Here is a 64,182-nt window from a genome sequence, read left to right as displayed (position 1 = left end):
TTGATCGCCCATAACCGCGGGCACGGCTATTCGAATAGTTTTACTCTGGCCAGAGGTGTACAACTGTACCCACAAGACACGATTCCACACATGTCGCCATGCCCCAAAGTATCACCATGATACTGCAAAGGGGGAAATCGTGACAAGACCCTCTGCATAACCCTCCCCTAACCATCCACACCACGCTAAGGTTTCATCCCCACCTCTCAAAAGGCAGTGGGCGGTCCCCTCTTGCGCCGTGGTGAATCCGGCAGCTGGACAACCGAACACCCCGGCCGACCGAACTCCATCACGCCCACCCTCGCCACCGGTGCCTAGGAAAGGGTCGAGCTATAGTTCAGATCAAGCAGTTACCCACTTCCGCTTGTGGTAAGCACAGTAAGTCTCCTAGGGTTTCCCGTGAACCGGTCCTTAATTGCCATGGGTGCGACCAGCAAAACCATGCACCCACAGCCCACCATTCAAAGTATTTTAATTAGCTAACACCATTGCAGTGGCACCAATCCAAATCTATGCTCATAGTCAAAGTCTATGTAATAATGTGATCCCCATTTGTGTACTAGTTGAACTAAGCATGGCTAAGCATTTCCTAAACCAACGTCTAGTTGTTTTGATACCCAAGTTATCAATGGCATAAGGTACACAATATATGGCTGAGTAATAGGACCCATCCCACATGACATTGTAAAAGAATGCAACATTTAATAGAAATGCGGGATATTTGTAAATTGGGTACAATATGATCAATTGTATTGCATGACTTTCCTTGCTCTCGCACTGATAAGACCTCAGCAACGTCTTCGAGAAACCGCGGATCGACGAAACGGCCGAAATCTACGTGACAAACAAAGCACACAAGCAAAACGTGCTATAAAACTACTAAAACAGGAAACAAAACCATTTTTAATGGATTCTAGGGATTTTATGAATCTACTGAGACTTGAATGGACTTAAACGGAGCTCGGATGAATTAGTTATGAATTTTAGAAGATAATCTGTGTTTTTACTAATAAAGAAAAAGTCCTTAATTATTTATTGCGCAATATTGCCCAGGGCTGACGTCAGCAAGGGGAGGGGCGGCGCCGACATGCGGGCCCCACGGGTCAGCGGCTCCAAAGGAGGGGAGGTGGCGCCTGGCGGGTGGGCCCCACCAGGCGGTGGCTCAAAGGGGAGGCGAGGGAGGCGTCGGCCGGGCTCGGCTCAGCTTCAAGTCGGCCGGCCGGTCATGGCGAGCAGCGGCGGCGGCGCGCACACGGCCACCGGCGACGTCAAGCGGCGGCGACGGCCGAAAGCGGCGGCGCACACGGGAGAGGAGAGAAAAAGGGAGGAGAGGGGAGCCTCACCGGTGAGCACGGCGACCGGGGCGGAGGATGAAAGGCGGCGGCGACCCGGCGACGATTAGGGACGGACGGGCGGCGCGACCTGGGAAACGGCGGTGAAGGGGTTAGAGGAAGGAGAAGAGCCGCGGCACGGCGAGAAGAAATGGCCGGAGATGGAAACAATGGCGAGCTCGCCAGCGGCGCGAGGGAATCGGAGCTCCAATGGTGATTTGCGGCAACCGAGCGGCGGACGAGGAGTGGCCGGCACCGGAGATCGTGAAAGCGGCGGTGGCGAGGCTATACGACGGCCCTAGCGGTAGCTAGCGGCTGCCGGAGGCGGCTGTAGGTGGCGGCGCGTGGGGAGAGCGGTACGGCGACGGCGCACGGCAAGCGAGCGGTGGCTGATGTAGCTCTCGCGGCGGTGAAGCTATAGGCGGCGGTGGTGTGGTGTGGCGACAACGCTAGCGGCGGCGGCGTGCAGCCGGAGGTGGGCGGCGGACGGCGGAGCTCGGGTGCGCGGCGCGAGGGCGTAGAAGGCACGGGAGAGTGCGATTAAAAGAAGAAAAGGAGAGAGGAGGACGAGGGGAGCGATTTATAGGTAGAGGGGGAGGCGGACGTGGCCGGGGAGGTGGCCGAATTGGTTGGTGACGTGGGGGAGTGGAGGGAGAGAGAGAGGGGGATTCAAATTCGAATCCCGGCCTCTAAATGGGCGCGCGCGCGAGGAGCTGCGGGGAAGGTGGAGGAGGTGGGCGGTGTGGGCGCGGGGTGTGGGCGCGGGGTGCGGGGAAGGTGGGCGGTGTGGGGGCGCTGGCGACATTGGCGGTTGCCGCCGGTTAGGGCTCGGGTGGGAGCCGGCTGGAGGAAGGGGATGACCCCGACAGGTGGGCCCCACCTGTCGGCGTCTCCGAGAGGAGGGAGGGAGCGGGCCGGCCCAAGGAGGAGAGGGGCGCGCGCGGGTGACGGGGTGGACTGGGCCGACGGCCCAAGAAGAGGGAAAAAAGGAGGGAAAGAAAAAGAAAAAGAAGAAAGGATTTTTCCTGGGATTAAAATATTGCACTTGCTCATTTTTAATTGGTTAAAATTATTTCCGAGGCTCTGAAAATTCCACTAAAAATCCTGTTAATATATTGTGACATGTGGAACTCAAGAAAAATTACACCACACTATTTCCGATTAATAGTTGCATTTATTAATTAGGGATTCAACTATAGGTTAAATTAAACCATTTCTTCGGATGATTTATTTAACCCAAATTTTAAAGAAAGAAGAAGGGGGAAACTTCAGGGCGTGACACTCGCCCTCCGTTACCACTCTGTCGCCGCTGACGCCTACTACCAAGACCAACGCTTCGCCCACACCCGCCTTCTGGACTTCGCGCAACAGCTGCTATAAACACCACCCGCATCACCCGCTCCTTCCATGGCCGCTAGTAGCTGTTCAGCGGGGTGGCAGCGACGGCGTTCCGCGGACTTGGTATGGATTTCCCGCCGGCCGCCTCCCCTCTCCCCGTTTCCTCCACTTGTTGCGAAGTGTTCAAGGAGGCAAAGCTTGGCCAAGCTCGATGGTCGCCTCTCCCTTCTATGCCACTGCTGATGAGAAGGGAAGAGAAGAAAAAAAAATAGAAGAGAGGAGAAGAAAAGAGAAAAGGAAGCTATGTGGATCCCACATTTTTTCCTTCTCACTTACATGTGGGCCCCATAGCTTTTTTATTTTTTATTTTGCTGACTAGGATGCTACGTTAGCGAAACCACGTATCCATACTGCCATAGGACCAAAATTGCACGATTTTGTATAGTTCAGGGTGAAGATTTCAGGTATTGGGGATTAGGAACCTCGGACAGACTTGATGTAAAATTGAGGGGTGTCACGCGAACTTATTCCTTATTGTGTAGCTCAATCTCGCATCGGGGGTGGTCTATCGAGAGTAAAAAAGGGTATATTTTGTCTCCCACAACGATTGGCCAAATATAATTCATATCTGTTGAGTGTAAAATCGGGAATTGGGAATGGAGACTCTCTCATCAATGAAATCGGTTCATTTTTGTCTCTTCAAGCAGCTTGGATGACGATTTTATCCTATGTGACTCCTACTTGATATGTTGACATGGTCTCAATGTGACACTTATATGACCTTTATCTCTCGATCAATACTACTCTCAGCGTATCGCCACCCTCTTTTCTGAGGCTTTACTTATCAACCGACGGAATTTGGCACCTGACGCGGGGCTGCATCGGTTTAGTTCGATCCTCGGCGAAGGGGTAAGTCCTACGTTCCATCAGCCCTGGTGAATCTATCGACTACATTGGTGTTGTTCAAGGCTGCATCGCTTTGATCTCTTGGACCGCTCTGGTTTGATTGATATATTTGCCTACCTGATATCTCAATTCTATTTCTAATTGTATTGTGTTTAGAGACGCATCGCTTTAGAAGGGACTATCCCGGTTAGGTCTGATCTTCTGTCTTAGCCGATATATCTCTACAATCACAATGTTGTTATAAATAGATTTGTTATATCCATCACATTGGACAGATCTATCGGCTCATCGAGTATTAGATTAATTATCATATATAATCTTGTGCTGCATCGGTTAGGTTCGACCTACTAGATTGTTGTTGATAATATAAATCTTGTTAAGCCGATAGGTTCATGCTAACGTTTTATCGGGGTGCTAGCCGATAAGTTATCTGAACGTTACATCGGCTTATAAGGATTACATATAAGTTGGGTTTAGCCAATCACAACATAGGTTTCACTGTCTATCTAAATCGATTGGATTTAAGGACATCGGACTTTTAGCCGATGTATGCTTTAACCATCAAATCAGTACTTATCATATCATATTATTATTACCCGATTGGTTTCCATTAGATTATATTATTGTTATATTTTATTATCATCGGCCGATTGTATTTATATCATTATCTACATTGGACGTATAGCCGATTACTCAAAACCCTATCGACATCGGCTAATATCGGCTATCGGCTGGAATTACTCCATCGATTGTTTACATATCTTGTCAGTTGAAGGATCAAACTGACTGGCACGCCCGCATCTCATCAACATCTTGAACCTGCACTAGAGCTAAGTAGGTCTCCCAGGCCAGTGTGTGTTTTTTTGCATCAACAGGCCCTTATTGGGTGAACGGTTTCTGGTGATTGATCACTGCTGGTGGACGATTTATAGTGTGGGAGGCAAAGAGATGCAGGAAGGGGAGACGAATCGGTGTGAGACGACGGGTGCGAAGCGGCGGCAGCCAGTGAGACTGACAGAAGGTGAAGTGGATGCGGGAAGGGGAGATGAATCGATGCAGGAGATGATGCACGGGTGGGGGCAATGGTGAGTGGGCAGGGGAGATCTCGGTGGCACTACAGTAGGACGGGGGAGGGACCAAGGGAGAGCGATATTGGTGGTGCAGGAAAGGAAGAGGTGGGAGTGGCCGTGCGTGTGGATGATCCGATGCTGGTGGAAAATCGACCGCTTGATTGAGATCCAACGATAGGGATAAAATGGGGTGACGTGGAAGCACTAGAAAGCAGAGAATTGCTATTAACTACACTAGGATGTGTTCTTTCCCATATGTTCCCAACCCATTTCCCTCGTTTTCCATATACACGCTTTTAAAACTGCTAGTGCTAAATGGTACGCGTTTTGTGAAAAATTTATATCGGAAAGTTGCTTTAAAAATCATATTAATCCAATTTTCAAGTTTTTTATAGCTAGTACTTAATTAATCACATGTTAATCTATTGCTCTGTTTTCCGTGTGGAGGGGAGAGGTTCCCAACCCCTCTAAAAGAACACAGCCAAGTGGGGATCAATTGTATAGTATTACTAGATGATACCCCACGCGCTGCTGCGGGAGAATTGTGTGATAATATAGCATATATGAGTTCTAAAATTTTCTTTCTTACCTACTATATGATTTTTTTATCTGTTTATCTATTTTTATACTTTTATCAATTATTCAAAGGTTATAAATGATTGGGTTGTATGGTGTGCCTTTTGGGGGGAAAGATGCAATTTACACCCTTGATGCATCATCCGAAGGCTTAAAAACAATTAAGGTGATGTGGTTTCATGAGAGAAGGGAGAATTAGCATTAACTACACTTAGTGGAAATAAAATTTATAAATATATAGGATTATAGGATTTAAATATCCCATTGCAACGCACGGACACCTTTGCTAGTTTTAATATTACAGTTTATTTTATCTATTTGCCACCATACTGTAATATTACACCTTGGGCTATCAAGCCCACCTCACCTTGGCCCGTTGCCTGATTCATTACAAGCACGAATCTCAAACATATCAAAAGGTAAAAAAAAGGATTGAGGCACTAAAAATTTGTCACATAACAATTAGCAAAACTGATTTTTATATCTATATACCTACTTAAAAATACATAAAGGCTTCTGGTGGGTTTTTTGTCCGTCGCCTCGAATCCTAATCACATCCGCCGTATCTTGAGTCTTTCCTCTTGAGGCTAGGATTTTACTGAGTTCTCTGGGTTAGAAACAATACCGAAATTCACATGATTTCCTTTACGATATTTGAGGATTTCATGGGGAAAGGGAGAGGAGGATTATGGGATTTTGTTTTCCTGTCCAATTTGGTAAGGGAAGTAGCGACGCGACTGGATTTAGAGCGGGATATGTGTCATGGTTATAGATACCATATACCTAATAGTAGTTGACTAAGCTCGGCAGGGCTCACTATGTACCAAGTCTTATATGGAATCTATATATAAGGAGTTCCGGATAAAGAAGGACGAATAGAGTTCTATATGGAAATTATAAGGACTAGGATTGTATCCATATTGATCTCTTTAGTTCTACTTGGACAAGGGAACACCTATGGGTATAAATAGTCCCCCCCCAAGAAGAGAGACGATAGGCCACAAGACCAACACAACATACACACAAGCCAACACACGCCGCCAGATATCAATGTCATAGATAAGCCTAAACATACCCCATCCGGTGCTTACGGAGGCCGGCAAGAGGGATCGCCATCTCAATCTTGACGAGTTTGTACTTGAGGAGGAAGACTACCCTGTCGTCAACTACGAGTTGGTTATCTATGCCACCAAGTCGATGACAGCTAGATAGGTTATCCCAAATATTGTACTTGTGTGATTATGATGAATAAGAGCAACACCGGATTCGGTCAAAAGGAGTAGGGCTTTTACCTGTCAGATAAGGGGCCCAAACCTGTATAAAAATCATTGTCCCCATCTCTTTTACTTAAATATCGCATATACCAGGGTACTAACGATCTCTATACTATGCAAAATACCGTAGTCGTGATCTCAAACGTCGACAAAACGGCTCTGGGATCAATGTACGGGCTTGGGTGTTTCGGCCGAAGGTAGAAAATGACATTGTAGTATTGGGCCCTACGCTTCAGTGGAAGAGGGGGGATGGGAGTAGCCTGGGCTGGCGCCCCTGCTGGGTCGAGCGGGAGAGAAGGATGGCGGCCCAAGAGGGAGAAGAAGACGGAGGAGAGGAAGCAGGCCGGCTCAGGGGAGAAGGAAGGAAGAATGGGCTAGATTTGGTCCAGACTTATGAGAGGTTTTTAGTTTATTTTTAATTTAAATTAATTACTAAAATTATCATTGTATTATTAAAATTAGCAATTGAGTTATGAAAAATCCGAGGAAATTTCAGAGAGTGTAATTAATCATGAATAATTTAATAAAAAATTAAATCCAACCATGTTATTTTCTTCACACACTTACTTTAATTTTAAATTAATTTAATTCTATATCTACCTACTTAAAAAATGCACAAGTACTCCGGAAAATTTTCGTGCGTTGCCCGTTATTGCGTCATCCCGCTTTCTCATACTCTTCGCTTTGTCCGCTGTCCATGCAGGAATAGGAGAGAACACGATGGTTGATGGGTGTGTGCATCAATGCTGGAGTAGGAGAGAAACACATCAGCGCAGAAGATCCGCGTCCAGATCGGTCCCGTGGTTGCCCACGCACAAGTCTGAGCCCATATCATGTGCACAAGCCATGCACGCTCAACAGTACAAGGCCTACTCCAAATTTTGTTTGGCCAAACAGTGGTAAAATTTAGTATTAATTAGTTTTCAAGTCAAATGATTACATAATCTTACTTCGATGGATAGTGCCCAAATCCATATGCAGTTATATTTGATTACATGTGCTTTCAGCTTCCTAGGCTCTTTTGGTGATGGAGGGTTCAACGCCTATGAACGGGAAGAGAGAACATGTTAAACTGAGCATAGCCTCTTCTTTTATTCTTATGCATTAGCTAAAATAAATGCGTTTGATCTATCGGTTTGACATCACATGGAATTAGGTCAAGGAGTTAATGTATGGCGTATGTTAGGATTGAATTGAACTAACTATAATTTATTTGATATATCATATTTTGCAGTATTTGATACATACTTTAATTTGCGACTGCACTATGTGTTAGCTTAGTGAAGATACCACGTAGATGTCATGCTAATATGAGAGCTGATTTAGACTATTTTGAATAAGTCAATTGGTAACTCCACGTAAAGGATATGTTTTGATTAAATCATGCCGAAACTTAAACCCAGCAAATTTGTTGTTTGCTGTAATTTTTTCTTCTGTTGCAACGTACGGTCTTCTTTTCCTAGTATTAGTAATAAGATAGAGACATATATGGAGAAATACACGTAATTTATTGAACAGTTAACATTATTTGGTTTTGACAAATTATTACCGCCTTGGTCAGATCATTTGAAGCTGCGGAAGCAGTAACCTTGCATGACCTAATAAGGGAATACCACATTACCACTAGCAACTTTGTTTGGCCACCATACCATCCACGCGCATCAGGCAGCGATATATATATATATATATATATATATATATATATATATATATATATATATATATATATATATATATATATATATATATATATATATATATATATATATATATATATATATATATATATATATATATATATATATATATATATATATATACACACACATATATATACTACAAAGTAGTCAACGAGATTGAAAAGAAAAATTAACCAGCTGATCGAGAGTGAGAGAGAGAGGGTCAGAGAGATGATACGATGCGGCACGAAGGAACAATCTTGTAGAGCCTCAGCTTGTCGATCCACGTCCCGAAGGACTTGACCGTGTTGCGGAAGCCTAGGAAGCCGTGCTCCTTGCTCTTGTTCATGGTGTCCAGGAACTCCCACTTATCCATGAACAGCGCGTCCACGAACCACCAGTTTGCCACCTGGTCGAGCTCCGCCGCCGCCACCAGCCCCTCCTCCCTCACGATGCCCCCTCCGTCAGGCTCACCCTGCTCTCCTCCCCCTCGTACCCCGACCACTCCATCCCGAACCTGCCGGCGAGCACCGTCCACAGCTGCTTCCACTTGTAGACGTCGCCGTTGCTGCAGTTGTACGCCTCGTTCCTCGCCGCCGGGTCGACGGCCGCCCAGATGTGCTGCTCCGCGACGAGGTCCGCGTCGGACGCGTTGCTGAACCCTTCCCACGCGCCGAGCGACCCCGGCCACCGGAGCTTCCTGCCTCCCTCCTTGCGGCAGATGGCCGCGTACACGCAGAGGGTGCACACCACGTTCATGGCGCTCTGCGGGGAGAAGCCGAACACGAGGGAGGGGCGGTGGACGGACCAGCTGATGACGGCGGCGCCGCGGCGGCGGGAGCGGGACACGGCGTCGAAGAGGGCGTCCTCCTGATCGTAGTACAGGTTGGGGCAGTTGTCCAGGCGGGGCATGTCCTCGGAGAAGGGCGTCTCGATGGTGAACTTGCCGATGGACTCGGGTGGTCCGATGTAGTGCTTGCTGCCGGTCTGGAGGGAGACGTGGACGAGCGCCGGGCAGTTGGGGACGACGGCGGAGAGGACGTTGCGGAGCATGCGGGAGTTGGCCTCGCGGTTCTGGTCCTCCTCGAAGAAATGCGGGGCCCAGGCGACGTAGAAGACGTGGGTGATGTCGGTGAGGGGCGCCAGGGCCGCGGAGACGGCGGCGGGGTCAGCGAGGTCGACGCAGATGTGGGTCACCGGCTCACCGCGGGGGAGGGCGGAGGAGACCATGGCGGGAGCGGGCGGCGGGAGACGGCGTACACCTTCCATGGGCCGCCGGGGGTGTCCGGGAGCGGGAGGATGTCGACGAGGGAGGTGCCGACGATGCCGGTGGAGCCGACGACGAGCGCGACGCTCTGGAACGGCCGGCTGGCATCGCCGGCGTGCTCGCCGTGGCGCTTCCTGACGCCGCCAATCGCACCAGCCCACCACCAGCTCATGTCGTTCATCGGTATATATCGCGCGCGGTGGCTCAAAAGTTCAAAGCTCCGCCGGCTCGGCCGGTGGAAGCTACACGCAATATATAGACAGAGTTGTAAAACGGAATGAGAAGCGTTGAACCCCTGTACGGGGCCGCACCTTTGTTGATATAGACAGAAAGAGCCTCTGCCGTGGCGTGTACAAAGGATAGGACTAATCTCAACAACCTGAGACAATCCTGGATATAGAGATAGATAAAAGAAAGTACATGCAGTAACAGAACTAATCTATCTCTATAACAAACTAACTAACATTATCTAACATCCTCCCTCAATCACAACTTTCCCTAAGTTGAGATTGTACTTGAAATTTTCCAGCTGCTTCACAGGTAAAGCTTTAGTAAACCCATCAGCTACTTGATCATTGGTTGACACATAATCAACCTGCAAAAGTTTCCTAGCAACTCTCTCTCTGACAAAATGATAATCAACTTCTATGTGCTTAGTCCTTGCATGGAACACAGGATTAAAAGATAGATATTTTGCTCCCATATTGTCACACCATAACTGTGCCATAGCTGGACTAACAATATTTAATTCCTGCAACAAAGTCTGCACCCACATAATTTCAGCTGTAGCATTAGCTAAAGCCTTGTATTCTGCCTCTGTACTTGACCTTGAAACAGTGGCTTGTTTCTTTGCATTCCAGGAAACAAGATTGTCACCCAAATAAACAGCAAAACCACCAGTTGACCTTCTATCATCTAAGCATCCAGCCCAATCAGCATCAGAGTATCCACTTACTATCATAGAAGAAGACTTGCATATCCTAAGACCAAGTCCAGTGCATTGTTTAATATACCTTAAAATTCTTTTAACTGCTGCCCAATGTTCTGTAGTGGGATTATGTAAGAACTGACACACTTTGTTTACTGAGAAAGCAATATCTAGTCTAGTCAGAGTTAAATATTGTAAAGCCCCAACTATGCTTCTATATTGAGTAGCATCATTGGGTCCTAAAATAGTACCCTTACCAGCAATTAACTTTTCACTAGCAGATAACGGTGTAGCAACAGATTTGCAATCACTCATGTTAACTCTTTTCAGTAAATCAGAAGCATATTTTTCTTGAGACATAAGTATTCCACCCGGGATTTTTGTTACCTCTATACCAAGGAAGTAATGTAGATCTCCCAAGTCTTTCAAAGCAAACTCCTTCTGAAGATCCTGGAGAAGAGCTGAAACTGCTTCCTTCCTTGAACTTACAACAATAATGTCATCAACATAAATAAGCAGAAAGATAGTCAAGCTACCTTTATTATAAAAGAATAGTGATGTATCTGCCTTAGACCCCTTGAAGCCAAGATCATGAAGCTTGCCACTTAGCCTAGAGTACCATGCCCTAGGCGCTTGCTTTAATCCATACAAAGCTTTATCTAGCTTACACACATAATCAGGAGTGGAAGGGTTCTCATACCCTGGTGGTTGTTTCATATAAACCTCTTCTTCTAGAACACCATGAAGAAAAGCATTCTGAACATCTAACTGTCTTAGGCACCATCCCCTAGACACAGCAATGGACAGAATAATTCTAATAGTTGCGGCCTTGACAACAGGACTGAAAGTATCTTCATAATCTATCCCATATCTTTGTTTAAATCCTTTTGCAACAAGGCGAGCCTTATATCTGTCTAGACTACCATCTTGTTTTCTCTTTATTTTATAGACCCACTTGCAATCAATAACATTTCTACCTTGTTGCGGTGGGACTAAATGCCATGTGTTATTTTTAATCAAAGCCATATATTCAGCATCCATTGCACATTTCCAATTATTATTTTGTAAAGCATCTTGTAAATTTTCAGGCTCACCTGTAGAGGTTAACATACCCCATTTTACTGTACCGTCAGTGTAGACTTTTTCTTTTCGGATGCCACTTTGCAGCCGAGTGCGCGGGCGCTGTGCCTCCTGTCCTGTCACTGTCGTGGCTGGGTGTGGATCATCTATGGCGACTGAAGGAGTTCCTCCCTGACTTGTACTCCCCCGTGGCGCAGAGGATCCCGAGGCTGCAGCGTCCGGATGCGGAGCCGAGTTGACAGGTGCAGATGCAGGGGACGCCGTGGCACTGTCCGATTCGCCGAACGGAGAAGCTGGTTCATTAATCGGCGGCGATCCCGAGGACTCTGCTGGCGCGTTAGCTGAGACCGTGTCTGGTGCACCGTCGGTCTCCGTTTCTGGTTCATTATCATATGTAGAATCTTGCTGCATATTCTCATTAGACACATTAGCATTTTCAGGAGTATTAATCACAGAAGAAATTTGTTGCAGACCCCTAGGTAAAGAAGCAGCTAGTTCAGGGACTAGAGCTATTTCGGCCCTTAACTTTGCCCCAACATTGGGATGAAGTTTGGTAAAAGGAAATTGTGTTTCATCAAAAACAACATCTCTGGAAATGTAAACACGTCCAGTAGATGGATCAAGGCACTTAAAACCTTTATGAAGTGTGCTGTAGCCAAGGAAAGTGCAAGTGGTGGAGCGGAACTGGAGTTTATGCTTGTTATATGGTCTTAGGTTCGGCCAACATGCACATCCAAACACACGAAGAGCGTTGTAATCTGGTTTGTGACCTAACAATCGCTCTAAAGGTGACACATCATGGAGAACTCTGCTAGGTGTGCGATTTATCAGATAAACAGCGGAAAGGAACGCCTCACCCCAGAATTTCAAAGGCATAGAGGAATAAGCAAGAAGAGCTAAACCTACCTCAACAATGTGACGATGTTTTCTTTCTGCGGACCCATTCTGTTGATGAGTGTGAGGACACGATACATGATGAGTGATGCCAACTTTATTAAAGAAAGAGTGGAGTTTCTGATATTCACCACCCCAATCTGTTTGCATAGCAACTATTTTCCTATTGAACAGACGCTCCACAAGACTTTGAAACTCATGAAACTTATCAAAAACTTCGGATTTATATTTGAGCAAATATATCCAAGTAAATTTGCTATAATCATCAATAAAACTAACATAATACTTATTATTGCCAACGGATTGAGGAGCAGGGCCCCAAACATCTGAGAAAACAAGTTCCAAAGGATACTTAGATTCACTAGTAGACTTAGGAAAAGATAATTGATGACTCTTAGCCTTTTGACAGGCATCACAAACTGAAACTTGTTCAGACACATCTAAACATGGTAAATTTTGACTCTTAATAACCTTCTCTACAACAGTGTAGGAAGGATGACCAAGACGACTATGCCATCGCTCGAAGGATGGCTTGGTGACTCCATAAACTTGCTTGACTTGATGGTGGTGTGAGGATGGAGATGGAAGAGCATAAAGCCCTTTGTGGCATCGACCCCTAAGCAGAGTTCTCCTCATGGCCAGATCCTTTATAAAGAAAAATTTACGATATAATTCTATGAAAGCAAGATTATCAGAAGTAAGTTTATAAGCAGAAACTAGATTTTTGTTGGCCTTAGGAACATATAAAACATCTTTTAGATGTAAATTTCTACTAGGGGTTTTAACAACAGAATTTCCAATGTGACTAATCTCCATACCTGCACCACTTGCCGTGTGAACTTGATCATTGCCATGGTACTTGTCACGAACAGTTAGCTTGTCAAGCTCGCCGGTGACATGATCTGTGGCACCGGTATCAAGATACCAGTTGGTATCAACGCCATACGACACAGCCGTCCCTGCAAATCTCTCATCTGGGACAAAATTTTCATCATATCGATACCAGCAATCACATACTGTGTGTCCCCTTTTGTAGCAAAGTTGACACTTGGGTCGATTGTCAGTTCCTCCTCCTACATTTGCTCGGCCACCGCTAGGGTTGCCTCTTCCTCTTCCGCGGTTGGCGCCATTGCTTGGAGCTCCTCGGCCGCGGTTGCTGTCGCCACCACTCCTGCTGCCGCCGCGTTGTGGTTGTCCACGGCTGCGGCTTGCAGAGTTCACAGAAGATTGATCTCCACTCCGGCGATGTGCGAGCCTTTGCTCAAAGCTGATTAGCTGAGCATAGGTCTCTCCAATAGTGACTGGATCCGGCCTCCCGACGATGGTCGAGATCACCGGTTCGAACTCATCATCAAGACCGGCAAAGATGTAGCCGATCAACTCATCATCATCAACAGGTTTGCCAACAGCCATCAGATCATCAGCCAAGGCACGCATCTTGCCGACGTACGTGGTGATGTTCATGTCACCTTTCTGCAGTGTGGAGAGGGAGAGTCGTGTGTTGATTGTTCGTGCTCGGGTCATTGACCCGAACATGCCCTGGATCATACTCCATGCCGACGCTGCTGTTCTACAGGTTGCAACTTGGACAAGCAGATCTTTAGTCATGGAGGAAAGTAAATATGCGAGTACCTGTTGATCAGTTGCAACCCATTCTTCATATTCTGGATTGCTGACCACAACTTCTTTTTCTCCTTCTTTCCGGCGAAGGATGGGAGCCGGCGGCTGATCATCTCCTGTGAGATGCCCTTCCAAACGGGCACCTCGGATTGTCGCCAGAATCTGCGCCTTCCATACGGCGTGATTTGATTTTCCTAGCTTCTCTGATACGGGCTGGCCAACTAGGGGGTTGCCGGTATTGTTCTTCGACGAACTCGCCATGGCGTCGCGCTCAAGAGATTGGATTGGATCGGTCTCGCTCTGATACCATGTAAAACGGAATGAGAAGCGTTGAACCCCTGTACGGGGCCGCACCTTTGTTGATATAGACAGAAAGAGCCTCTGCCGTGGCGTGTACAAAGGATAGGACTAATCTCAACAACCTGAGACAATCCTGGATATAGAGATAGATAAAAGAAAGTACATGCAGTAACAGAACTAATCTATCTCTATAACAAACTAACTAACATTATCTAACAAGAGTGATCCCATTCAGATTAACTTTGCCGATTGCACATAACTTTGTTTTTAAACAACACGCATGCGACAAGCATGAAAAAAAATACATACGGGGCGGATCCAACATGGGGGCGGTGGGGTCTCGAGCCCTCATTACTGGCGTGAAGACTATGAGAGACCCCATGAAGGCCCCATTAAAATTTTTTACCATATGTAGATGGGAGGGGGACTGTAACTCTATTTTGCTCAGCCCCCACTGCTATTTCTTTCTAGTTCCGCCACTCTACAGTCCTGAAAGGCTTTATATAGCCAGAAAAAGAAAGAAAACCAACACCCACACCACGTATCTACGACCGAATCCCGCCACTGAATATCAAAGGAGAACACAACATCCTAGGGTAAACGATCTTCTAAATGGCGCTGTCCTAATGTGTCAGGACGTGGTTAATTTTCAGCTGAAAAAAAATCCATCAAAAAGGTAGAAAAGTTCACGTAAACAATATCCCAAGGGGAAAGCGGTGGCAGCAAGCATTGCTACTGTTGGCCTGATGGGCTAGGCTTACACCCGTAATCTTTTTTTCTCCCGTGTTCAGGCTACCAGGCTACCTGGCAAAAATAGTGCCCACTACCAACTGCACACCTTAGATGCACGACAACTGTTAGATTAATGGGCTAGGCCCAATTAAATCCTAATAAATTCCATTGGCCTACATTAAGTGCTATGGGTAATAATACCACCTTGGAAATTTAAGTGAAGAGGTCTCAACTTAAATACGGAGCTAGTGGAGAGTCTCTGTTGACCGGTTGAGATGGTGCGCAGACAACCAGGCGAGGCGAGGCAGATAGTTGCTGCGCGTCGGTTACGAAATTAAACACCGCGGTTGATGACTCTGAACGTTACTCTCGCGCTCACATATATATACTCCGCAGCGACCAGAAGAACAGAAGAAGTTCTTCCCGACCTCTCTTGCACTTCGAGTTCCTCCTCCTCGGTTCATGAGCTGCAGAATCCTTCCTGGGTTCTGTTTACCTGCGCGCACAGGTGTACGGGATGAGCAGGTGCCTCCGAAACTCCGTCCGCTTGAGAACCTGCACGGGTAGGCGGACGATCAAGTTTTTGGGTAGCGCTTCAAGCGCGACTGCTCTTGTTCTTCACGGCTACTACTGCTGCATCGACGCCTTCATCAAGATGTCGACGGAGATTGGAGACAAGACGATGAATGACATCAACGGAGGCAATACTGCCTCAAAATCCAGCGGTGGGACGTTCTCGAGGTATACTTTCATTCTCCCGATTCTATTAGATGTTTCTTTGTTAATACTCTTCGTAATAGCAGCATTACGTTACTATGTAAATGTTGATGCTTATTTTATATTAAGCATACTCAAGTTGTATACATCTAGTACTGTCACTAGATCTACTCATATTGTAAATATCATGTTTATTGTCTTAATATTTTGGATTAAAATATGCCGAATTATGACCAAATTTCCAACAACAACCACGCCAATGCCTCGTCACCTGCTGGCCATTAAACTGGAGCTTGACACTCGGCACGCTCTAGAGTAGGGATAGAAAGGGAGAGGTTGAGAGAGAAGAATGGATCCCCTCTCCCCGCACTAGCATGCCTGTGGTCATCTTGTGACGGCAAGGCGTTGCCGTAAAAGGACTATCATCTAGATTGGGGCTCACTGCAGGCTTGCAACGCCCCTCTCACGGCCCCATTGTCGTCGTCGCCTCGCATCGTCGCTCACGGTGGAACTCCCGCCGGAGCACCGTCCTCTCATCCGTGCCCCTGTTGTTTGCACCATGACGACCTTTCGACGGTCGCATGTACCATGTCGGCCTTCCGATACCACCGGCTGCGCCTCCGTGCCGTGGGCTCCCACCAACCTTTGTACCACACCAGCTGCACCCTCCACACCGTGCGGCCTCCTGCTGCCGCTGGCTGCATCACTCCACAGCACGCCTACTCCCGCTGCCGCCAGCTGCATCGCCCTTCACCAAGCCACCCCGACTGCGACCCTAGCCAAATCCAGCCTAGGGCGGCCGAATCTTGTGGGGGGAGGGGGTGTCAGTTCCTGATCCGTGGCTGCTCTCGTCAAGGCACGTCACTGCCGCCTAAGCTTCGCTACTTCTACCCGTGCTGGAGACCAAGTGTGTCACTGGATTATGGACCCGCCACTGCCTTCCTGGCATGTCGCGCTCCGGTGGTGGCGCGGCGGAGTAGGGGGGGAGTAGGGATTTCCCTATGTTGCTACGCTCGGGGGAGGGGGTTGTGTTTTTGGGAGGGGAGTAGCTATATTTATGGCGCCATATTTTTTATCAAAAAATAGTTGGTATGTATTTACATTGTAAGTTCCTAAATTACATATGTAATTTTAGTGTATTTACAATGTAAGTCTTGAAATTACATATGTAAGTATCTAAATTGCATATGTAATTTTAGTGTATTTACAATGTAAGTATCAAAATTACATATCTAAGTGCTAAATTATACATGTGTAATTACTGTGTAAATAGAGTAGTTACATTCGTTGATGACCAACACGTGTCATGCAAAGCAAAAAATAGTCGCAAACTTAGGAGCAAGTTGTTCGATCAGCTTATCAAATGTACTTTGCACGAATCATGAAGAAGATTAGATGGCAGATCGTCAAACTGACTGTATTTAGCCCAGAAATATGTCGACACAATTTTAGCAAAGCCGTTTTGGGAGAGTTGAGTTAGTCGCCTGTAAATCCGATTGCACGTGATGACATAAAGAAAGGAATATATACCTCTGAATTGTTCAATCTTCTCGCCGGTTTTTATATTCTTGGATCAGATCAACACTCATCCTCTGTTTCCTACCCTCACTTAACGCTGCAGCTGTGCACCCACCGCGGATACTGGAAGCTAGCAGCCAGCGCCACGCTTGCACCACACATCATCCCCATCCCCATGTAATTAACTATGTAAGCATATGCTTGAATAGAAGTTGAAACAACAGTACCATGCAGGCAATTAATACAAGGCAACGGCACCGACTATTTAATTAGTTACAAACTAATACTCGCTCAGGTTTCGTAATTTTTTGACGTTTTAAATAATAATAACACGGTTTTTAAAAAATATTTTTTGAACGTTTTTTATTATAATATATACAATAATGAAATGCATGTTATTTTTATTATAGTATTTTATAAGATAAATCTATATATGTTGTTCTAGTGTCTTTAAAATGTATATTTTTGATGTTATCTATAGTGACTACGGGAGAAGTGTACATTAGTACTGGTTGATAATTCCTTTTTGTCCTGGATGTGCAACCGGTACACACAATAAAAGTTTGATTTCAATCTTATTTAAAACGTAAGAATTATAAAACCGAAGTGAGTACGAGGCAACGGTACACCCATACAAGCCAGACTGGCTATTCATTACTTTGAATGAAGCATGCATTTCCGTTACTCCGATCCATTAATTCCTTCCCAATTTGATGATTATGTTTATGTTGATTCTATATTAATTGCGCGAGGGACACATGGATTGGATTTCCGTTACGTACTCCATTCCTTCACAATTTTTTGATTACATTTGTGTTGAATTCTATATTGCACGAGGGACGCATCCATTGATTTGTCTGAATTTTTTTGATTATGTTGTGTTGAATTCTATATTGCACGAGGGACGCATGCATTGTATTTCTGTTACTCCATTCCTTCCCATTTGTTTTTTTTTTACGTTTGAGTTGAATTCTATATTGCATGAGGGAGTACACATCCATTGATTTGGCTTAATGATACCACCACGTTTTAAATATATAGTGTTAATGTTATAAGTAAGACATACCGACTTAGAGGGGCCCACCATATAGCAAGTTTTATATAGAATCATGTCTGATATACGAAAGGTATTCCGAATAAGGAAAAAGATGCAGAGTCCTACTTTAGGCACTACAAGAACTATTCGAATCGTGTCCATACTCATCTCCCTAGTTCTATTTGGACAAGGGATTACCCAAGAGTATAAATACAAGACTCCCTAGAAGGAAAATGGACACGTCGATCTAGACATATTTAGACAAACCTAATGTAGTAGCCACAAAGGCCAACATGTGGGATCTAGAGACATCTCCAATCTCACTGAGTTTAATTTTGAGAAATTTAGAGACTACACTAGAAGTTGACCAAACGTGAGATATCCATGCTACAAGGCCGATGGGGACTAGATTAAGTCAACACCAGTTTCGGCTAACAGGAGTATGACTATTACCTGTCAATTAAGAGGCCCAAACGTGTATAAAAATAACTGTCTCCCCTCTCTTTTACCTCAATCCTGCATATTGCCTGGCACCAACGATCCATGTAATCTACAATAACCATAATCGGGTAGCAAGTCTTGAGTAAATAATATATCTTTGAGTATAGGCCGATGTGTTTAGAACAAAGCTTACTAGAAAAATAATTTATCGCCATGAAAAAATCGTAGCAATAATGCTAAAATTGTGGCAATAGGTACATGTTGCCACAATCTTAAAATCGTTGCTAGCCGTGGTAATAAATAGCGTGGTAATAGGTTATTGCAACGATTTTTATTTAGTTGTAACAAAGTTTGATATTGCCATAAAATGGATGTAGCAAAAAAATATATTGCACCACTTCACGTCGTTGCAATAGATAACTATTGCCACCATTCCATGTGTGGCATTAGTTCTACGTACCAAATTAAATGTTTCAATATTAATTTATCATCCTAACTATTTTCTTTTGATATCTTATCATGGCTAGGATTCAAACCTAAGATCTCTCCCTCACACACGCTCTCCATTACCAACACGCATACGCATCAATTTTGTTTAAAAATACATAACATTCCATTGAGTCTGCCTATCCGAGATTTGAATCATGAATTTGAATATTTAAAAGATTTTAAATGAAAAATTTAAGTTGTAGAGCTCTAAATTTCATACAATATTTATCGTAATCCATGTTCATATGAAAAGAATAAGTCAAATTATGATATGATATTTTTTTATTGCAACGAATTTATTGACCGTGGCAACAGAAAATAGTAAAAAGTACCATATACTATGCAAATTGCCACATAAATTAAAATTGTGGCAATAGAACATGTTTTTGCAATAGTAATGTTTTTTTTGGCAATAGCTCATTTCCTATTTCAACAAAAATACTGAATAAAACAACGATTGTAGATTGTTGTAACAAAATATAGTTATTTACCACATAAAAATTATCATTGCGATAGTACAGTATATTGCTACGAATTATTTTTTTTGTTGTAATAAATTGGTGGGCCATAGCTCAATTATCTTGTAGTATATTATCGAAATTCTATATAAGAAAAAAATAAGCCGATATCGATAATAACAAGATGGAGTATAAAATTCTAGTAACTTGTAATTATAGACAACAATATAGATAGACCTAACCGAAACATTATTAGATTGCATATGACAATTGCAATTCCTAGCCGATTATACTGAATTTTGTGAGTTTAACCGATACAGCGACTTAAAACATGATAAGCGGATACATCATCCATTGGAACTCCGATGAAACTATGATAAGAACCTATTGACTTGAGTAAATTTAATAAACACCTGATAACCTAGAAGATTAGACCTAACCAGGACAGTTCAGGATTAATAAGATGCCACTACTACGAAAACCATCTTTCGTGGCGGCAATTTTAGGTCTTCGCTGGCGGCATTTGGCGTCACGACAAAGCAAAGGCCAGTTAAGATCAAGATCTTCATTGGCGGTTATCGATATTTCTTTTCTGGTGGCTATCTTAAGCTAGTCGCCAGCAAAGACATATCTTCGCTGGCGGTAGTCTTAAGACCACCGCCGGCGAAAATAATTTTCGCTAGCGGCTTCCTTTCAAGGGCCTCTAGTGAAATTATTTTCGATGGCAGCTGTGTTATGCCAACCGCCAGTGAAAATAATTTTCCAAGGAAAAAAATAAATCCCTGAAATCTCTTTCTACCGTCTCATCCAGTAAGTTGCAAAAAAAATGAAAATGGACATTAACATAGCATTCCAGCGTCACAAATATCAACACATTAACAGCTGAAGCATCACAAGACATCATCATCACAAAAATCCGCCGGCCGCCGTTGGCCCAAGCGAACCCGTCGCCGGCGTTGTCGCACTCGACTCGAGGTTGCCGTCGTCATCCTTGAAGTGGCCGATGAGAACCACCACCGCCGGATCTGCCTCAACGCCGCTGCAGCCGAGCCCTGTCGGCCTCCACCGCCTCCGCCTCGACGCCGCTGCTGCCGAGCCCCACCGGCCTCCACCGCCTCCGCCTCGCCACTGCCGTTGCAGAGCCCCGCCGCAGCCTCCACCACTCCCCGCGTGCCAGATCTGAGAAAGGGAGAGGGGGTGGTGACGGCAGGGGAAGGGGAGGAGGGAGGAGCGGGGACTTGGCTGCGGTGGATCCGCCGCCGGATGGAGTTGCCGCCGCCACATCCGTCGCTGGATCCGCCACCTCGCGCACTCCCTGTCGCTGGATCCGCCGCCCTGACGTCTCCTCCGGATCCGCTGCCTCGTGCCTCCCCATCGCCGGATCCGCCGCCCTCATGCCTCCCCGTCACCGGATCCGCCGCCCGCGTCATCCTCTTCCTCCACCATGACGCCACCCCGCGCGCCGCTGTGGCCGAGCACCGCCACCCCGCACCGCCGCCGAGCCACCCCTCCCCCGCTGCCTCGTGACGCAGGCCGCTGCCCACCGAATGGAGAGAGAGAGAGAGAGGGAGAGGGAGCTGCGGAGAGACCGAGGGAGATTGGGGCGCCTCGGGTGATGAGGCGGAGTGAGGCGTACACGCTGCTCGGCACGAGGATTGAGGAATCACTGACAACTTTGATGAGGAACGGGGAGCTTTGTTTGGCTCCGCGTTCTTCAGTTTCTAGCGGGAGAAGTATACGTGGCTGGGAATCTCTGATGTGGAAGGGGGAAGGCGAATGCCATGTCACGCACTGTGGACACCCTTAGGCCAGTCACAATGGGGGTTTCACTGGTGTGTCATGCACATTTAATAGGGGTAAGACTGAATAAAAAATGATTATTTGCATGAAATGGGGATGAGAGAGAAGGAAAGAGTTTCATCCTGGTGAAACTCGTCAGCGTCGTTTCCAAGTCCTCGGTAACAGAGTGAAACCCCCGTTGAGGCCGATTCGTTTCATTCACCGGATCTCTTGCGTCCGCCTCCGCCGTGCGACCTCCGCATTCTCCCGCGCCGCGCCGGATTTTGGGTACAAATGATCCCAGCAACTTGTATCAATTAAATGCTTTGCTTAGTCTTGGAAACGTCAAAGTGAAACCCCTCCACTGTGGGGATTGTTTCATAAAAGATTTCATTTGAGAGAAGATGGTATAATATTTTGGGTAGCCGTGCAATGACACTAGCCATTGTGACTGGCCTTATAATGGATTTGTTCCACCTCTGTGTAGAAAAGTACCCCCAAAAGTTGAAGGGATAAAAAGGAACACTTTCAGAGGATTGGCAATGGACATCAGAATTGCAGAGTTGGCAGCATGGCCCAAGGCCATGCCAATCAACCCCGAAAGATGGTGGTGTTTTTTTCTTGCAGTTTTTCATCACCGTCCATTCCCCTGACGTAAAGGCATTAAGGCATCAGAACACAGATCGTGAAGAAAACTAGAAGAAGGGACATCAAGAAGTCAGCTTTGCTCTCAATGGCAAACGGCAAAGTGAGAACCAGAAGGAAGAAAAAAGAATCAATAACTCAAATCTGCTCGTCATGAGAAAGGTCATGTCCTGCCGAAGCTGGTCGAGGTGGTGCGGCGTGAGCCGGTGCTGCCACCGCTATCGCTGCGGTGCTGGCTGGCCTCACTGCCCGTGTCGCCGTCACCATCCACCCTGTAGTTCGCCATCCCAGGCCCAGCCTCGCTGTTGTCCAGTGAGAGAGAGAAGGGGGAAGAGAGGGAAGAGGGAGAGGGAGAAGAGTTGGGCCGCTGATATGTGGGTTTCATGTAAGTTCCACTCGTCACATCAGCTGATATCGGCCCAATATACTGCCGAGGGAACAAAGTTGATACTTGACACATTATTCTGAGTTGAAGGATGAGCTATTTGGATTCAGGGATGAATTTTAGACTCGACGATAAATTGAAGGACTTGAAGTGAACTTATTTCATTGGAGGGAGAGGAGACCGAAAGGAAAAAGAAAGGAAGAGGAGGGAATGGACCAGTGGGGAGAGAGCAAGGATGGCAGAGAGGGAAAAAGAGTTCGGTTGGATTCAGCCCAGATTAAGGGGAGGGTTTTCTATTTGGTTTTTCATTTACATAATTCCTTAAATAATATATATATATATATATATATATGTATTACTATCTCTATTTCATATTATAAGTCGCTTTGATTTTTTTTAAAATCAAACATCTTTAGATTTGACCAAGTTTATAGAAAAAGTTAGTAATATCTGCAACATCAAATTAGTTTCATTAAAAGTTACATTGAATATATTTTGATAATATGTTTGTTTTGTATCGGAAATATTGTTATATTTTTCTATAAACTTAATCGGACTTATAAAATTTTGACTAGGAAAAAAAGTTTGAAATGGAGGGAGTATTAAAATTAGCAATTGAGCTCTAAAAAATCCTATAAAAATCTGGAGATGCAATCTATTAAGGGAAATTTTATTTCCCAAAATTACTTCACTTGTAAATTAATATGTACTTTAATATAAACTGTAGAAATAATTTATTAATTCCTGAAAAAAAATCAGTGTGTGACATCTATTTTATTACAAGAAAATTCACACGAATAAGCTAAACAAATAAGCCAAAAAGTAAATTGTGAATAAACACGAGGGGGACGGCGACACGATAGCAGAGTGAGAAGAGGAGGAGCAACGGTGGGGCGGCACGCGGGGATGACGGCGGCGCGAGAGGAAGGAGATGTGGTGAGACGGGGCCAACCCTAGCTCCCAGACTGCTGCTCCTGGTAGAGTAGAAAGGAAGAATGGTGAAATTTTGATGGATTCAATCGGGAGGTATGTTAGGCAAATACAAGTTTTATTCATAAATTATTTTTTGTTTGAATTTATTTTTTGTTTGCAAATATGATGTTTGCCCTTATTCCATGAATAAGCCAAAGGATGGGACCGTAGAATTCCATGATCCTCTTACTTAAACTACACATACGCATGCTCCATAAAAAGTGAGTACAATCTCATCAATTTTTTCATGCAGTAATATTAAAGAGATACATTGTGTCTGAGAGAAGGGGAAATGATAATATTGACAAGATATGTAAACTGAGGTGAACCCTTGAAGCCCCTTGCCATACGATTGATTGAGTATTAATTATTACATACTTGAAAAATATATTAATATCATTTTTGAAAGTAATTTTCCTATAGAACTTTTTTTGGCAAAATACGTATCGTTTAGCAATCCGGAAAACATACACGCAGCTCTTATGTGTCTCGTTCAAAGGAATGCTGCCTTAGGGTATGCTTAATTTTCATAGTCATAAGGTGTGGCCATAACTATATCTTTTTTGTCTTATACTCTCTCCGTTTCAGGTTATAAGATGTTTTGACTTTGGTCAAAATCAAACTGCTTTAAATTTGACCAAGTTTATAGCAAAAAAAGTAATATTTTCGACTCAGATAAATTTATTATAAAAATATATTTAATTATTAATTTAATAAAACTAATTTGGTAATGCAAATATTACTATATTTGTCTATAAACTTAGTCAAACTTAAAACAGTTTGACTTTGACCAAAGTAAAAACATCTTATAACCTAAAATGGACGGAGTATCAAAGACTACAATGTTTTAGGTCTCTTCTTAACCTTAAGCTAGAGCCCAAAAAAAATAGCTTTTCACCCTTTTAGCACAAAAGATAAAATACACACGCACATATAGAAAAGATGTAAAACAGTTTTATATTATTTATGGCTAGCTCTATGTTTAAAGTTAGCCATAGCCATATTCTCTTATGAGCTTATATCTACCAATGCATAAAGTTGGACTAGAAATACTAAGTTATTGGTAATGTCAACTTTACATGCATGTTGGAGATGCCAAATGTGACATTTCACCGAAAATGCTAGATCTTTGCGAGGATATGAATCCTCCAAATTTCTAAAATTGCAAGAAGATCTTTTATCTTATGATAGTCTGCTCCAGTCTTCTTACGAAGCATATAAGTAGTAAGCTCACCCCAAAATAAGTGCTTTCTTCTCCGACTTCCCTAGAGCCTCTAGTAGCACAGCCGAGACAGTAACAGGTTCTTCACTCTTACCGGGATGGAGCGATAGAAGTATGGAAATAGGATACGGTAGTAATGAGACGAACCGTTTGAATAGGTGTCTAGTAGAAGTTTTTTTTTAAGAGAAAAGGTGTCTAGTAGAAAGCAAATGTGTCTGGTAGAAGTGCAACTACGTATGCAGCTAAGGTATCCTAATGAACAAACTATTTGAACCTGGATTCTACACGACATGATCAAATCGATCATGCACGTACCATCTATATTCATTACTCCGTCCCTTAATATAAGAGATTTTGACATTTTACTTACACTATTTGACCATTCGTCTTATTAAAAAATTAGAATTATTATTTATTTTATTTGTGACTTACTTTATTATCCAAAGTACTTTAAGCATAACTTTTTATTTTTTATATTTGTATAATTCTTTTAAATAAGACGAATGGTCAAACAATATAAATAAAATATTAAAATCTCTTATATTAGGAGATGGAGTACCATCTATCTTCATTCTTCATCTCTTTCGATGGAAAGACCGTGATAGGAGAGCAAACAAAAAGGACAAGAGAACGAAACGGACAGGAAGGCGAGCATGCGAGATGCAGGGATGCAGGCACGATGCACGCGCTGGATCCAATGTGCCGATCCGACCGTTGAGCCGAGCACATTAGTAAAAACCCATGGCCCTGTCAGAACCGAACGACCACACCAGATGATCTCTCCGCACGCCGTCCTGTCAGTCGCGACCCACTCCATCGGTCCCAACCCTCTGTCTTCTTCTACCCGCGTACTACTCCAGTGTGAGAGCAGAGAGCTCTGAGCTCAGCTCATCCCCAGCTGCCTACCTACAATTGCGGTGGGTGCGGCGGCCCTCCTCCTCCCTCCCGCGCATTACAACAGCTACGCTACGGCCCCACCCAACTGCTCTTCCTACGCGCGGTCATCGTCTGCTTCTTGTTAATTCGACCGGCGGTGATGGAGTCAGCGGCGGCGTTGGCGTTGGTTCTTGCGGTGCTCCTCCTCTCCTCCACCCTCGCGGCTTCAGGTCCTTTGCCTCTACCTCTTCTTCTTTTGCTTCAAATTTCTCAAGAAATCCAACTGAATTCAATTAATCCTTCCCGCTAATTAATAACAAGGAAGAAAAGCCATGTGTTTCGCTCGAGTGTAAGGTGGCTTCTTTCATCTCATGTATGCATTAATTTCGTGTCAGATTTCTGCGTGTGCCGGTCGGAGCAGCCGACGGCGCTGCTGCAGAAGGCGATCGACTACTCGTGCGGGCAGGGGGCGGACTGCACGTCCATCCTCTCCAGCGGCGGCTGCTACAACCCAAACACCGTCGCCGCCCACTGCTCCTGGGCCGCCAACAGCTACTTCCAGAAGTTCAGGGCCTCCGGCGCCACCTGCGACTTCGGCGGCGCCGCCACCCTCTCCTCCTCCGACCCCAGTACGTACTCCCTCCCTCCCTCCCTCTCCCACCTCAAGTTAAAGATTTCTTCACCAAACGACCTGCTGGATTTCTGAGTCTTGCAGCTGATGCATTTGCTACTCTATTGTGCTATTTTTTCTTAATTTGAGTTGGTTTCTCATGCATCATGTTGCCTTGCTTGTTGCTCTCTCTGCTTGCAGGTTTCTCTGGATGCACTTTCCCTTCCAGTGCCAGGTAACATGATGAATCTCTTTGCTCCTCCTGCATTAAGTTGTGGCATACTCTTTATTTTACCATTTTAGTTTGTAATTAGCTATTAGTACTACCACGGAATACGGTCAAATTATTCTGGAAGATTAGTCAAATGTAGTACACCTGCTGAATCAGCATCTTGGAACCATTGATTGATCATGCTCCATCCACCGACACCAGTAAATTAAACTAGTACTAATAGCGAAATGCAATATACTACTATAATAATATTCTTTGCAGCTCGATTAGTCTAGATCAACTTGATGTGATAACCTACCCTCGCACTAATTACTTCAAAGATTTACTGACAAGTTTGTTGCAATGTCTGAACTGGAGTGATGTTCCTGTGTCTTTCCTTTGAAGAATCTGGCTTCCATCTTTCTTTTCCCAACCGATTTGAAACCGAGAGCTACTAGCATGCTTTTCTCTAGACAAAGTAACACAAACTTTCTACACATCCAACTTTTATCCAACCGATCTGAAATGCCTGACAATTTGTCTCCTAGTTTTGTCAGGTATTCAGAGAAGAGATTGATACAGTATTATTTTCCATAAGGCTGATTATTGCTGCCGTCTTAACTCTTACTTAACAAAAAGTTGGACAGCCTTTCTCGCATGTGCGTCATGTGTGAAGGACATAACTGACAGAACGATGAGCCTGATTTGCATTAGAAATGCACTTTGCAGCTTACAATAATGAGATGACAGGCTTTCCAAAGTGATCCCTTTCCAGTCTTGGACAACCGAATTCATAATTTTCACTCGATTAGCATGTTAACAAATCAAGCCATCAGCAGTCTTCTGACTGAATTATGCACTGTTGACTGCATTCTCTTCAGTCAGTGTAACTCGAAGCAGGAGCATGATGATCTAAAGCTCTTTATTCCACCTTTGTTCATGCAGTGCTGCTGGGACAACTGGCTTGAGCCCTGGAGTCGGCACCGGCACCGGCACCTTGAGCCCCGGAGGCGGCATCGGAACCGGCACCAATGGCACCGGGATGGGGAGCGCCCTGAGCCCGCCGGGCACGAGCAACTTCGACGGCGCGGCCGCGGAGGCCGGCTTGCTCCCGAGGGCTGAGCCGGCCATCTTCTTCACCGTCCTCCTCCTCTCGTTCTTGGCATTGCCATGAAGTGATCTCTCTCTCACTCTCCCTGTGATGGTAGAAGAAAGCAGCAGTAGATCAAACTCCTCTTTGTATTTTACTATTTTTCAGTATAGTTGATGTCTGATCTACCAAAAGGGAAAAAAATATATGAAAAGTTTGATTGGTTGGAGAGAAGAGAATCCAAATTGATCCATCTGCCCACTAGCACTAGGGATTGCTGCTAGCTGCTGTTCTTGTTGCTTAGTGTTGTGATGGTGTGAGAGTATAACTTTTTGGTTGAAGTATACTATACTATACCTTTTTATGGCTCATACTGCAGGCTGCTGGTGCATATGGTTTGGTAGGATGTCTATCTCTTTCCTACAAGGTCTCTTGTATTTCTTGTTGGTTTTCTTTTCTACAAAGTTCTTCCAAATCTAGAGCAAGATAGATGGTGGGGTTTGATTTATGATTTTTCTCTTTGAGAGAGATGAGAGAGAACTTTGGTTTAGGATTGGTAGGGTGAGGATGATGTTGGGTCCCTATCAGGGTCAGGGTGTTTTATTCTTGCATTGTGGACGGTGGTGAGTGATTGCTTGTGCCATTTATATTCCCAACGAAATCATTAATTTTTTTAAGGACTTTAGACCCACATGATATGGGTCATCGATCATCCGCCGCCGCTGCATGCAATTAGCGGTGAGGTGAGGAACATACCCGGTGGGCGCCGAAAATGCCTCGGCGATTTTGTCTTGATTGAGTGATGCGATTTGGTAAAGTGGCACATCTCACAGCACCGGCACACATCTCTAACGTACGTTCTGCGGTCCTCATCTCGCTTTGCTCTTTGTCCTGTGGACGAAACCATGTGGCTTCATATGGGATTGGGATTCGGTGACATTCCCCGTGACATTCTCGATGACATCGAGAAGTAAGGGGCAATTGTATTTTCCCTAAGAGTAAACTCGGACACCACCATTAACATCATTTAAAACAAAATAGTACAGACATATGATAGAGAGCAATCACATAGGGAAAAGGTTGACTGAAATTAAGTGAAAAATGCAGCCTCATAAGTTTAGCAATCCCATTGCTAACCTTCTGTCAACAGAAAATTCATCCCTAATCAAATCTTAGGCCACTAGATGTGCTTCTCGATTTATGCTTCAGGCCTTTCTCCTCTAGCTCCACCGGATGTGCTTCTCGATTCGTGCTCCAGACCCTTCTCCTCTAGCTCCGGTGACCTACTCTTCTTCTCCGGTACCAATGACACCCCGAAACACCGATGGAGGAGCTACAAATTAGGGTCCCGGGTTACGGCAGGGGTGAGAGACGAGTTTGAGGAAGGGAAAAGAAAGGGGAGATTGTCGACCTTAGAAGAATGGCCATAGGAGGTGGCGAACCGGCGGTGGGCAATAGAACGGGTGGGCTACGATGTAGCGACGACACCACTTAGGCTGCGTTCGTTTGTGCCGGTTGGGAGTACATCTCTCCGGCACGAAAAAGGAACAGCTTATTATCGCATAATTAATTAAGTATTAGTTAAAATTAACTTGAAAAAGGATGAATATAATTTTTTAAGCAACTTTCCTATATATTTTTTTAAAAAAAACACACCATTTAGTAGTTTAAAAAGCGTGCGCACGAAAACCAGGGAGAGGTTGGGAACACAAGCTACTGAAGCAGGATGGGAGTGACTAGTGGCCTAGTGCTATTGGCAAGGGTAAAGTGGAGCATCGAGTTAGGAGGTGGTGACCGATAACGACGGATCAGGCAGTAGGGAACCGTTAAAGATGGGGTAGAAGAAAGGGACGGTTTGCAGAGGCACCTCGCCTCCGCTAGCCAGGGAGATGGTGGCCAGCCAGTGGGCCTCGCCAATGCTGTTAACATTTTTTGGCCAGCCGGTGAGGTTGGGCAGTAGTGCGTTGGAGTGGTGGCGGTGAAGGTGCGGTGACGAGAGGTATTGAGGAGGCGTTCAGTGTGAGTGCATGGTACTGAGGGAAAATGAAGAGCTGAGGAAAAAAAAGAGGAAGGGATTATGGTTTGTATATTTGTATGAATGTCAAAGCGATTCAACCGTTCAAGAAGTGTAGAATTTTAAGGGGTGCTTTATGTCAACTACATATAGACAGTAAATTTTCTTTTAAGTCTAATCGCTTAATTTTGTTGCAACATAATAAAGCTAGCAAATCCAGGACACAACTTTAATTTCATGACGGAGAAAATCACACGAAACTATAAACATATACGGGATTACAAATGTGGGATAAAGTACGGTCTGGATTTCCCAAGAACAGATCGAGGATTTTCTTGATACTGCTCTCGAAGTTCTACATGAAAAGTATCACAAGTGATCCATAAGCATATATTAGACAGGCATATTTTTAAAGAATATCTACGTTTTCGTGCACTATGTCATATGGGAAGCCTGTATTTATAATGTATATTAGCTTCAGTACGGGCAAGCCAAGAATATTGTGCAGGTATAGTCCAGTTTCATGAAATTAATGGAGCAAAGTATTTCTTTTAGTTGCGCCAATAAATAAATGCATGCAACCCTAATATATTTTTTTATTGCCTAATCGAGTCAAGCAGAACAATATACTGATATGCCTGCAGAAGACATTGCTTAGTATTAATCTCTTGCCTATCACATTAAGTAGAAAATGACCGTTTGCGCTTCTGAACATCAAACTCAACATCAACGAGGCCGGTTATACCAGCTTTGATCTTCTGTCCTGGTCGTACTGGGCCTACACCCTCAGGAGTACCTGCAGAGGAATTCATCAATAACCCCCACAATCACAACTCTATTGCACAACAAACTGTTCTCCAAAAATGTGATTTACCGGTCAATATAACATCACCCTCCATTAATGTCATGATGGAACTGATATAACTGATTAGAGATGGTATCTTAAATATCATATCACTCGTAGATCCCTTCTGCCTAAGTTCATCATCAACCTGGACAAGATTTCTCTATGCTTGTTAATAATTTTGTGTACTTTCTACCTCTTAGGGGGCAAATGGATAGATTCACTACATGTCTACGAATTGGTATAGTTTACCTTTAGCCAGAGCTCTAGATCATTAGGATTAGCGACAGCTGATTTTGGAATCTGTTCAATAGAGCAAGAACCATCAAGGAAAGTCAAATGCATTGGATGCGGCAATGGAATTATGCATTTCATATTCAGTAGAATGACATGGGAAGCATTCAAAGAATACAATCCACGACCAACAAAAGGATTGCTTACCACTGCACTAATTGGAGTGAAGGTGTCCTGTGCTTTACACAAAGTCCAAGGAAGACCCGCAGACTGCAGAGTACATTGGTTTCTAAGTATAAAAAAGAAGTGCAAGACTGAAGTATTATCTTAGAGCATCTCCAACAGCCTCTCTACTCAGGGCCTGTTTGGAAAACAGGGACTTATTCCAAGTCACTATCACATCGGATGTTTGGACACTAATTTAGAGTATTAAACATACACTAATTACAAAACTTATTCCATAACCTTAGACTAATTCGCGAGACGATTCTTTTGAGTCTAATTACTGTTGGAAATAAAACGTGTGCCTTGGTTAGTTAAGTTAGTTAGTCAGTTATTTCTGCATTTGTTTGATTCAGTCATGCATGAGCTTGCCGATATCTGTGGCAGTCGTGCTTCAGTTGAGGGTCGCGAGAATAGCTCGTTGAGCCCGCATCGTGCGCTGAGAGCGTGATGCACGTTGAGCGGCTGTGGGGATGGATGCAGCAAATTGCCAGCGTGAGAAGCGGTCCTGGTGGTTTTGATTTCGTTGTAATCCCGTTTGTTATATAAAGGAGTAAATCAGAAAAGCAGCAAGCTGTTGCCCTTCGCCAAAATTCCTCTGCTTCCTCTATTTCTTGTGTTTGCCAGATCAGCTACAGTGCGTGCGTAAGGTGCTCGTCCAGGATCCTCACGATCCTTGGGTTCCCTGACAATTGGTATCAGAGCGAGGTTTAGGAAGTGGACTCGTGATCGTGCATTAGAGGGAGTTCTGATGCCGCGACGTCGTTCGTCTTCGCCGATTGCGTGCTCTCCTCTCGACTCCGGCGGCCGCGCTTCGGGCAGCGGCGGGGGTGACCACAGGCTGTTTATACACCGCGTGGTGAAGGATGGAGGCGACCCGGTGAACTATCCGCTGCTGACAAAAACCAATTACAACGATTGGGCACTACTGATGAAGATCAAGCTGCAGGCTCGCAACCTGTGGGCGGCTGTTGAGCCGGACGGCATGGAGGTGGTGTTTCACGAAGATCGGATGGCACTCGATGCCATCTGCAGCGCGGTTCCGCCCGAGATGATCGGGACCCTGGCGACCAAAGCGTCGGCTAGGGCGGCGTGCGACTGCATCAAGACGATGCGCGTCGGCAACGACCGCATTCGCAAGGCGAGCGCGCAGAAGGTGCGCGCGGAGTACGAATGGCTAGCGTTCCGCGCCGATGAGACCGTGGAGGACTTCGCTCTGTGTCTGACCACCATCACGAACCAGCTCGCCACCTTGGCGATCCTAAGCCCGCAGACAAGGTGGTGGAGAAGTATCTTCGCGTTGCACGTCCCAGGTTCAACCAGCTCGTTCTTTCAATTGAAACTCTTCTCGACATTTCAACCTTGTCACTTGAGGAGGTCACCGGGAGGTTGAAGGCGGTGGAGGACTCGGGCCAGACGTCGTCGAACACCTCCGGGACTCTGTACTTGACGGAGGCCGAGTGGGAGGAGCGCTGGAAGAAGAAGGATCTGGAGGCGAAACGTGGCGACAGCGGCAGCCCGTCGAGCCGCGGCAAGCGCCGTGGCGGAAAGGGGCGCAACGGTGGCGGCAGGGCCGGGAGCTCGGAGTCTGGCAACTCTGGGCCGGCTCGCAAAGATGACAAGTGCCGAAGCTGCGGCAAACTTGGGCACTGGGCAAAAGACTGCCGAAGCAAAACCAAACGTGATGAGCAGGCGCATGTTGCCTAGGAGGAGGAAGACGAGCTGACTCTTATGCTGTTCACCGGTGGCTGCGTCGACGACGTCGTCGCGCCGACAGCAGAACATGCCGCGCCCACGCTGCTCCGTGCTGAGGAGGTAGAACTGGTGGAGAAGAAGGTGTTCGCGACGCTAGATGATGCTGCGGATCATGATCCCGGGCGCTGGATCATGGACTCCGGCGCCTCCAACCATATGAAAGGGAGCAAGATGGCGTTCGCCGACCTTGACACGAAAATCACCGGCAACGTTCGACTCGGCGACGGGTCCGTTGTCCAGATCAAGGGCCGCGGCACAGTCCTGTTTGCCTGCAAGAATGGTGAGCACCGCACTCTGAAAAACACGTACTATCTCCCTCGTCTTGCAGCCAACATCATTAGCATTGGATAACTGGATGAGACCGGCTTCAAAGTGCTGGCGGAGGATGGCATTATGCGGGTCTGGGACGAGCAGCGGCGACTGCTTGCCAAGATCCTCCGCACCCCTGGACGTCTCTACGAGCTCGACATCACACTCGCACGGCCAGTCTGCCTGACTGCGCGTGCCGGGGACAACGCCTGGCGGTGGCATGCGCGCTTCGGGCACGTAAACTTCACAGCACTGCACAAGATGGGACGCGAGCAGCTAGTGTGGGATGCCACTTATTAAACAAGTGGAGCAGGTCTGTGAGGCTTGCTTGGCGGGAAAGCATCGCCGGAACCCATTCCCGCAGCACACCGAGCATCGCCACAGTGAGCCGCTCGCGCTCCTGCACGGCGACCTCTGCGGACCAATTTCTCCACCGACTCCTAGCGGCAACCGCTACTTCCTCCTCCTCGTCGACGACTACAGCCATTTTATGTGTGTGGCCTTGCTACCCAGCAAGGACGGGGCGCCGGCGGCAATCCGCTGGATTCAGGCGGCGGCGGAACGCAAGAGCGGGCACAAGCTTCGCACTCTCCGCACAGATCGGGGGGGGGGGGAGAATTCACCGTCGGGCATTTTTAGGAGTACTGTGCCGATCTGGGCGTTCGACGCGAGCTCACTGTGCCCTACTCTCCCCAACAGAACGGCGTCGTCGAGCGTGGCAACCAATCCGTCGTCGGCACGGCGAGGAGCATGCTCAAAGCGAAGCATCTGCCGGGTATGTTTTAGGGGGAGGCCATTACTAATGTTGTTTACACGTTGAACAGGGTCTCGTCGAATAGCGTGGAGGGCAAGACCCCCTACGAGCTCTGGAATGGTTGCACGCCGGCCGTTCACCACCTCCGTACATTCGGCTGTGTCGCTCACGTCAAGGTGGCTACCCCGGCGCTCAAAAAGATGGACGATCGCAGTCGGCCGATGATTTTCGTTGGCTACGAACCAGGCTCGAAGGCGTACAGGGCCTATGATCCGGCGGCACGGCGCGTCCACGTTTCGCGTGACATTGTGTTCGACGAGGCGGCCGAATGGAGCTGGCGCGACAAGCACGATGGCGCTGACACCGACTTCGTCATCGACTATACGTCGGTGTTCCACGATGCCACGACGCCGGTGGGACGTTCAGCTTCGGGGGAGCTGGCCTCGCCGGGTGCGGGGCCATCGTCGCCATCTGCCCCAAGTCCGGCGTCACCAGGTCGAAAACCTTCGGTGCGCAGTGTCACATCGGAGGTAGAGTTCGTGTCGCCACCAGCCAATGCCGAGGATGATCTCGACACCGACCACGATGACGCCCCGCTTCGTTTTCGGAGCTTGGAGAACGTGCTGGGTCCGGCCATGACGCCGGGGCTAGCAACTCGCGACGTGCAGGAGGAGTTGTTGATGGTCAGTGGTGAGGAACCGACATCGTTCGCTTAGGCTGAGCGTGAGGAGGCCTAGCGACTCGCCATGCTTGATGAAATAGCCTCCATCGAAGAAAATCACACATGGCGGCTCGTCGACCTACCGGCTGGGCATCGGCCGATTGGGCGTCGTTGTCAAGCACAAGGCGCGCCTGGTTGCAAAGGGCTATGTCGAACGCGTCGGGGTAGACATTGATGAGGTATTTGCTCCAGTTGCTCGTCTTGACTTGGTTCGATTGCTTCTTGCACTCGCTGCACAGGAGGGATAGATGGTGCACCACATGGATGTGAAGTCGGCTTTCCTCAATGGGGAGCTTGCTGAAGAAGTGTACGTCGTCCAACCGCCAGGCTTTGAGGTGGAAGGAGAAGAGAACAAGGTGTACAGGCTCGACAAGGCGCTGTACGGGCTACGCCAAGCCCCGCGAGCATGGAACATCAAGCTCGACGCCACGTTGAAAAAGATCGGCTTTGAGCAGAGTCCGCTCGAGCACGGTCTGTATGAGCGTGGCACTGGCGGCGGGAGGCTGCTGGTGGGAGTATATGTCAATGATCTGGTGATTGTCGGTGGTAATGAGGACACCATCACAGATTTCAAGAGGCAGATGATGGAGGAGTTCAAGATTAGCGATCTCGGTTCTCTGAGTTTTTACTTGGGGATCGAGGTGCATCAAGAATCCGGAGTGATCACCTTGAATCAGGCGGCGTATGCATCGCGAATTGTTGAGAAAACCGGGCTTGTGGGCTGCAACACATGTGCCACACCCATGGAGCCTCGGCTGAAATTGAGCAAGGACAGCAAGGCGCCATTGGTTGATGCCACTGAATATAGAAGTCTGGTGGGCAGCCTGCGCTACCTGGTGAATACCATGCCTGATCTTGCCTTCGCCGTTGGTTATGTGAGTCGTTTCATGGAGAGGATTGTTCGGTATGTGGCCGGGACAATTCACTATGGTTGCTGCTACATCAAGGGGGGAGAAAGGAGGCTACATGGCTACAGCGACAACGACATGGCAGGGGATGTTGATACCCGCAAGAGCACTACGGGGATTCTGTTCTTCTTCGGCAACAACCTTGTCAGTTGGCAGTCCCAGAAGCAACGTGTTGTGGCGCTCTCCTCATGTGAATCGGAGTACATTGCAGCTGCATCAGCTGCATGTCAGGGCATTTGGCCTGCCCGATTGCTTGGCGATCTCAGGAGTGCCGCGCCTGAGGTTGTTGAGCTGAGGGTGGATAACCAGTCCGCTCTTGCTCTAATGAAGAACCATGTTTTCCATGACCGAAGTAAACACATTCAGACAAAGTTTCATTTCATCCATGAGGCTGTAGAGAATGGGGAAATCCAACCGGAATTTATCAACACCGGAGGGCAACTCGCTAACATCCTGACAAAGGCGCTACCACGAATCAAATTCCAGGAAATGCGAGGGAAGGTTGGTATGGTTTCTGTCACTGAGGGACATCAGTCTTAGGGGGAGTTTTGTTGGAAATAAAACGTGTGTGCCTTGGTTAGTTAAGTTAGTTAGTCAGTTATTTCTGCATTTGTTTGATTCAGTCATGCATGAGCTTGCTGATATCTGTGGCAGTCGTGCTTCAGTTGAGGGTCGCGAGAATAGCTCGTTGAGCCCGCGTCGTGCGCCGAGAGCGTGACGCACGTTAAGCAGCTGTGGGGATGGACGCAGCGAATTGCCAGCGTGAGAAGCGGTCCTGGTGGTTTTGATTTCGTTGTAATCCCGTTTGTTATATAAGGGAGTAAATTAGAAAAGCAGCAAGCTGTTGTGCTGCGCCAAAATTCCGCTGCTTCCTCTGTTTCTTTCTTGTGTTTGCCAGATCAGCTACAGTGCGTGCGTAAGGTGCTCGTCCAGGATCCTCACGATCTTTGGGTTCCCTGACAATTACGCCATGATTTGACAATGTGATGCTACAGTAAACTTTTCATAATTATAGATTAATTAGGCTTAAAAAATTCGTCTCGCAGATTAGCTCTCATTTATGAAATTAGTTTTTTTATTAGTCTATGTTTAATACTCCAAATTAGCGTCCAAACATCCGATATGACATGGACTAAAAAGTTTTAGCCCCATCTAAACACCCCCTCAGCTCTCCAAGTTAAAAATTTGGCAAATGAACTAAAAATACTCCTCCAACAGACTCTCCATTCAACTCTCCAAACCAAATGCCTCTCCATCCAAGCCCACCCACTGGCCAATATTGGCCAGCCTCCTAGGCTGGCTATCCCCTCTCCAGCTCTCCTCTACCCGTGAGCTTCTCCTCTCCCTCCAGCTCTGCTCTGTTTCGAATGGTCGTCGTCGAGGTCGTCATCGCGAGCAGGCTGCCGCCACCGTCGCTAGCCACCGCTGCCATGTCATCGTCGCGCCCGGCCACCGCCCGCCCGTCCTCGCCGCCCACGGCCACCGCCGCCCCGTCCTCGCCGCGCACAGCCACCGCCGCCCTGTCGCCGCGCAAGCCACCGCCCCCTCCTCGCCGCGCACAGCCACCGCCGCCCCGCAGTCGCCGCGCGCAGCCACCGCCGCCCCGTCGTCGCCTCCCCCAGCCACCGCCGCCCCGTCGTCGCCGCGCCCGGCCACCGCCGCCCTGCCGTCGCCGCGGACGGCCACCCCTGCCGCTGCCGCAAGCAAAAGGGGATTGGGGAAGTGGAGGAGCACGACAATGAGGAAGAAAGTGGTATAAAGGCTGACATATGGGTTCCGCTGTTATAGACTCAGAATAGAGATGATAAATGGAGAGGCTGTTGGAGTAAACAACGAATTTGACTTGCTAAATTGAATGGAGAGTTGGCTAAATAGACATTTGGAGGGTGGGATTTGGAGAGACTGTTGGAGATGCTCTTACATTAAGAAAATGTGATTGATTCATAGAAGTATCAAGGATACAACTGCCAATTAGTTACCATAAAGTTTTCACAAAAATAATTCCAAAAAACATTCTGGTATATTTGATCAAACAAGATTGTAATAACCAATTCAAAAGGAAAAAAATAGTTGTTCTAGGAGCTTATACAATTAGTTGATATGATTGCATGAACATAATAAAGAAGCAGCCACTGAGATTATAGTGTGCAGTTTGTTGCTGAATTTATTTTATTAATTTGAATGCTGCTCTTATCTATCCTTTGAAACCACCGGGGATGATAGATGGCAATAAAGCGACAATAATGATACACATATAACAAAGACCAAAGAAAACCAGGGCAGCTAGTGCACACCTTAGCAGCAGATTGAAATTCTCTTGCTGTCATGTCCAAAGCAAGCGCATAACCTAGGAAATCGAAAGATATACCACTAATTATAATGTACTTTGTCACTGAAAGGGGAAACAGAAAACCAGTAGCTTTTTGTTGACTCGTAGAACCCACATTAACAAATACTAGCAGTAAAAGAAAGAGTAGTGGTGAACAATCTGCTACTTTAGTGTAGCATAATTTGGTATTGAACCAAACAATAATAAGATCACATTTCACCACCATGAATAGCAACCAACAGTAAAAGAAAATGTGACGATGTTAACGAATACTCCTCACTATTAAGATACTCCTTCCGTCCCAAAATAAGTGCAATTTTGCACTGTTCACCTCCAACGTTTGACCATTCGTTTTATTTGAAATTTTTTTATGATTACTATTTTTATTGTTATTAGATGATAAAACATGAATAGTACTTTATGTGTGACTAACTTTTTTAAAATTTTTCATAAATTTTTTAAATAAGACGGACGGTCAAACGTTGGACACAGATTTCCATGGCTACACTTATTTTAGTACTTTCATGTGCCTGGTCATGCCAAAACTGGCATGAAACAAGTACTAGATGGCTAAGAGCTTAAAATTACATGTTTGAATCTTTCTACCAAGCTTGTCAAATGTATATGGACAAAGTTTACTGGAATCGCCGAAAGAGTGAAAGTTATGTCCTCTAGTTGTCCACTTCCTGTCTAAGTCTCCAAGACTTGCTCAAATAGTTCCGAATGGTAACTCCAAGGTTCTACCTAGTTTTCACAGAACAAAAGCATATTGGCATGCCCTATTCGAATTTTCCGGTGGGCAATATATTTTGATTTATTTACCGGTTTTCTTTTTTCCCATGATCAGGGATATAGATGTATGGCAACTCACACGACTAATCAACTGAAAGGATGCTGCCAGTTTAGGTCCATTTTATCACAGCACATCATATATTATTAAGATAATTACCTCCGACGAAGTCCATGGCAGATGCCTCGGGGACATCGCGCGCGCGCTGGGACAAAACGACGGCGAGCTCGACCTCGTGGTGCAGCGACTCGACCGGCCCCGGCACTTCGATGGCGGCGCCGGCGACGCCCGCGTGGAGGAACGACGAGGTGGGCTTCAGGAACAGCAGCGGCTCCTGCAACCAGACGCAGCCCACGGAAACCACCGACGCCACGCCGGATCAGGCACCCCGCGCCGCGGGAAGAAGGCGACGGGAGAACCCACCGCCAGTGGTGGTTCGGGATCGGAGATCGAGTGCTGTACCTTGGGGACGGGGTTCCCGAGCTCCTTGGCGTGGGCGACGTAGTTGCGGCCGACCCCGATGATCTTCGTGCTGGCCGCCAGGAGCCTCTGCGCCGCCGCCGCCGCCGCTGCCGCCATTGCCGCCGGAGGAGAGCTGCGAGCTGCGGCGTGGGGATGCCTCGATCGATGACTCCAGCGCGTAGTCAAGTGACAAAATATAAGGCCCTGGTAACAAGATCGGCCCACTAACGGCCCATAATACTAAAACCGACATATCATGGCCCATAAGACAGACACCCTTGCCTTCCTGTGTTTTTCTCACAGGAATGAAGTAATCATGCACGTACGACGCACGTAGCAGCATGATGAATTAGAAAAAAAATATTGCCTATAATCAAACATATTATTTTCTTATATTAGAAATCTGACATCAATTTGCGGAAGCAATTCTACTTCCAAGAGGTAAATAAGTAAGGTGGCGTACTCGGTCTATGCGCTTTGGCTTCATTTTAGTGTTTATTTTATAGCTTCTTTACATGGTGATGAAATTTCCATCAGGCGTTAATGCAAAATTCAACAACGCCTATTATTTCAGGATTACCAAACAGGTACGGCAAGAGACGTGCTCACATATTGTCACAATTACTCTGTTTTGCCAGTAATGATGCCTACTAGGACATGTGCAACTTGGTTATCTCTTCTGCAGTTCTGCTTATTGATCTTACTGATTTACGGAGCTTCTTCATATATGTTTTGTTCTGAGTGGTTATGTTTATTCTCATATGAGTAGGTTGAGATTTGTATAAACCTAATGCTATGTCCAATGTTAAAAAACATGCAGGATACGATTTAATCTTATGGCTTTGTTTAGACTCCAAAAAAATTTGGTAAAAAACATCACATCAAAATTTTTGACCACATGCATGGAGCATTAAATATGGATGAAATTGCACAGTTTGCATGTAAATTACGAGACGAATCTTTTGAGCCTAATTACGCCATTATTTGACAATGTGATGCTATTGTAAATATTTACTAATGACGGATTAATTAGGCTTAATAAATTCATCTCGTAGTTTACAAGCGAAATATGTAATTTGTTTTGTTATTAGTCTACGTTTAATACTTAAAATTAAAATGTGTGTCCGTATACTTTAAAAACTTTACCTCCAAAGAAATAAGCACACACCCTATGATTGTTGTACCGAACTTTCCATTTAAGGCCGTGTTTAGTTAGGTGCCAATTTTTTTTTGACGGTACACATATGTGAAATATTAAACGTAGACTAATAATAAAACAAATTACAAATTTAGACTGTAAACCACGAGACAAATCTTTTGAGACTAATTATTTCGTCATTAGTAAATATGGGTTACTGTAGCATTTATAGCTAATCATGGCGTAATTAGGCTCAAAAGATTCGTCTCGCATTTTACATGCAAACTGTGTAATTGTTTTTTTTTCACATTTAATACTCCATGCATGTGATGTGACGGAAAAGTTGGAAGTTTCAAGAAAAAAGTTGGAATCTAAGGCCTCTCATAGTGCATCGATGTGGCACCGTGACCTCATTGCTGAGCACCGACGTGGAGGAGAAAAGGAGGTGGGTCCCGTGTCCTTGCAAGGTTTGTGCCTCCTAGCTAGGGTGCAGGTTCCTCATGCCAAAAAAGAAAGTGCGACGCAGTCCCCTCTCTGCTGCTCCTCTGAAATCCTCCCCATTCTTCCCCGCCAACCCGCGCCGCCATGCTTGGAGCCCGCCGGTGACAGGAAAAAGCAAAGAGAGAAGCTCACCAGTGAAGGGAAAAAGCGAAGAGATAAGCTCCATGCGGCGGTGGCCGGAGAGCTCGTCGGAAGACTCCATGCGGTGGTGGCCGGAGAGCTCGCCCGCTACGCCGCCCCCCGATCTGGTCGCCCGGCAGCGGTGCGGGAATGGGAAGAAGTCGGCGGACTAGAGGGGCGGAGCGCAATGTGTCGATGGGAGAAGGAGATCGAAGTATGACATGACTTGGGGATCGCAAGAATAGGTTAATAAGTAGGTCCATGGCCTTATCTATAAGTTATTTTCTATCCTAAGGGGGTTTATTATAAAATATGTAATACGCTAAAAGTATATGGACTATACTTACAAAAGGGAGAGGCTGATATGTAAAATATAGTGGGGCCCATATAAAGAAACGCTGCACTGGATGGCTTGTTGCTCTACGCGTGTCTTTATCTCCTATTTCTTAGGTGGTAGTTGAAAAGATGGATTAAGGGCACGGTGCACTGTGAAGGGTCTAAACACATCCTAGTTCTTCCAATATTTGACTCAAAAGTTATGGAGTCAAGCTGCCTCCCCCGTTAGCAGAATGGCACACATGAGCTCGACACGAAACGAGCCGGGCGTTTACCAGGAAGCAACGCGGAAGCTACCCATGGAGACGGTGAACCAAAGCCCACGTCATCGAACGGATACTGTTTCCGTCCGTACTCCCTCCCAAGTCCCAATACTCCCCTCTTGTTTCGCAAGAGAAGAGACCTGGCCTTCAACCTCTCCCCTCTTCTTTCTCTTCTCGTCGCATTCGACGGCATCACTCGCCAAAAGCTCAGCCCAGGATCCCCCGCCGCCGATGTCGGACGGCAGCGTCGAGTCGCCGTCGCTCCACCGCACGCCGCCTCCGCCCTCCCCGTCGCCGTCACTCTCGCTCTCGCGCTCCCAGCAGCAGACCCCGCGGGGCCGCCAGCCGCCCCCGCCCGGCGCCGACCCCGTCGCCTTCGCCGTCGTCGCCTTCGTCGCCATCTGCTTCGTGCTGGTGATCCCCCCCCCTCCCTCTCCCTCTCTCGCGCTCCTCCCCCTAACTCACTCTTCCCATCGATCGCGCGGCGGATAGATAGATGCGTTGCTTGCTTGCCTGCTCTCGGAGCCTCTCCTGATCCTGGGGTCGATCGGTGGGGGTGATGTTGTGGTGTGGTGCTTTGTCTTGCCAGCGGCTCGATCCTGCCGCGTGTGTGTGTGTGTGGGGGGGGGGGGGGATTGTGGGTGAATGGTGGTAGGCTCTTGCTTGTTGGGGGTTTGCGCTTGGTACATTTGGCACAGTGGGTGCTGATTTGGTTGGTGATGTACCTTCCACAAGGTTACATTGTCTATGAGGGGGTGTTTAGATCCAGGGGTGTAAAGTTTTGGCGTGTCACATCGGGTATTATATAGGATGTCGTGTTTGGTATTCGGGCACTAAAGAAAAACTAATTTCAGTAAACCACGAGACGAATTTATTATGCCTAAGTAATCCGTCATTAGGACATGTTTACTGTAGCACAACATTGTCAAATCATAGAGCAATTAAGCTTAAAAGATTTATCTCGCAAAGTAGTCGTAATCTGTGCAATTAGTTATTTTTTTAGCCTATATTTAATACTTCATGCATGTGTTCAAAGGTTCGATGTGATAGGGTGTAAGATTTTGGGGTGGGATCTAAAGAGGCCCTGAATGTTGGGATTAAATTGATTTTGAGTGGAGGCATGCGCCAATGTGATTTCGGCGTCTGTTAATTTGGTATATTTGTTAGGGAGCACATGCCCTATTGGGTACTACTTCTGATTGCTCTCTCCTGGCAATAAACATGTTGAAAGATTAAGTTAGTTGATGCCACCATATTGACATGAGCAGTGAATTCTGTTTTGCTTTTGACATATTTTTACAAGTCCTCCTAAGATATTTTCATACTGTTATTTGGAACTATTGACTATATGATCCTCTCTATTGAACATATGGACTTTGCAGCATTTTCTATTAAGCGTACCCATATTTCCCTATTCTTTCATGTGAAAAACTGTCATTTTGCTCCCATTTTGATCTTCCTCCATATGGCATAATTTTCTCCATTTTATCTGTTTTGACAAACAAATTATCAATATCCGACATTCCGACTTATGTACTAGAGAAAACAGGTTTGTGTTTTATGTTGCTTCCTACTTCCTAATGTGTTGGCCCATCAGCTACTAACATTAACACAGCCTAACGTTGGCAGGCAATGATTGTAAGAAGGGAAACATATTCTTTCACTAAATTGTTGTCATAGTTGGCCTAAATTTCGTGTAAAATAATAAAAAGTCACTAGTGTAAGTATTGATGGTCCTATAGTTAAATTGCACATAAGAATCATTATAATTAGACTTCACACCACCCCAAAATGTGTTTAGTGTAGTTTAAAAGTGTCACAAAATGGTCCTGAAGTATAAATGCTGACCTTATAAAGTATAAGCAAAAAATCTTTAACATGGTAAATGAGATCAATTTCCGTTGTTTTAATTTTTCATACAAAGAGGTGCAAATAACCAATAGATTAAGGTCCAGATGTTTTTTTTTTTTTGTGAGAGGAAAAGATGGAACCTGTGTAATAACAAGGAGTTATTGAAAAGTGTCTGGGTTGGATTTAGAAACAATTTGATTTGATAGGATCATCAAAGGATCCTTCATTTATTGAGCAGATAAAACACATATATTAGCGCGCCACTAGGATGCGTGTCCTATACTTTTGGATGGAGGGAGTATATGCTTGCTTGGTTGGGTGATTTGTGTTTCCCATATAGGAAATCAATTTCCTAGTGCTCACTATGCCCTAAGTATTTAGTTGGGTTAAGTAACAATCTCAGAAGGCCAGAACTGAGAAAAAAGCTCTATCTGCACGGTGGATACATTATCTGTAGTATGATTAATATTATTCAACTCTTTTGTTGACTACCTCTTCCGTTGGTACGTATGCAGATTTCATTTTCGGCACCGTCAAGCATTCTACATCAAGTCCCTGAAGGACATGTTGGGGTGTACTGGAGAGGAGGTGCTCTTTTGGAAACAATCACTCCACCAGGTATCCTTTTAATTGCTGGTTTTCTTTTTCCCCTTCTTTGTTCGAATCTTTCTTCACTAAATTTGAAACTCTGCTACTAGGTTTTCATGTGAAGCTGCCTTGGATAACCCAATTTGAGCCAATACAGGTTACTCTTCAAACAGACCAGGCAAGTGGATGTACCTTTCCCCATCTGTTGTGTGCTACTCAAATTGTAGAATAGTTCATATGTGAATTGTATCTAGTTCTTTGGATCACTGCTTATTTGGAAAGTCATTATTAGTATATCAGATTAGCTTTTGACTAAAGTATACTCATGCCTCTTGTTCTAAACCAGGTCAGAAATATTCCTTGTGGAACAAAAGGTGGAGTCATGATCAGCTTTGATAAGATCGAGGTATAAGAATACTCTGTTTTTCACTAATGTTACAAAACTTGAATAGTAAACAACACAGTAGGAACAGGTGCCCCAATCTACCATGCAATCATCAGTTAGGAGTTAGGACACACTATGAGCCAGTAGACTGTACAATGACTAATAGGTCAGTGACTTAAGGCTGTGTTCTTCCCCCCATTTTCCCAACCCACCTCTCTTGTTTTCCGCGCGCACGTTTTTCAAACTGCTAAACGGTGTGATTTATGCATAAACTTTCTATGAAAGTTGTTTTAAAAAATCATATTAATCCATTTTTCAAACAAAAAGGTTAATACTTAATTAACCATGCAATAATATGAGCTTCGTTTTGCGTGCTGGGAACCCCTCCTCCCGAACACAGCCTTAATGAACACCAGTCACCATTTTAGAACATTGTTTGTTACAATTCTGATTCACAAAATTGATTTCCCTCTATTTGAGCCATTGAATCATGTTCTGCTTGTAGGTTGTCAACCGCCTCCATAAAGAGTTTGTGCACGAAACCTTACTCAATTATGGTGTGCATTATGACAAGACATGGATCTATGACAAAATTCATCATGAGATAAACCAGTTCTGTAGTGCCCACAGTTTGCAGCAAGTTTACATCGACTTGTTTGATCAGGTTAGTGAATGACTGGTTCATTTTTTTCTTTTTTCTTTTCTTTTGTTGCATAGAGCTGTCCAATATACAAGACCTTATACCTGTGTTACTGCTCCATCTGTTCGGACACAATTCTAGATTGATGAAACGATGAAAGAAGCTATTCAAAGAGACTGTACACGCTATGCTCCTGGTATTGAGATAATCAGTGTTCGTGTTACAAAGCCGAACATACCTGATAGCATTAGGAGAAATTTTGAACTTATGGAGGAGGAGCGTACAAAGGTACACACTTCACGTGCCCCTTTTACATTTTTGGCCAGTTTATACTGCAGTACTGAACTGCACTTGAGATGCTGTGTCTTAGCATACATGTGCTTTGAAATTATGGGTTCTGCAATAGGAAGCAATGGTGATTGAGAAAAACCTGAAAGTTGAACACTCTGCTTTAATTGTTAATGTTGCATGTGTGGCTGCGCAGTTAAACGAAATTGGTTAGTTGCATATATGAAGTTTGCCAGCTTCGGAAGCTGATTCCTGAACTAGTCTTTTTTAAACGGAACTGGATATGCACACACCTGGTAAACTTCTCAATATTCAACTTTGGGTCCTTATCTCATGCCTTGTAATATTAAGTGTTGTTTCATTAAATCATAGAGTTTTCTGCAGATAATCAGATATATTTAATACATATAGCAATGCAGTTTACATTAGTGAGTTTGAGGAGTTCAAACGCATCTCTAGGATAAAATTGCATACCACATACTTGCAGAAATGACATGATCTTGCTTTAACACATAGAAAATACTAATATCCTCTTGTATCTCCTTAATTGTTTGACTTGAGGACGTATATTCTGTAAGTATATCTTCTGTCCATAGGCATTGATTGCCATTGAGAAGCAAAAGGTAGCAGAGAAGGAAGCAGAAACGCAGAAGAAAATTGCACTATCTGAAGCAGAGAAGAATGCACAGGTGAGCAAGATCCTCATGGAGCAGAAGCTTATGGAAAAGGACAGCTCCAAGAGGCAGCAACAGATTGATAATGAAATGTTCCTTGCCCGAGAGAAAGCTCTTACAGATGCGAACTATTACAGGCATGGCTAGCATTATCCTTAAAACTCTCAGCTTGTGCTTGTTTGTGCTCACACACAATTCATATCAACTGACCGTGCTTTGTCTTCCCCATCTAGGATAACGAAGGAAGCAGAGGCCAACAGGCTTAAACTTACACCGGAGTACCTTGAGCTGAGGTTCATTGAATCAATCGCCAATAACTCGAAGATATTCTTTGGTGAAAAGGTATCGCATAAATGCTTGCACATTTTCTTCCTTTTTAGCAATTAATGTGGTCTGGACCTGAACTGTAAACATTTCTTGTCCAGATTCCAAACATGATCATGGATCAAAGGATGCTTAGGAATTACCTCGACAATGGTTCCACCAAGGACCATTTGGAAATATAGCAGTTGTCTCTGTGAATTGCAAAGAACATTGGCTGTTTTTCTGATCCCACGGGGAAATTAGGATTCTCACGGATCTGCTCACTACTTGGTAAAGCCAAAAGGACTAGACATTAGGGCCTTTTAAAGATGGAAATTAGTAGTCTACTGTAGTAGCATAGCTGGAGGCTGGAGTAATCGTTTTGCGTGCGTGCGTAGGAGCTGGGAGTTACGTTAGATCACTAGATGCGCTATCTTGTGCAATCTGCAGAACTGATGGACAGGAACAAATGCTATCAGGAGCACTATGATTTCCAAGTTCAGAAAAGGTTCTACGAGTACAAATGGGAAAGATCGGGCATTACTTGATACAGTAGTCTCAGCGATCGACACAGCACTAACTGTGTGAAGCTATATACTCCTATCTGGAATTGAGGTATAGCATCTGTCTGCAAGGAAGATTTCTGAGTATAGCAGGTTCACATACATGTTGCATGCATCTATCTGCAAACAAACCTGTATCATGAATGTGAACAATTGGACTAGTAACTAATGGGTATAGGAAACAAGCAGGTGAGTAATGATAACTTTGCCATTACAGCTTGACAAGACGATGGTAATTGGACACCAAGCTCGGCAGTCGGCATAAATCCTCTGACCCCCAGGTTTCGTGGGTTGGTTTTGTGAGCGTCGTCAAGCCGCCTGATTTTTCATGTGACTAATTGTTTCGTATAAAACTGAAATAATCTAAGCAATAAAAACATTTATAGACAATTTTATATAAGTGGTTTAAAAGTCGATGCTGAAAATAAACTACAATATGAACCTTAAAATCAACTTTCGCCGTGTTTAGTTCTAAAATATTTCTTCAAACTTCTAATTTTTTTATTACATCAGAACTTTTCTACACACAAACTTCCAACTTTTCCGTCACATCGTTTCAATTTCAACCAAACTTTCAATTTTGATGTGAACTAAACACAACCTTTAGAATTAAGTTTTAAAATCCAAACTTTGGTTGTGACTGATAAGACAAGAAAAGGACTATGCAATTTCACTGCCGTAGTAGATATGGGATAGTATAATTGAACTGAAGCAAGAACAAAGACACTGGAAATCAAATTGTATTTATAGTGATTTGATTTGATTACATGGATGCCTCCATTGAGATTAATCCTAGGAGGGGTCAACCCCTACTAACAGAACTATACTATCAATGTCAGATCAAAACTACACTGCTGATCTGAACAGACCCCTACTAACAGAACTAACTATACTGTCACTGTCAGATCAAAACTACACTGCTGATCTGAAAAGACAAGTTCATAGACTAAATAACATCTAACTGCTCTGACAGAGTTCATAGGCTAAACACAACATGTAACGCCCTCCATCAACAAAGCCTGGACCCAGCATCGGCGACAAATCCAGCTCGCAGCCCAGTCAGCCTCGACCTCCATGAACAAAGCCTCGACCTCGACTACGAACAGCGACCCGTCGCCTCACCATCATCCCGTCAAATACCATACATCGACCTGCAAAAATAAATTAAGCAGAGAAATCAAAATTCTTATTGGAGAGGAAATCAAACAAAAACAGAAACCATTTCAAATGAAAGGAGGCAAACCAAGAAATCAATAGAAGAAGAATCTAAAAATCAAGAAGTAAAGAAATAAAAAAAGAATCAAGCAGGAGAATAAGAGATAGAGAAATAAAAAAAATAAACCAAATAAAACAATCCAAGAATCAAGAGGCAGATAAATCGAAAAATATACTGAAAAGTAGAAAAATAATCAAGCCAAGAAACAAAAAAGAATAAAAAGAAAGAAATAAAAAATAATCAATCAAAAAAATCAAAATCAAAGAAAGAATCAAGCCAAGAAAAAAGAATAAAAAGAAAGAAATAAAAAAAGAATCAAGCAGGAAATCAAAATCAAAGAGACCAGCATTTGTAAAAGAATGAAGCCTGAAAAAAGATGAAGCCAAGAAATCAATCGACAAAAAGATGAAGCCAAGAAATCAATCGACGAAACGAGGAAGAAGAAGGAGGGTAGGAAGAGGTAAATCTTTGGGATCAGGTGGGACAATAGATGAACCGGCGAACATCTCCTCCAGGTTCTTGCCGTTGCCGTCGCCGCGGTGGAACCTGGACTTCTTCTCACCGGCGCCGGCAAAGAGGAGCCCGTCGCCGTCGGCCAACTTTCTCTCACCGGCGCCGGCAACGGAGCTGGATGGCTTCTGCTCCTGGACCCAGGACTCGTTGCTGGACGGCGCGATCCTACTCTCGCCGCCGCAGAGATGAGTGGGAGCAGCGTTGGCCCGGGCCTTGTCCTCGATCCAGCTCGTGCTGGACGAGGCCCGGCCCGGCCTGTTGCTCCACCGGCGGCCGCGGAGGAATCCTCCCGACGGCGGCAACGAAGCCGTACACGCCATGCCGTCGGAGCGCGGCGAGGCGGGGACGGGGTCGGAGCGCGGGGAGGTGGCGCGAGCGCGAACCGGCGGGGACGGGGTCGGAGCGCGCCGAGGCGGCGAGCGCGAATTGGCGGGGCTAGGGCTTCGAGAAGGCGAGAGAGAGAGCGGGTGTGGGGACGTATAATACTGTACCGTATGTGTATAAAAAGACGTATAATGGTATAAGTCGGTTCGACTTCGAGTCGGACTCGGAGTAGAGAGCACACAAGAAATAAAAGAATTGATATACTAAAACGAAAATATCTCATTGGTTAGCTGGTTGGCGGTTCCTAAATCTAGTCCGGAGACCAAAGGTTTGAATCCTAAATCGGTTTAATTTTTTTCTTTTGAGGGAGATTTTCTTATATAGTTCTTTTTCTTCTTTCTTTTTTTCTAAAAATATATCTGAAACATGCTTCTTTTTACTAACTAACGTTAAAAAAAATCAAATGAAATATCCTCCTTTTTGTAGTTTTTCTTTTTTACAAATTAGCCCATGATACCAGAACATGTTCTATTTTTACTTGCTAGAAAATATGCCCATGCATTACAACGATTAAATTGCGGGAATGCTACATACCGGAATCCCGTCCGGATGGGATTCCTTTTGTCTCCTTGCTTATTTAAAGAGGAGCGATACCTGGCCATGCACGTCCCGAGCAGCAACAACAGTCTCTGCAGGACACGTTGCCGCTCCAGCGCGCGTGCATGGCTGACATGAGCGTGGCACTGCGGCGCCCACACCCGCACCGTCGATGCACTGCCCCACGACTACGAGCTCCTCACCGGCGGTGCCGGCTGCGGCACCCACGCTCGCACCGTCGATGCACTGCCCCGCGACCGCGAACTCCTCGCTGGCACCAACGCAGGGGAGGAGGAGCCTAGCGCGGACATGGCGGCAGATGAGAAAGTAGAGCGCGAAGGTGCTGCCCTCGCCGCCGTCGTCAGCACGGAGCACTACAGGCATGTACTTGGCTAGCTTGTCGAGGCGACGGAGGACGCAGCCGCCGCCGACAAGATCCGACATGGCGTGGACGGTGTAGGATGTGGCCGTTGGCGACAAGCTCCGGCGTGGGACATGGATGACAAAGGACGCGGCCGTCGGCGACGAGCTCCATCGTGGGACGTGGATGACGAAGGACGCAGCCGCCGGCGACGAGCTCTGACGTGGTGTGGACGATGGAGGATGCGGCCGTCGGCGACGAGCTCCGGCGTGGGGCGTGGATGACGGAAGACGCGACCGCCGCCGACGAGCTCCGACGTAGCGTGGACGGTAGAGGATGTGGCCGCCGGCGACGAGCTCTACAAGTATCACCTTCTACGTAGTAAGAATCGCATGATATCTGATAGATATCATCTGATACCTCACAAGTATCACCTGATATGTGGTAGAATCGCATGATACCTGATAGGTATCACCCGATACCGGTTAAGTATCAGGACCTGATACCTCGCAAGTATCATCTTCTACATGGTAAGAATCGCATGATACTTGATAGGTACCATCTGATACCTCACAAGTATCACCTGATACGTTGTAGAATCGTATAATACCTGATAGGTATCACTTGATATCAGTTAGGTATCAGGACCTGATACCTCGCAAGTATCACCCTCAGTAAGAACCGCATGATACCTGATAGACATCATCTGATACCTCGTAAGTATCACCTGATACGTGGTAGAAACACATGATATAGGTTAGGTATCAAAAGGTATCATCCCGTTTGAAAACGGGATTCCGTTGTATAGTAGCCCCCTTAAATTGAGTGTAAATTTAGTTTGTATTGCATGCATCTCATAAATTTATTAGATTTTATAAACTTCTCCTAATAAAAAAAGACTATTGTTCATGTCACACCTAGAATATATAAAAATGATCAATGATATATAAATTTAAGTAATAAGCTTATAATTCTTGACAGCGAGAAGCTCGCGCATTTCTCTTTTAAGCTAGGAGCATGATCTCTAAATCTGAGTCGTTAATTTTTCCAAATATTCTATAATATAAAGCATGCATACGTGCATCAATTAATTGGAACCTCATCTCCACTAAATTATTACGTTTTGAATCCTCCATCCCCAAGACTTCTAATTTTATGAATGCATTGTATTTTTAGAGTGCTTCAAAGGAGGATGTAATAATAAATATTTCTTGATCTTTGAGACAGAGCCTGATGGCATCCTAGGTCACCCCCCTGATGACGATGGTGTCTGTTAACACCAAAATTTGGTAAGATCCGAAGTCATTATCGGTTTAGAGTCACTATCGGTTTCAGAGTCCTGGAATCGGTCGATGGGAATTATCAAGTCTTCAATAGTCGGATTCTTGGTAGATTGTGTTAAGGAAATTAATCAATTGAAGGAAATTTATCTAGAGGAGACCGAGTTCAAGTAGTATACAGCATGATAGATTATTTATTAATTAGGAAAAATATGTTAGTTTCCTTTTATCTTTACGAAAATGTATTTATTGTCCGATAAAGACTTTTTCCTTTTATTTTTAGAAAATTTTGTGTCGTATCCGATTAGGACTCTTATCTACCCATGGGTATAAATGTGTACACCCAGGGTCCCTGTAATTTATCTCTCGATCAATACAACTACTCTCGGCGTATCGCTACTCTTCTTTCCGAGGTTATTTTTTTTAACAGGGGGAACTTGGCACTGTGGGGCTGCATCGGCTTTCGATCTCTGGCAAAGCGGTAAGTCCTACGTTCCACCGGACCTGGCAATTCTATCGGCTACATTGGTGTTGTTCAAGTCTGCATCGCTTTGACCTCTTGGAGCGCTCTAGTTCGGTTGATATATTTTCCTATATATTTATCATATATCTTAGTTAACCTAAGTCGATTATTCAATTTACTTGTATTGGTCACATCTTTTCTAGGGTTTCACCGGTATCGACTAAGTTGTTTTGCCGATCTAGATTAGTTAAGATTTCTATCACCCAGAAAATCAGTCAAAGGTTTGATTATCTAGATATTATGTTTCTTTTCATACTTAGTGCTGTATCAATTGGGTTTGACCTACTAAGTCGTGCATAGAACCATAGTCTCTAGCCTGCTTTTGGATTGCCAATAAGGGTTTCATCGGGGTTTCAACCAATGAGTTATCTAGACGTTGCATCGGCTTATAAGGATTACGTAGAAATTGGTTTTAGCCGATTGGTTTCTATTGGATTATATTATTATTTTATTACATTATCGTTAGCTGATTGTCTTTATATCATTATTTACTCAAGTATGAGAATATATATTGGATATATAGCCGATTGTTCAAAACCGTATCAACATCGGCTGGTAGCGCTCTATCAGCTCATTAGCCGATCGGCTCTTTGGTGATCAACATATTTATCTATCACATATTTATCTATCTTGTCAGTTGCGATCAAACTGACTGGCAGCCCATTGGTATTTCTTAACGACATTACTTGAAATATTCATTTCTAGCAATGGCGCCAGAAATAGTCCTGGTATATTTATGGTTACAGAAGTAATCCGCAAGCGCACGGATATACTATTATAGCATTTTACCTAGAAGTATTCCAAGGTATCGTATTTTTAATCCCAAGGAAGATAATAAGAGTAAACTTTGCTAATGGACTTTATACATATGTTACTTGTAATTGTCAAGGTCTAAGCAGGGGTTAAGTTTAATATATGGAGGTAGAGTGACACAAAGGAAAGCTAATCAAATCCTCATAATAAAGTAATTCTAACTAAGTGCAAGAAGAACTAGAATGCACTCAATTCCTATACTTCTAGTATACACTCAAATCCTAGTTTACATCTGCTAGTATATAATGGTGTGGCCAATACCCCCTAACAGTGCCCTCTTGGTACTTCGAGAGACCACCCCGGGTTGCCGAGTTCCTTACGACAACCTGTTATGGCCGTCCAACCTGGGCTAAATACGGAGTAGTACCCTCAACGGGAATTTGTTTTAGGAATATATACTAACGTGAAGGAATACCCGTACTGAGCTGTCACCATCAGTGGCGCACATCTACTGTCCCGCAGCATATATGCCCAATTAATGATATTTAATAATCTAAGCATCATGCTTACATTACTAAATACTACTCTACACCCGTGCACATGACATAGAGCAACTGATAAATCAGACATTAAACCCACACCATTGCACCTCTCTGGTAGGCTACGCACACAATCGGTACGACACATATATAACATAAGAACAGTACTCAAACTAAACAAAGTACTGAAGATATATAAAGAAGAGTATTTCATTAATATCGAAAGTATTACAGAAAAGAATATAAGACCTGCTAGAGCCATAACGAAACTCTTCCGAAGACTCCGAATACTATTCTATTCTACTCCACTTAGCACTAAGATACTAATACTAAAGTATGAAGAGGAATTTGAGCTTGCTTCGGTGTGTCGAGAAGTGAAATGAGCTCCTCCTTTTATAGGGTTGGTATGACGGTTGTAGCTATGCGTAATGTCCATTTTGCTCTCACAACCGTCATAACTTATCCTGGACGTGCACGTGTAAGGGGGAGCCGAGCCGGCTTGACCAGGGTCGAACCATGATTGGCTCCAACCGACCTCCCCTTCGGCAGAGACACTGACATGTGGGTCCCATTGACGGTTATGGATGTAGTGGCGGTTTTCATGACGGTTATGTCTGTCTTGTGGGCCCTCTGCTCCATAAGCTTGCTTAGGAGTGATGTTTCTTTATTTCTCTTTATTTTATTTGGTAAATTCCTACAACATGTTATTCTCCAAGCACAAGTGGAACTATATTATTTGAAAACAAATATGCATTGTAAGCATAGCTAATTCTCTATTATTTTAGTTATATTGACAGTCAAAATTTGTCTGTAACGATCGTTAACAACGCTCGCATCTCATCAAGATAAGGATCTGCACTAGAGCTAAGTAGAACTTCCAGGTTGTTGTGTTCGTCAACTTAGGTCTCACTAACACAGATCTGGCACCATCGGTCGAGCGCGGACTTTTCGTCAACATTTAGCTCGTTTCCTTTGTGAATTTACAAAACTTTTAGCTTTGATTTTTGCGAGTTTCTAACATTCAATTCGTTTTCACCGGATATGTCCTCGCCTCATGAGAGCACCCCTGTTCTCATCATGGCTATGGCCACGAACCACTCTCTCTTATTTCAGTAACATGAACCTAAATTTGAGATATTGGTATGCGCATATTCCAAAACATATGCACCCCTTTTAATTTAGATTGTTGAATAAATTATTGTTATGAATTACCTACTTGATCACGGAAATAAATTAAATATTTTATAAAATAAAATTAACAAATAAGTAAAAATAAAATAAGTGGTCTAACTAATTACAAGTGAAATATTTTTAAAAAGAAACATATTTTTTCAAAAGAAAAAAATCTATTTCAATAATCGAATAAATAATTTGAAAATAACATGACACAGTCTTGCTGCTCTTGCACGACACAAGAGGTGCATCCCAGGTTTTGGCCGTTGTTAGCTGCTCTTGTTCTAGATTGTGATTTGTAGTAGTTTGACACTTTGACTACGTACGTAATGAGTAATCCATTTGACCAATATGAGGTCAGCTGATTCGCCGCGAGCCACACTGTGACTGACCGTGCGAGCTTCTACCTTGTTTCTTTTTTAAGAAGAAGAAACCTCCCTTCTGTCCTAAGCTAGCTTATATATAGTACTTGATGTTTTAATTTCCTTTTCAGCACCCAAACATTCATCTGTTCTGGACGACTTACCTAACATGATGCATAGGAATAGTAGACGACCATCTTTACTCCTTCCTTTCATTTAGATTTCAGCATTGTATAATCTCTTCTGTTGAAGTACAGCCATTACCGCGGCACGTATCTTTTGCCTTGCACTATGATTGGAGTGGTACTGTGGTAGCTAGGATACTTTCTTTTATTTGCTGCTTGACTGTCTCCCCACTGCATTTAGTGATGTCTTCTCTCCTTTACCTCTTTGTTGTTGTGGCTATAATATTTTTTTCACAATTTTGGTATTCCTATTTTTATAGGAAAAGTAAAAGTAAACTAAAATCGACTCCAAAAATGCTCATCCATCAAACCACACTGGACAAACGAATTGCAACAGGACTTTGTTTCAACCAACGAAAGAGATCATCAAAATAAAGTTGGTTTTAAATGAATTGGAAACAAATGCCCAATTGGCACATTTATGGCCAGGCATGCAAAACGCTGTCTATAGGATTATGTATATAATTTAGGAAAAATAGGTGATTTTTGGAATAGCCATGACAACAGCTAAAGATTCGCCTTCATTCTTTGGATTAGAAATAAATGTCCATTTGGAAGTTTTGAAGTTTGTAAAACAAGAGCACACACCTCAATGTAGCCACAAAATGCCAAAATGGTTGTTGCCTTGTGGGTACATATTAAAAGAGCTGGGATTGAAATTTCGGGAATAAAAAACTTCAAAAATTTGAAAAACTTCTTGGTTTATCGTTGGGTTTTAAAAGCATCACCTCAATGGCATATGCCACACAGATGCTAACGTGGCATATTCACCAATCCTACACCGATTGACAAGTGGGCCCTACTTAGAAATTTTCTTTTTCCTTCTTTTTCTTTCGTTTCCTTTTCTCTTCTTCTTCCTTTGGACGCGTAGGCTCCATTTGTCGATGTAGAGATAGTGATGATGCCACGTCGACACCCATGTGTTATGTTACGTCAGTGCCACGTAGGATCTTAGAGGAGTCGTGGCAATTTGGATCAGAACAACAAACCTTAACAGGTTCTTTTGAGGGTTTGGGACCTAGATTACACGGCAGCAGAAGTACTTTAAGGACCAACTGTGCACTTTACTATTTTTTAAATCAATTAGAAACAAAATCTCAATTGACAAATGTATGGCTATGCATGTGCAAAACGCTCTTCGAAGTCTGTGGTTAGGAAAAATTAATAATTTTTGGATAAGTCGCAGTGACAACAGCTAGAGCTTTGCCTTCATTTCTAACCATATGATAACTAAAATAGCCATGTAGACGGATGCTCATAACTTTTTTTTAAAAAAAATGGCATTTTGGAAGTTTGTGAAACAAGAGTGCACATCTCAATGTAGCCACTAAACTGCTAAAATGGTTTGTTGCCTTGTAGGTGCTAAAGGGCTAGGTTTGAAATTTCGGAAACAAACTTGCATAATTTAAAAAAGTTCTAGTTTTGTCATTGGGTTTAAGAGCATCACCGACATATGTCTACTATGCCTTCTGATCCTCAAATTCGGTTCCAATAGTTTTTCTGATTGGCTTTCCGAAAATTGGAATCCCCTTCCTCGTCCTTCTCTCTCTCCACTAGTAGGCGAAGGTGCCAGCTCCCAATAGCATGAATAGAGTATGGAAAGAATGGTACGTGGGGTGAGATTGCACCCGGGAGGAGGTGCAACGCGATTTCTGTTCCTTCCGTTGGTAGCATGAACCTAGTTGTATTATTGGAGTCAATTTAGAGATGAATCTATTCACACCTTAGGGTCCATTCTTTACTCCCTCTTCCCAACTTCTACCCCCTTGTTTTCCATCCACGCACATGCTTCCTAAATTGCTAAATTGTGTGTTTTTGTAAAATTTTCTATAAGAAAGTTTCTTTAAGAAATCATATTAATCTAGTTTTTAAATTTTGTTAGCTAATACTTAATTAATCATGTGGTAATTCGTCACTCCATTTTACGTGCCGAAAATGAAAGTTTCCTAACCCCTGCAAAAGAATGCAGCCTTAGAATCTAGTTATAAATCCTAAAAACATAATTTTAGGATGAAATTTTAGACATCTGTTGGTGATACTCTAAGAGGTCTGCCACTTTGATAAAATCCGTAAATCCCTAACCTACATATATCAGTGGGCCCGGGCCACGAAGTTCCATTGCTCAGAATATGGAAACAGTAAATCCCTAGCCTCTAAACCTATTCTTCCTTGCCTAGGCACTCCTCTTCCTCCTAGTGCGGTGGTGGCGATGGCGCTTTCTTGCCTTTCCTAGCGTACTATTGTTTCTCTCCCTACGCACCTTGCCATGGTATGGTCTCCTTGGAGCAAGAGGAACACTTGGTCAAAGTCTAGACGCACTTAGCATCATGGAATCCAGGTACATCTCCGTTCCTATTTATTCTCCTTGTCTTCATTGTTCCGCTAGCCAATGAAATCAATGTTTAAGAAGGCGCTAGGTACATGTATAGTGGTAGGATGGATCCTAGCACATAGGCCATGTATAGAATGTACTATGGAGGTTAGATTCATCAAGTGGGAAAATGGATTTTGCCACCAGCGAGATGATTCGACGGATGAAGGGTGATTTGGCAAACAACAAGAAGTGTTCTAAGGAGGAATTGGATCTCGCTGATAAGATCGATTGGACGGTGTAATCTCCTTGTCTTAGTTCTAACGTGATGCTCGCTCATGGTTATCGCTATATAACTTTGCTTTCTAGGGTTTTGTGTTCTTTAGATATAGTTTTGGTGAGCATTTATTCCAGTAGGCAACGAATACTCATTGCCCATAGTCACAGGTGGTACATCAGCGCTTAGCGCAGATTTCTCGAAGAGTGAATGCATCAAAATACAAGAAAAATGTATTTTAACTTTGAACTTTCTAGAAATTTCATTTGAAACATCCATTATAATACTGAAATTACTATCTCTATCTCCCGCGATTTTTAAGGTGTGCCAAAAGTTCAAAGAGAGTGAGCATAAATCGTTCGCCACATTTTCTATACAAAATCAGTCAAATTAATAACCCTCTTGATTAACAACACATGGCTTACACTAGAACCATGCCAAACCCATAAAACTTATTAACAAGGTTTTAAGATCAAATGGCTTAAATGGAACATAGGAATATAGTTAAAATTCATTTTGAAAACAGAATAAACAAAATGACAACGAATCCATTTAAAATTACAACACACATTTGTATAAATTACACCCTAAAAATATTGTATTTCTATACTCATTCAAAAGGCAACAGTGGTGACAGTGAACCAACTCTGTTGTATTTTTTAACAACTACCCCTTTATGTACTTTAATGTTATAAAATAGTCCCACTACACATTTTTAATATCTTTTTTTTCATCTCTATAATTTAAGTTTATCATGCTAAGACATCTATAGGGGTGAAATTGTTAAAAAAAACTTACAATTAACTTGTTTCAAGCAATGTTAACACATTTATAATTTATTTTATGGCAAAGCACGAGTATTTAGCTAGTATAATGTAGTTTCTAAATCTGCATTTTGAGAGTTTAAGACCTATATGACACGGTTGCAGCAGTTTATGGACCAGCTGTGCACTTTAATCTTTTTTTAAATAAATTAGAAACAAACACCCAATTGAATAATGTATGGCTAGGCATGCGCAAAACACTCTTTGAAGTCTGCAGTTAGGAAAAATAAGTAATTTTTGGATAAGACACGTGACAACAACTAGAGTTTTGCCTTCATTCTTATCCATATGAAAAATAAAAAATAGCCATGCACAAAGATGCTCATAATATTTTTTTTTAAAATGCAATTTTGGAAGTTTGTGAAACAAGAGTGCACACCTCAATGTGGCCACACAAATGCTAAAATGGTATGTTGCCTTGTAGGTGCTAAAAGGCTAGGTTTGAAATTTTGCAACAAACTACCAAATTTTTAAAAGGTTCTAGTTTTGTCCTTGGGTCTAAGAGGATCACCAACATATGTCTAATATGGCTTATAATCCTCAAAGTTGGCTACAATGGCTTTTCTGATTGTGAAAATTGAAATCACCTTCCTCGTCCATCTCGCTCTCCACTATTAGCGGAGGTTGCCAGCTCCCAATAGCATGGACAGAATGTGGAAAGAATCAAGCGTAGGGCGGGATTGTGCCCGCGAGGAGGTGCAGCACGATTTCTGTTCCATCTGTTGGTAGCTCGAACCTACTTTGTATTATTCTGAGTCAATTTTTTTATATGTATTGGACAGAGGAATCTGTTCACACCTTAGGGTACATTATTTTTTCCCTATTCCCAACTTCTACCCCGTCATTTTCCATGTGCACACTTCCTAAACTACTAAATTGTACTTTTTTTTTCAAAATTTTCTATAGGAAATTTTCTTTTAGAAATCATATTAATATATTTTTAATCTTTTGGCTAATACTTAATTAATCATGCACTAATTCGTCGCTCCATTTTACGTGCCGGAGAGGAAGGGTTCTCAACCCCTTACAGCCTTATAATCTGGTTAGAAATAGTAATAACATAATTCTGGAATGGACTTTTAGACATATGTTGGTGATGCTCTAATAGGTCTGCCACTTTGATAAAATCTGTAAATCCCTATCCTCACATCTATCAGTGGGCCCGGGGCCACGAAGGTCCACTGCTCAGGTTATAAAAACCCTAAATCCGTAGCCTCTGAACCCCTCCTTCTTCCTTGCCTTGGCACTCCTCTTCCTCGAAGCGTGGTGGTGATGGCGGCGGAGGCGCTTGCTTGCCTTCCCTAACGTGCTATTGTTTCTCCCATACAAACCTTCCCATGGTGTGGTCTCCTTGGAGCAAGAGGAGCACCGGGTTTTGCCTATACGCGCTCAGCATCATGAAATCCAGGTACATCTCCGTTCCTATTTATTCTCCTTGTCTTCATTCTTCCGCTAGCCGATGAAATCAATGTTTAAGAAGGCACTAGGTACAAGTCTGGTGGTAGGATGGATCCTAGCACATAGGCCATGTATAGAATGCACTATGGAGGTTAGATTCGTCAGGCGGGAAGATGGATTTTGCCACCAGCGAGATGATTCAACGGATGAAGGATGATTTGGCAAACAACAAGATGTGTTCTACGGAGGAATTGGATCTCGCTGATGTGATCGGTTGGACGGTGTGCATTTCTTATCTTGGTTTTACGCGATGCTCACTCGTGGTTATCGATATTTAACTTTGCTTTCTAGAGTACGGATACTCATTCCCCAAAGGCATGCCTAGCACTTCAAGCAGCAACGAGTCACATATGGTACGTTAGCGCTTAGTACAGATTTCTCGAGGAGTGAATAAAATCACACTATAAATGCACCAAAATACAAGAAAAATGTATTTTCTAGTCCTTACACTTTCATCACTGTTGGCCGGTGTCATACAAAAGTAGAGCAGTCCGCCGATGACGCTGCTGCTCCCTTTTGCTGTGAGTGCAAATTGACCACTAGTAAACACTAAAGGTAAACGATAATAAAAACAAATATGGGATAAGCACATATCTAAAAGCTGAAAATCGAAGGTAAAAAAGAATTGACTAATTTCAAATATGTCACAAACATATATGCTCCAACTAATAAGGATGTAAGTGGAAAACCTAGAAACCCACTTACAACTCAAATAAGTGGGTAACCCACTTATTTGAGTTGTAAGTGGGTTACCCACTTATTTAATTTTTAAGTGGGTTAGCCATTATCTACCATTCTAAAATATATAACACTTTTAGTGCATACAACAGTAATTACTGAAAAACTACAGTTGAAAATCCCGGGACGCTATTTAGCTGTAATTTTGAACTATCAGTAACCAAATAATGGACGTGTATCCTCTAGACTTTTGTATCCTTTGCCAAAGTCAGAGGAAAGGAAAAAAATCTGCGGTTCGGCTAATCCTCCGGTACTACTAGTTAATTTCACGTCTCACATAAAGAGTAATCTCTCTTTTGTAAATTGAACGTAGCTTAACTAGTTAGATTTCTTATGGTGTAACCAGTCCATCTGAGCTTAAGTCCTCAATCTAACGTGGGTGCTCGTATTTATGTAGTGACTTTGTCAATCTCAAGATATGCCAGTCCAGTCTTCTTGAGATGCTCACAGGGATAGGATATGTGTATATGCGTTTACAAGGTTGAGTGTCGCATGTTTTGAGCGTATGTGTTTGTACCCTTTTTCTCAGAAAAAAGAAGTAATCTCACTCTTTTTAAGTACCATTTTAATTGCTCCTCTTTTTTATGAGCACATCTCCGTGGCCGGACAAAAATGCTTGTGGCAGCCATCTAGTGAGCAAAGGAGCAGTGGCCTTGCATTTCTCCTTGTATTCCCTCCATTCCCGTATAATAGTCACTGTTGACTCGTATTGTTATAACTATGATCAGTAATGACTTTTAAATGTTTAGACTACTGAGAGTAAAAATTTAATATTTGGAATACTATACACTTTGACAATATATATTATTAACGTGTTTATAAGTTTTTTCTAAAAAGACGAACTGTTAAAGTTTAAATATAAATATTGTTTGGTGATAAGTGTTTGGTGAGCTGGCGTACTTTCTCCATCTATAAGTACTTTTGTGATTTTGAGCGGAGACTAATAAAGTAGGTGTATTTCAATGCATTAAGCCACATCACCTTAATTGTTTTTAACTGATGGATGATTCCTTGATTGATATATGATTCAAATTATCTTTCTCGTTTTCTTCTCTTATAAAATCATATCATTTTAGTTTTACTTTTGGATGATTAATCCATATTACCTTTTTCCTTTTTCTTCTCTCGGTGAGCAACATCACCTTAGTTTTAGTTTTGAACGAACAATCAATATATGATTTCATAAATTGTTATAAACCACATCATCTTAATTGTTCATAGTTTTTTCAATAGTTGATTAGAGATGAATGTTATACAAAATATAGCTATCTTATATATTATTTCTACTAATATCATACAAAATTACCACAGCAATGCGTGAGATTTCATCTACTTTTTCCGTGTACTCCCTCCGTTCCCATATAATAGTCATTGTTAACTCGTACTGTTATAACTATGACCACTAATGACTTTAAAATGTTTAGACTACCGAGAGCAAAAACTTAATGTGATCCAAGAGAATAAATTATTCTACAAGAGCACACCGATCTTCTCTCTCTACCTTATGGCATTTCGGGCATCCACAATGTGTAGTCCATAGGCAATATAATAGTTCATTCAGCCTGCTAATGACACATTGCTGTATGTCAAGGCTTCTGGTAAGGAGCTTTTTGTTCTAAAGGCTTTGCTCCAGTCTTTTGCTCAGGGTACAGGGCTTAAGGTTAATTTTCATAAATCATGTCTGATACCTATTAATGTGAGTGAAGACAAAGCAGAAATGTTGGCTGGGGTTTTTGGTTACCGAACTGGATCCATGCCTTTCACTTATTTGGGTTTACCTTTGGGAACTACAAAACCTAGGGTGATTGATTTTGCTCCTTTAGTGGATAGAATTGAGAGAAGATTATCTGCTAATTCAGCTTTTCTATCTAATGGAGATAGGCTCACACTGATGAATTCAGTTTTTTCCTCCCTACCCACTTATTACATGTGTATCCTTCAGCTGCCCAAATCGGTTATTGAAAACATAGATAGGGCAAGGAGGCATTGTCTTTGGAGGGGTGGTGATATTAACTCAAACAAGAAGTCTTTGGTTGCCTGGGATAAGGTTTGTAAACCCAAGGTTAAAGGGGGCTTGGGAGTGATTAATCTCTCCATTCAAAATCAGGCTCTCTTGCTTAAGTTTTTGGACAAGTTTTATAATAGAAGACAAGTGCCTTGGGTTTCTCTCATTTGGTCTTCCTATTATGAGAATAAGGTCCCTCATCTGGCTCCTATTAAAGGGTCCTTTTGGTGGAAGGATATTTGTAAGCTAATGGATATCTATAGAGGAATTTCGAGGTGCATTTTAGGAAATGGTTCTTCATGCTCCTTTTGGGATGATATTTGGTCTGATGGACCACCTCTTTCTCTGCATATGCCTAGACTTCATTCCTTTGCCATCAATAAAAATGTCTCAGTTCAGAGCTTTCTTCCTGTCTCAGTGGAGGAGCAGTTTCAACTGCCAATTTCTCAACAAGCTTATGATGAGCTGTTATCTCGGTCAGATACAATAACTGAGATTGATCTTTTTGGTGATAATGATAGTTGGGCTTATATTTGGGGAAACCTTAAGTATGCTTCTCAGAAATACTATGCTCTGAATTTTAGAGCTATGCAGCCTCCCCAATGTTTTGTTTGGTTATGAAAAAGTAAAGTCTCTTCTAAGATTAAAAGTGTTTGGCTGGCTTTTCCTCTTGGACAGGTTGAATACTATAAGTTTATGTTGGACCATAAGCATTGTGCTCCTCCAAACTGTGATCTCTATTGTGTGCTCTGTCAGCAAGGGAGCCCTGAAATTTTACTTCATTTGTTCTTTTTGTGCCCCTTATCGATAGCCTGCTGGAACAAAATGGGATTATCATGGGACACTTCCTTGAGCATACAGAATATGGTTATGGTGGCTGCAGCTTTTTACTCTGGGCGATGTTTTTTTTTTTGAAAAGTTCCTCCTTGCAGCTTGGAATATTTAGAAGCAAAGGAATGAGTTTATTTTTCAGAACAAGTAATTTTCCTTCTCTTGCTGGAAGCTCTTAAGGGAGACTTCCTGCTACTGTTGTTTAGGTTAAATGAGAGAGATCAAGATGTAGTCAAGAACTGGATTTTGATGTTGTAATTTATTCTTTACTTTCTTTTTATTAGTAAAATATTAACAGTGGGGGCTTCCCCTGCTGTGGTTTTCTTTAAAAAAAATTTCATTCAGCCACCTCTTACCATTGAAACTAGTCCATAAAGAAAAAAAATAATAAAAGGTATGGACTACCATATGAAGTAAATAATACTCCTCTCGCTAGTCCTAATGCTAGCTTGTATCTACTCCTCTCTCTTCTCCTAATGCTAGCTTATATCTATATAAATTTTGGGGATTGTTGTAGTTAAAGTCCATTTATATGGGTGCCATTCATATGGATCATTATTACCATATATATTGGTGATGCCCTTAAAATGTGCATGTAAAGGTGACTATAAGCAATAAAATATTTTTTAGTACAACTTTATGCATATGAAGGTTTGTTTGGAAGAGAATATTACTATGGCTAACCTTAAAGCTAGCCATAACCATAAGGAATGTAAAATTACTTTATGTCTTTTAAATATGTATGTTGGTTTGAATCCTTCGTACTAAAAGAATTACTTCCTTTGTTTCACAATGTAAGACCTTCTAGCATTGCCCACATACATATAGATGTTAATGAATCTAAACACATACATATGTGTAGATTCATTAACATCTAAATGAATCATTGCTCATATTCATTTAGATGTTAATGAATCTACACATATGTATGTGTTTAGATTCATTAACATCTATATGTATGTGGGCAATGCTAGAAAGTCTTACATTATGAAACGGAGGGAGTAATAGAGATTATTTTTTCTAGTGGGTCTTAGCTTAAGGTCAAGAGAGAATCTTAAGCATTGTAGCATTGGCTATAAGTATATTTATATATATATATATATATATATATATATATATATATATATATATATATATATATATATATATATATATATATATATATATATATATATATATATATATATATATATATATATATATATATATATATATATATATATATATATATATATAGTAACATGGGTCCCATCCCATCTTATTATTGTTGCGTGGCTCAATATTGAGGGCGTATCACTTTCTCCAACACGGACATGGATTTTCATTCCTCGAGGGGACATCCCCTAATTATTTGCATGTCATCTAAATAGCTATCAAAAAAATTAAAAAAAAACTGACAACATATATTAATACAAAAATATATCACTCCATAAATATGCAAGACCAAATTCAACTTCTATAAGTTGCAACAAAAAT

General features: G+C 43.7%; 4 protein-coding genes, 1 long non-coding RNA gene, 2 other non-coding genes and 1 pseudogene across 7 annotated transcripts; 2 read left to right on the top strand and 6 right to left on the bottom strand.

Moving 5' to 3' along the window:
• Positions 1-8,376: 8,376 nt before the first annotated feature.
• LOC4333140 ((S)-8-oxocitronellyl enol synthase ISY1-like) lies at positions 8,377-9,613 on the bottom strand (annotated as a pseudogene).
• Positions 9,614-13,602: 3,989 nt separating this feature from the next.
• On the bottom strand, positions 13,603-13,741 carry LOC112938382 (small nucleolar RNA Z247). Its single transcript, XR_003241581.1, has one exon. It is a non-coding gene; the product is annotated as a small nucleolar RNA Z247 (small nucleolar RNA).
• Positions 13,742-20,469: 6,728 nt separating this feature from the next.
• LOC4333139 (uncharacterized) lies at positions 20,470-21,322 on the bottom strand. Its single transcript, XM_015773572.3, has one exon. The coding sequence runs from the start codon at positions 21,082-21,084 to the stop codon at positions 20,545-20,547; it is 540 nt and encodes a 179-aa protein (XP_015629058.1). The 5' UTR covers positions 21,085-21,322; the 3' UTR covers positions 20,470-20,544.
• A 655-nt stretch (positions 21,323-21,977) lies between these two features.
• On the bottom strand, positions 21,978-22,076 carry LOC112938473 (small nucleolar RNA SNORD96 family). The gene has a single exon (XR_003241672.1). It is a non-coding gene; the product is annotated as a small nucleolar RNA SNORD96 family (small nucleolar RNA).
• Positions 22,077-25,419: 3,343 nt separating this feature from the next.
• LOC4333134 (PLASMODESMATA CALLOSE-BINDING PROTEIN 3) lies at positions 25,420-27,815 on the top strand. Its single transcript, XM_015773292.3, has 4 exons — positions 25,420-25,763; positions 25,929-26,162; positions 26,345-26,378; positions 27,300-27,815. Exons 1-4 carry the CDS (start codon positions 25,694-25,696, stop codon positions 27,526-27,528), a joined length of 567 nt encoding a protein of 188 aa, XP_015628778.1. The 5' UTR covers positions 25,420-25,693; the 3' UTR covers positions 27,529-27,815.
• Positions 27,816-29,901: 2,086 nt separating this feature from the next.
• LOC9266575 (probable acylpyruvase FAHD1, mitochondrial) lies at positions 29,902-38,953 on the bottom strand. Its single transcript, XM_026023798.2, has 7 exons — positions 38,787-38,953; positions 38,484-38,658; positions 37,500-37,552; positions 30,744-30,806; positions 30,555-30,605; positions 30,333-30,450; positions 29,902-30,254 (listed from the first exon to the last, which is right to left on the bottom strand). The coding sequence occupies exons 1-7, from the start codon at positions 38,901-38,903 to the stop codon at positions 30,139-30,141; spliced, it is 693 nt and encodes a 230-aa protein (XP_025879583.2). The 5' UTR covers positions 38,904-38,953; the 3' UTR covers positions 29,902-30,138.
• Positions 38,954-41,306: 2,353 nt separating this feature from the next.
• Positions 41,307-46,628, top strand: LOC4333131 (erlin-2-B). The gene is made up of 9 exons (NM_001428232.1): positions 41,307-41,558; positions 43,511-43,613; positions 43,694-43,761; positions 43,930-43,989; positions 44,474-44,632; positions 44,750-44,896; positions 45,493-45,707; positions 45,804-45,912; positions 45,996-46,628. Exons 1-9 carry the CDS (start codon positions 41,376-41,378, stop codon positions 46,074-46,076), a joined length of 1,125 nt encoding a protein of 374 aa, NP_001415161.1. The 5' UTR covers positions 41,307-41,375; the 3' UTR covers positions 46,077-46,628.
• A 530-nt stretch (positions 46,629-47,158) lies between these two features.
• Positions 47,159-48,636, bottom strand: LOC9266705 (uncharacterized). The gene is made up of 2 exons (XR_010740100.1): positions 48,149-48,636; positions 47,159-47,587 (listed from the first exon to the last, which is right to left on the bottom strand). It is a non-coding gene; the product is annotated as an uncharacterized lncRNA (long non-coding RNA).
• Positions 48,637-64,182: the final 15,546 nt, after the last annotated feature.

Source organism: Oryza sativa, chromosome 3 (genome assembly GCF_034140825.1).
Source record: "Oryza sativa Japonica Group chromosome 3, ASM3414082v1".
In the NCBI taxonomy this organism is placed as follows: Eukaryota; Viridiplantae; Streptophyta; class Magnoliopsida; order Poales; family Poaceae; genus Oryza; species Oryza sativa.
This window is presented reverse-complemented; position numbering and strand designations above follow the sequence as displayed.

Bases quoted from the DNA above. Each gene is read 5' to 3' on its own strand.
- LOC4333139 (XM_015773572.3), bottom strand. From the start codon at position 21,084: ATGACGCGGGCGGCGGATCCGGTGACGGGGAGGCATGAGGGCGGCGGA.
- LOC4333134 (XM_015773292.3), top strand. From the start codon at position 25,694: ATGGAGTCAGCGGCGGCGTTGGCGTTGGTTCTTGCGGTGCTCCTCCTC. The intron at 25,764-25,928 runs GTCCTTTGCCTC...ATTTCGTGTCAG, and splicing joins CTCCACCCTCGCGGCTTCAG to ATTTCTGCGTGTGCCGGTCG. The intron at 26,379-27,299 runs GTAACATGATGA...TTGTTCATGCAG, and splicing joins ACTTTCCCTTCCAGTGCCAG to TGCTGCTGGGACAACTGGCT.
- LOC9266575 (XM_026023798.2), bottom strand. From the start codon at position 38,903: ATGGCGGCAGCGGCGGCGGCGGCGGCGCAGAGGCTCCTGGCGGCCAGC. The intron at 30,606-30,743 runs GTAAGCAATCCT...TCTATTGAACAG, and splicing joins TCACTCCAATTAGTGCAGTG to ATTCCAAAATCAGCTGTCGC. The intron at 30,255-30,332 runs GTAAATCACATT...ATTCCTCTGCAG, and splicing joins GGGTGATGTTATATTGACCG to GTACTCCTGAGGGTGTAGGC.
- LOC4333131 (NM_001428232.1), top strand. From the start codon at position 41,376: ATGTCGGACGGCAGCGTCGAGTCGCCGTCGCTCCACCGCACGCCGCCT. The intron at 43,762-43,929 runs GCAAGTGGATGT...GTTCTAAACCAG, and splicing joins TTACTCTTCAAACAGACCAG to GTCAGAAATATTCCTTGTGG. The intron at 45,913-45,995 runs GTATCGCATAAA...TTTCTTGTCCAG, and splicing joins AGATATTCTTTGGTGAAAAG to ATTCCAAACATGATCATGGA.